This window comes from Oncorhynchus tshawytscha, linkage group LG02, assembly GCF_018296145.1.
Source record: "Oncorhynchus tshawytscha isolate Ot180627B linkage group LG02, Otsh_v2.0, whole genome shotgun sequence".
NCBI lineage: Eukaryota > Metazoa > Chordata > Actinopteri > Salmoniformes > Salmonidae > Oncorhynchus > Oncorhynchus tshawytscha.
In genome coordinates, this window is record NC_056430.1 from 73,739,424 (window position 1) to 73,811,512 (window position 72,089).

The 72,089-nt window shown below is 43.2% G+C and overlaps 2 protein-coding genes across 2 annotated transcripts; both read right to left on the reverse strand.

Annotated features, from left to right (window-relative positions):
- Positions 1-3,339: 3,339 nt before the first annotated feature.
- smc3 (structural maintenance of chromosomes 3) lies at positions 3,340-28,180 on the reverse strand. The gene is given in 31 exon segments (XM_042304511.1): positions 3,340-4,181; positions 4,379-4,485; positions 5,321-5,498; positions 7,272-7,463; positions 8,362-8,574; positions 9,514-9,618; positions 10,080-10,144; positions 10,147-10,221; positions 10,446-10,554; positions 11,123-11,230; positions 14,316-14,474; positions 15,023-15,174; positions 17,189-17,341; positions 17,657-17,807; positions 17,970-18,111; positions 18,382-18,542; positions 20,129-20,228; positions 21,033-21,136; positions 21,313-21,526; positions 21,846-21,967; positions 22,962-23,126; positions 23,667-23,747; positions 23,984-24,159; positions 24,539-24,656; positions 25,353-25,431; positions 25,548-25,627; positions 25,731-25,802; positions 26,851-26,918; positions 27,043-27,081; positions 27,241-27,316; positions 27,981-28,180. Coding segments are annotated over 31 exon segments (3,651 nt in total). The 5' UTR covers positions 27,996-28,180; the 3' UTR covers positions 3,340-4,109.
- Positions 28,181-31,064: 2,884 nt separating this feature from the next.
- dusp5 (dual specificity phosphatase 5) lies at positions 31,065-37,273 on the reverse strand. Its single transcript, XM_042304512.1, has 4 exons — positions 36,789-37,273; positions 35,636-35,799; positions 34,276-34,495; positions 31,065-31,937 (listed from the first exon to the last, which is right to left on the reverse strand). The coding sequence occupies exons 1-4, from the start codon at positions 37,150-37,152 to the stop codon at positions 31,483-31,485; spliced, it is 1,203 nt and encodes a 400-aa protein (XP_042160446.1). The 5' UTR covers positions 37,153-37,273; the 3' UTR covers positions 31,065-31,482.
- Positions 37,274-72,089: the final 34,816 nt, after the last annotated feature.

Sequence of the window (72,089 nt, forward strand, 5' to 3'; positions counted from 1 at the left end):
TAAGGTTTGGGTCGAACCGGGATGTGGACATGAAGCTAGGGTTGGGTTGTGGTTGAAGGTTAGGGTTGGGTTGTGGTTGAGGGTTAGGGTGTACAGGCTAGGGTTGGGTTGTGGTTGAGGGTTGTGGTTGAAGGTTAGGGTTGGGTTGTGGTTGAGGGTTAGGGTGTACAGGCTAGGGTTGGGTTGTGGTTGAGGGTTGTGGTTGAAGGTTAGGGTTGGGTTGTGGTTGAGGGTTAGGGTGTACAGGCTAGGGTTGGGTTGTGGTTGAGGGTTGTGGTTGAAGGTTAGGGTTGGGTTGTGGTTGAGGGTTAGGGTGTACAGGCTAGGGTGTGGTTGTTGTGGTTGAGGGTTAGGGTGTACAGGCTAGGGTTGGGTTGTGGTTGAGGGTTAGGGTGTATAGGCTAGGGTTGGGTTGTGGTTGAGGGTTAGGGTGTACAGGCTATAGGGTAACAGCTGTTAACAACTACAAACTGTGGATGTTGTGTATTCCCATATACATACTGTAGGTCATTGGCTATGATTTAAAATTATATTAACACATTTCCAACTACGGCCAAACTGAATCCAACAACATTCACTCAACACATGTATTAAATAACCATTATTAAACTGTATTTAATACAACATTCACACAACACATTTATTTTTAAAGAACCATTATTAAACTGTAGTTTGATTTATTGTATCTTTATTTTATGTCTCACTCTCTAAGGGCTACATTGAAACCAACACCATTTAGTTCTGGGTAGTTAGTTACCAAACAAACACTAGTTTAATACTAGTCCCATCAAATAAAGTGCTACTGATATAATATTACAGTAATTGAATTAGAGGGTAAATCCATCTCATCTCCATTGGGACCCCGGCGCCATGGTGTCTGAACCGCTAAACTGGCCTCCTGCGAGGGTAACGGGGGGAGGGAGGGCAGCCCCAACCCCAGTCCTCCAGCCGCAGCCCCAACCCCAGTCCTCCAGCCCCAGCCCCACACAGACAACCATAGCCCTGGGTTCATTAGGCACCAAACGGAACTAAACTGACTTAACAGGGAGGGATCGCTATCTGCTCATTTTCATTTTCTGTTGCAATTACAAAACGTAAAAAGCATTTTCTGTTGCCTGCCCTAATGAACATGACCCTGGAGTTGCACATGAGGTGCCCTTGTGAACATGACTCATCTAGTAGCCTGCCTAACAACTGTTGTCTCATCTCCCTGACGTCTCCTCTCCCCCATGACATGTTTATTGGATGTGTGACACTGTACAGATCCTGTCAGACCAGACCCCCGCAGTGCAAGGACAGGGCATCCAGTGTTAATAACTGGTCCCTCACCACCACAGTCAGACCTGGATTCAAACAGTATTAGGAACATTTCAAATCCTTTTTGCGATTGCTTTAACCTGCCTGGAGTGCCAGATGGATGGGATTTGCTATTTTGTAGCTATTCTATTGGTTCAATTGTGCCTGACAAGCCCAGATCGGGCATTTGAAATATTCCAAATAGTATTTGAACCCAGCTCTGATTCGTACAGTACCAGCAGTATAACGGCACCTGTCGGACAACAAATTAACTTGTTGGTGTGAATGGCTGTACATCCCGGACAGATTTATGTTGTGGTTTATTGAAGTTAGTCTCTCACTTTATGTCTCTGGCCTGATTATGGGCTTGGGATCATCTGTTGATTACTGTGGGTGCATCCCAAATGGCACTTTATTCCCTATTTAGTGCACTACTTTTGACCCGAGCCCTATGGACCCTGGTCAAAAGTAGTGCACGATAAAGGGAATAGGGGGCAGAACCTGTAGCTCTGATTCCACAGGATATGAGCAGGTTGACATTTATTGTCATGAGTCTTCCCCTTAGATAGGCCAGCTGCAAAGTCAAAATTGTCTTTTGTAAAACATTTAAATTAAAAAAAGTCTTAATTTAAGGTTAGGTTTAGGCATTAGTGTTAACAATGTGGTTAAGGTTAGGTTTAAAATCCGATGTTATGACTTTGTGGCTGTGCCAGCTAGTGACCACTGTGCAGAGCTGCCTCCAGAACAAGATTCATGAAGAAAAAAACACTAACCTGCAGGGGAGGAAGAGAGGATGTGGGGGAGGTTGGAAACATGATTTTATATGTTCTGTAGAGGTGAGGGTGGATGGAAGGAAAAGAGTACTGTATTTAAATATGATAGATATATCTTTTAGTAGAACGGGAGGAGGCAGAGGGAATGGATGGTAGGAAGAGGAGGGGGTGTGAGTTGATTTCAGCTGACGAGAGAGGGGCAACATTGCTTAGGTAGTCTTGGATAGATGTCAGATCATCTGACAGCAATTACTTGAAACTTGGATAAAATACAGAGTTCAGATCAGCTGACTAAAGACAGTGAGAGAGTATGGAGTATTGCCTGCTCCCTGGCTAATGGCTTGGGCCTGGCAGGGCACAGGGGTATGAGGTGTTCTGTTGGCAGGGTGTGAGACGAGTCTGGTGGTCAGTAATCAGTGTACTGTAGTCACGGTCAGTAGGGACATTAAGCATATGACTATCTATCTATCCCAGATGTCTGGCTGACTCTGGGTCCACGGCCAGGGGGGGGGGGGTCTCACCCTTTCACATTCATGGACAGGGTACTGGGTTACCCTGGTCCCAGAGAGACTAACTGGCAAGACAGCACAAACAAACATTGGGCCAGGCTAGGTCATGGGGATTTAATCAGACAGAAAATAAAAAGTGTGAGGAGACGAGAGGATCACAATTAACTTCTGGGTGTCCCACTTGGCAGATTGAAATCCATTCAATGGTTCAATTAGGGCAATTGATCAGATGTTAATCTGGGTTTCATTACCTTCCTGACTAGTCATACCACTATACTGTTTCAGATTGACATTTTATCAACCAACTTCAGAAATACTGTCAGGCTCATTGGTAGAAATATATTTTCTTTGTCATATTTAGGTGCCCCGCATGGCAGAATGAAATTCATTCAATGGTGGCCATTGAATGTTCAACTGGGTTTCTGGTAACTAGCCTCTTCACTGATATGATCCCCATGTCTGATATTACATCCTACAGTATGAAACACCAGTAGGCTCATTTGGTGATATCAAGTGTCATGATCACAAATCAATCTCTGTGCCACTCCTCTAGACATTCACTATGTATATTATAGGTCCCTCGTTACACCTCGTGGTGTAACTTCATCTTATTCGTGGTCCATGTAGTTACCAGACAGATGTATGGTTCGGGAGGTGAAGAGTTTGTGACCTAGCGCCACCCAGTGGTATAATGCTACACAGATCACACGTCACACTACAACTTACTTCACTACAAATGCACACAACTTCTCTTCAGGAAATGTCCTTATACGATTTTTATTGTTTTCTAATAGAGTAATATGGAGAGAACAACTAGTTAAAATGCAGTCAGTGTAGAACTAACTGGTTACAAGATAATGACCTACAACAGGGAATGCCAAGACACCGTAAACAAAAAGAAAGAATACAAAAAATTCAGATTGTTTCAAACCATTTTTCTGGTAACGACATTACAACAAGTTAATAATATGTCATATCTTAAAAAAGATTATTCTGACAAACGGGATATTATTTCTCTGTCTTTCACTATACCTCACAGTTTGAGATTCAAAGTGACCAACCAATTTATGATGAAAAATCCTCAGCACAACATCAGCACAGACCAACAGTTTCAAATGAAAAAAGAACATGCATTTAAATCCGTAAAGTTCTCCATTTTCAATATACAATGAGGTCAAAGGCTGCGCCAGCACTGAAATTCAACCCTCATCTCAAACATCAACATGACCACCTGAAAACATTGTTAAAAATCAAATAAAAACGGGCCAGAAAAAAACAAAATGAACTTTTATTTCCCCTCCTCGGCCGCTAAGACGATGGATGTCGTCATAACGATGTCATAGAGGAGGGAACAGTGGTGGAGCTACTGAGCGCTAGATGATGGACCTGGGAGTTCTGACGCTAGAGTGGGAATAGTTTCCAATAATGGCTGACCATAGAGTCCTGGTTGAGTTCTGTCGGAGTGGAGAGGACTGAAGGTTCAGAGTTAGGCAGTGCACTACGGAGGTGGATGAGGAAGAGTTGATTATTCTTAACCATGGGTAGTGTCGTCCTCCACAAAGTCTTTCGCCTGCTCTGCCGAGATCACGTCAATGTGACTCACCTGGAAACACACACACAGTGAGTGACCAATGCCTGTGTCTGAGTTCCACTGAGACAACCATCTTATGAAACATACTTTTCACGTCTCTGACTGCCAGATGTTGTTAAACTAGTCTAAAACTAGCCAGTGAGTGAGTAGCCAGTACCCACACATTCATACCGATGTGGACCAACGTATAAAGGTTTAAGTAACTTCACCTTGTTTCTGAACTTGACTCCGTAGAACTTGTCGGCTGACTCCAGAAGCTCAGGTCTGAACGTAGTGGTGATAAACTGGGCATGGCCCGCCAGCTCTACAATCATATCTGGAACACACATTACACAGGATAAGAGATTTATAGATATGTTATAATGCTTACATTTCTTCATGCTTGCTTGAAGGATTGTGGTTGCCTGACGACCCAAACTGAATTCTTCCACTGCTCTATATACTTCAGTTTGTGACTGCCATCATTGAAGCCGTTTGTGGGGACGTCAAAATAATGGGTGTTGTACAAAACAAAGTCAACAGCTATTGGATCATTTCTAACCAATCAAGAGTATCAAAGCCAATGACAAATTTTCAAATTGCTGCTTTGCTTAAGTGTGTTCGGGCTCTGGCCCAACCCATCCGTTTCTGGGACCAATCACAACATGTTAGAGTTCTAGAAATCGTTGGGGAGGTACTCAGATCCAGACTCATTGTGGAGAAGAAACTAACGTCTATGGGCGTAGCGTTTGGCCGGAGCAAGGAGTTCGGGCAGCCAGGCAAGGGTTGTGGATGGCCGAACATTGAAAATCAAGACAGAAAGGCTAGCTGTAAATTCAACAGACTTATTAAAGTCAGAACATTTATTTTACAGATACATTTGTCATTCATCAGATACTCCAGAGTGACTTCCAGGAGCAATTAGGGTTAAGTGCTTTGCTCAAGGGCACATCGACCGATTTGGCTCGGGGATTTGAAACAGCGACCTTTCAGTTACTGGCCCAACGCTCTTAACTGCTAAACTACCTGCCACCCATTGAAAATCAAGACAGAAAGGCTAGCTGTAAATTCAACACACTTATTCCATCTCTTCTTATCCAAGGGAGGCAGTCTGTGAGTGGTTGTGTTGTATAAAATATGCTATATTTATTTGATATGAGTGGTGTTATTACCCGAGACAGCCTTCCTGTGCTGTGCGTCCAGGGCCTGGTCGATCTCATCAAACAGGTAGAAAGGAGCGGGGTCACACTTCTGGATGGCGAAGATGAGGGCCAGGGCCACCAGGGACTTCTGACCTCCAGAGAGCTGCTGCATCTCCCTCATCTCCCCCTGCTTCCCCGTGAACGACACCTGGAGGGGGCAAGACCAGAGAAACACATGTGGAATATTATTGAAAAGGATATACACATACCGTGCCTTCGGAAAGTATTCACGCCCCTGGACTTTCTCCACATTTTGTTGTGTTACAGTCTGAATTTAAAATGGATTAAATAGAGATTTTGTATCACTGGCCTACACACAATACACCATAACGTCAAAGTGGAATTGTGTTTTTTTTTAAATAATAAAAAATGAAAAGCTGAAATGTCTTGAATCAGTAAGTATTCAACCCCTTTGTTATGGCAAGCCTAAACATGTTAAGGAGTAAACATTTGCTTAACAAGTAAGTTGTATGGACTCACTATGTGTGTGCAATAATAGTGTTTAACATAAATGGACTACCTCATCTCTGTACCCGACACATACAATTATCTGCAAGGTCCCTCAGTCGAGCAGTGAAATTCAAACACAGAGTCAACCACAAATACCTCGCAAAGGGCACCCAATGGTAGATGGGTAAAAATGTATCCCTTTGAGCTTGGTTAAGTTATTCATGACACTATGGATGGTGTATAAATACACCCAATCACTACAAAGATACAGGCGTCCTTCCTAACTCAGTTGTCAGAGAGGAAGGAAACCATGAGGCCAATGGTGACTTTAAAACAGTTACAGAGTTGAATGGCTGTGATAGAAAACTGAGGATGGATCAACAACATTGTAGTTACTCCATAATACTAATCTAAATGACAGAGTCAAAATAAGCATGTAAGAATACGTAAAAATTAAAAAAACGTTTGCAATAAGGCACTAAAGTAAAACTGTAAAAAATGTGGCAAAGAAATTAACTTTGTCCTGAATACAAAGCGTTATGTTTGGGGGAAATACAACACAACACTTAGTACAACTCTTCATATTTTCAAGCATAGTGGTGGCTGCATCATGTAATGGGTATGCTTGTCGTCGGCAAGGACTAGGGAGTTTAGGATAAAAATAAATGGAATGGAGCTAGAGGAAAACCTGGTTCAGTCTGCTTTCCAAAAGACACAGAGACAAATGAACCTTTCAGCAGGACAATAATCTAAAAACACAAGGCCAAATACACTGGAGTTGCTTACCAAGACTAATACCGTTTTTACTTAAATTGGCTTGAAAATCTATTGCAAAAGTTGAAAATGGCTGTCTAGCAATGACCAACATCCAACTTGACAGAGCTTGAAGAATTTTTAAAATAATAATGGGCAAATATTGTACAATCCAGGTGTGCAAAGCTCTTAGACTTACCCAGAAAGACTCACAGCTGTAATCGCTGCCAAAGATGATTGTAACATGTATTGACTCAGGGGTGTGAATACTTATTTACATGAGATATTTCTGTATAAAATGTTCTATAAATTAGTTTAAAAAAATCTGAAAACATGTTTTCACTGTCCTTATGGGGCATGTGTGTAGATGGGTGATATGTATTTGAATGTTTATCTATTTTGAATTCAGGACGTAACAACAGAATGTGGGTATGAATACTTTCTACATACACATTGACATATCGAATTTCATGACTTTTAACCAAATTTCCATGACCAACCATTGGTGTCGTCACTGTGTACGTATAAAAAATAAGTGTAATGTGGTATCGACACTGGGAGACTACTCTTTGATTAGAGCAGCGTAAAATTGGGAGAAAAAATACCTCATAAATGCTTTTCAGAGTACATATGACATTTACACTATTTATCACAAATCTCTCTAGTGGTTCTCGGGTTCAACCTCAAAACACACACACCGGTCCACAAACACTCTTACCCTGATGCCGACTCCGGTGAACTGGTCTACAGAGGGCACACTGCTCTGAGAGCCTGAGCCCTTCTCGCTGTCGGTGCCCCCCTCCCCCTCGTCCTGGGACTGACCCCCCTCCGTGTCACCCTTTTTCATCACCAGAGTGGCCTTGCCCCCTGGAACCAGCTTCTGGAACACCTCACTGAAGTTCTTAGACACCTGAGGAGAGGAAAGATGGAATTTGTCAAGATATGGTTAGTCACTGTTTTTTAAAATTTATTTACATTTTACCCTTTTCACCCTTTTCATAGTATCCAATTGTTAGTAGTTACTATCTTGTCTACAACTCCCGTACGGGCTCGGGAGAGACGAAGGTCGAAAGCCATGCGTCCTCCGAAACATAACCCAACCAAGCCGCACTGCTTCTTAATAACACAGCGCGCATCCAACCCGGAAGCCAGCCGCACCAATGTGTCGGAGGAAACACCGTGCACCTGGCGACCTTGGTTAGCGTGCACTGCGCCCGGCCCACCACAGGAGTCGCTAGTGCGTGATGAGACAAGGATATCCCTACCGGCCAAACCCTCCCTAACCCGGACGACGCTAGGCCAATTGTGCATTGCCCCACGGACCTCCCGGTCGCGGCTGCGACAGAGCCTGGGCTCGAATCCAGAGTCTCTGATGGCCTTAGACCACTGCGCCACCCGGGAGGCCCTGGTTAGTCACTTTGGAACAGAGATTATTACTGTAAAATGAAAAGAGCTTGTAAGTAAAAACTACTATTATCAATCCAGCAATGTGAATGTGCTTGATTGAACTCATGCTGACAGAACTCAACAACCATGTCCTTCATTTGGAGTCTTGAGTTTCATATGGTTAAATCATGAACATTTGTGTTGAAGGTTAAGGACTTATTCGGGGGGTTGAATACTCTGATTGAGACCTTGCTCAGGGGTACAGGTGTATGTGCAGAAGGCATCACAGTCTATCTGTTAGAGATGTAAATCAGGTTGAAAGCGTACCAATTTGAGACTCGATTGAGATTTTGATTCAAGGGTTGAAGCGCACCCGTCACCTAATGAAGGGGTTGGGTACTTGCCCAGTGAGGACAATGTACCTGTTTGAATGTGAGCTGGATGGCCTCGTACTTCCTGAGCTCCAGCACGTTCATGAGCTCCATGATGGACTTGTGTCCTCGCTCCAGCTCGTCCTGGCGCTTGATCAGCTTCTCCTTCTGCTCAGAGAAGTTGACAAACTGGTCCAGGGCCTTCTTGTTCACGTGGCTGTACTTCTTCAGCTCTGTGTTGCACTGCTCTAGCTTACGGAACAGCTACAGAGGGAGGGAGAGGAAGAGAGAGAGAGTTAGGGTAACATTAAACATGTCTTGTTCTCGTGGCCGTACTTCTTCAGCTCTGTGTTTCACTGCTTCAGCTTACAGAACAACTTGTGGAGAGGAACTTTAGGATGAAGAGGCGAGGTAACGCGTTACTACGCATGCTGTATTGTAGACATACACGATTCAGGTGAAAAGCTCGATGGCAAAGTGCCAAAGAGGATATTTCTAATCATCATCTCTTGAGTATGGAGTTGAAATAACCATAATCCCAACTCTGACACGTATCCCTTCAAAACACTCAAAACTATTAACAATCTTCAGTTTCTATGTCAAGTCAAGAGACCTATCAAAAAGAGAGGCTGTATAAGAGGTAGACTATCATCCTTTGGCTTCATCCACTTCTAGAATCCACTATCTGACCTGGCCAGCTAATGAAAACTCAATGTCTTGGGGAGAAAGATTAAGGAAGCTAACGCTCATCCTCACGAAGTATGGGATATTTCTAGTCTGGTCAAGGAGACACACACTTATGAGATGAGCCAGCAGCCCACTCGACACACACCGAGGTGCCCAGGGATGTCTGGCGGCAGGAGCCGGCTAACTAGGTGTCTGAGTCACAGTGAGGTGGCTGCTGCTGCTTTCATAAGTGTGAGAGTGAGTGGGCGGTGTCTCAGCCGTGTGTATGTGACCAGGCCCTGGCCCCTCGGTCGAGGCTTGAGGAGGCTCTCTGAGATTATTGTCGTCGTGACTGTTTGGCTTTGGCTGCTAATCAATGTCCTGAAAGTTAAAAACAGGACAGGGAGTCGAGAGAGAGAGTTTGTTTACCTATAGAGTGTGTGTAGGTTTATCCCTGGGGAGTGTGTGTGTATACTCCTATAGAGAGAGAGTGCGTGTGTGTGTGTGTGTGTGTTTATTCCGAGAGAGAGAATTCACCTGTTTGAGTGTGAGGGTCTGGTACTTCTCGAAGGCCTCCTGTGGTAAGGACCCCAGCTCCCTGATCTTCTTCATGCACTCCTCTTTCTTCTTCAGCAGCATGCCCTGTAGTAGGAGTAGTAACAGTAGCATTATGGCTTTAGTATTAGTACTTTATTACCACACAGCATCAACAATGATCAGAGACACAAGGCGCAATAACAGGTGTTACCTATCAGGTATTTTAAACTATTCTAATATCTGCTTATGAAATGTTTTTAATGTCTACTACTGTCGTCTTTCAACATAAATTGTCAAGTCTTATGTCAAATGTATTTTTTAGTCGTGTGTATGGACCGCAGGAAGATTAGCGGTCGTCATGGGGTCAGTCAATGGGCATCCTAATAAGGTACAGTAAGTAGCCTTGGTTTGTGCGAGCCAAAACGGCTCATAGGAGCAGGAGCCCATCTCCTGTTTCTGTACACCGACTGGGCAGGATGCTAGTCTATTGCAAGGCCTTACCCCCAATCTATCCAAAATAATGAAAACACCGAACTCTAATATAGCTGACGATTCAAATGGCGGACCTGTCGGTTGGTCATCTTCTCCAACTCCTTGGTGTCATGGTTGATGGCGTCGTTCTGTTCCTTTCTACGTTCTTCCAGCGGTCCATGCTCTTGGCGTGGTCCTTGACCTCAATCTCTGCCTTGTCGATCAGCACATCCAGGTCTGGGGGATGAACAGGGACAGTTGGCACTTTGAAGACGTAACTATTGTACTTGAGTTGTACCTCTATTGATATTGAGGATTGTGTGTAGGTTTTCATCAATTCAGGTCAAATAACGTACTACTGTTCAAGAGAGACCAATACAATACTTCCTGTGAGCTCCATTATATTGCTAATGCCTGTGTGTGTGTGTGTGTGTGTGTGTGTGTGTGTGTGAGAGACCTACCCTCGGAGCGTGCCAGTGTATCTTTGATGCGTTTGTTGATTCCCTCCAGCTCTGAGGAGGTGGCTGTGAGCATGGTGCCTCCCTCAGTCTCTCTCAGCTCATTCAACTCCTACAGGATCACATGGAGGAAGAAGTTAATAAGGAGTAACAAACACATTCACAAGCACTTCCCTATGTCTCTCTCAGCTCATACATCTCCTACAGCAGTGGTATTCAAAGTCGGGAACAAAAAAATAAACAGTACAGATTATCGTATGGGACAACATACAAACGTTTTTGAGAAAGATATTTAGAAAAATTACATTTTATTGAGTATTTATTTAATGGTTTCTTTTCATTTTGATAACAGATTAAAATGTAATGAATTGAAGGTTATTTGTTGATGTAAAAAAGTTAATGCTGCAATTTTAAGGTTGTGTCAATATGTGGGGGGTGGGGTCACGAGACATTGTGAAATAAATTCTGACTGAAAAAATGTTAAAGATTAAATAAATAAAAAATAATAATAAAAATGTCACTATTGTGATATTCTGGAATTCTACCTGTTCTAGGTTCCCATCGAGACATTCTGGAACCGGACCGGTTCTAGTTTCCGTTTGGAAAATTCTGGAACAATACCTCTACTGTGGAACCGGACTTGTTCTAGGTTTAGTTTTGCACATTGTGTAACACCATACCTGTTCTACTTGGTCAAGGCGTTTCCGTAGGTTCTCGTTGAGGTACGTCTCCACCCTGGTCATGATCCCCTCCAGCTTGATCCTCTCATTCAGCAGCTGCCTGTTGTCCTACACACAAAGATAACATAATGAATTGCTCCTTTCATACAACAATACATCACACACAAACACAACAATCATGTTTGTTGTTCAACATTCATGTCCTCATCTTTCATAACAAAATACAGAACACATTTCAGAGAGAGACTCCCTCTGTTAGTAATAGAATAGATGAGAGAAATAGAGCGTACCCCCCCCCCCACTCACACCCCAAACAAAGGAGCCTTCATAAGAAAGAAAGAGAAATGAATTTAGAGGAAAAAAATTATGAAAAGAACTGCAGGCGGAGAGAGAAAGAGAGAGGAGACTGAGGGTCACAGCCCGTCTACCTACTCCTGTACAGAACATGAGTCTATTTCTATAATCGGGGACGATTGCATAACGTTAGCAGATAGAACAGCTGAGGTGGCTACTGAGGTGGTCATTGTGAGCAGCTGGTAGTGTGTCTGTGTGGTTGGCTGTGAATGCAGTGCCCACACCACCGCAGCTAGCTAGCGCTCAACTCATCGAGGACACTTAAAAATCGACTGTGAGTCTGAAGGTGTTTGTGTGTTTTTGTATCAAAAAGGCAAAGACAAAGCTGTTAACAATCCATGTATGATATAATAACGGAAGGAACAAGACAGTGAAATGATCATAAGCCATCATTTTCTTCTATCATCAGGGACAGGGTGATAAATTAGAATCAAGTGAACTTTTGGTATTCATTCAATCACTGTCTGTATTCTTGATAATATCCACAAACTTCCTCAACCAGGTAATACATCATTCGGGGCAGAAGATACATACCCCGTACAGGCCAAATTACAAGAAGATAAATGTGCTAAATGACTTTCTATGTTCTGAACTGGCATGTAGAGCTCTGGTGGAACTCATCAATACCTTGCCAAGACACAGCATTTGATTTAGATGTGTGGTATGAAACATTTTGTGACACTATATATTCTGAAATATGAAAAAAGTATGCGAATAAAGAAGTCCAGGAAAGTTTACAAGCCGAACAAGTCTTATTGGAATGATAAGCTAAAGGATGTATGGTCAGTAATGCGCAAGGCTAAGTACTTATTTTTACAGTGTAAAGATAGGAATACAAGAGAACATTTTAGGAAGGAATTTAAGAAAAATGAGCATGTGTTTGATAAAAGACTGCACCTATTTAAACGGAGATATAAAAGAGGGCACACCTTGAGGGGATAAAGACAACAAATCCTCAACAGTTTGAGCCAAATAAACAAGTTGTTACCAAAATGACATAAGAAAATTCCAATGGAAGTCGGGGAAGGGGGCTGAACTCTGATATTACACAGGTTCCCTCGTATATATGTAACCCATACTTAAATGAGGAGCTGTCTGCAAAAGTTAAGAAAGTGATTGTGTTTAGGCTAAGTGTTTAGTCCCCAAAATCCCCTAAATTGACAGTAGGCTGTCAATGTAAAAAAAACATTTGTTCTTAACTGACTTGTCTAGTTAAATAAAGGTTAAAAAAATACAAAAAATAATAATTAATTGAAGTCCTATATAATTTGCTCCAAATTTGTTTTTGAGTACAGTATACTGCCATACAAGTCTATAGTGAATCCCATTCCCATATCTTCAAAACAATGACCCGAGAGTGCCACTGAACTATAGAGGCATACGTTTATTAAGTACGGTTTATAGATTATATTCATCCATCCTCAACAAAAGGCTATTGACCTTTTTGGAGGAAAAAAACATTCTGGTGGAAGAACAAAACAAAAGTCCACTGCCTGTATAGATCATATCTTCTCGGTCTGTACAATAATCAGAAATAGATTACACGAAGAGAAGCCTACTTTTGCATGTTTCATTGATTTCCAGAAAGCTTATGATTTGTATTGTATAGTTAAATAAAAGGTTTAAATTAAATAGAATTAAAACATTGATTTTGTAAATAGGGATTTTTTAGCCTAGTTTGTTAAAGACGGGTTGATGGGAAATTTTATCGTACAGATTGGTTTCCCACACCCTCGGGTGTAAAACAAGGAGACGCCTAAATTAAGGGAGACATAGATATGATTAAAAAACAACTGTTGATGCAATTTGGGGAAAAAAATGGGTGGAGATTAATCATAAACCCAAATTGAAAACCTTTTGTTTGATTAAGGGTGAATTTGTGTGTGTGAGATATATTATGTATAACCTACCTAAAAGCAAGAGATCGCTATTGGCACAGGTAAGATCAGTGATATTTCTGCGTATTGAAACAGGTCGGTATTGTGGTGAAATGGAAGAGGAAAGACTATGTAACTATTATGACCTCGAAGAAATGGAGAATAAAACTAATTTTATCCTCCATTGCCCTTCCTACCACGATATACGCTTGCTCTTATTCCAGAAAGCACACCAGATATACCCTGGCATTATGTGGCTGAGCGATGAGGAGAAACACATTTTTTTTTGGTCCATTGTGTATTTCCATTTGCGGAAAATTTAGATAAAGCCTGGAGTAAAAGAAAAGGGCTACCTATAATTACATTGTAAAAAATATTTACCTTATATGTGGTAAATTGTATGTGTGTATATAGATTGTGTATAGGCTTGTCTCCCAAATGAATCTCCTCTTTGTGCCAGACTGGGTTTAAATGCCTTCTGTTTAATATGTATTTATTTATCTGTATATGCATGCATGTATGATTTTACTGCTCTAGGAATATAATTACTGTTTGGATAACCTTATTTACTATTATGTATTGATTGAACTTGTTTCACTCTTTATGCGATGCGTAATGCAGAGAACGGAAGAAGAATGATCATTACAATAATTCACTGTGGTCTTGCAATGTTTGTTTATGTGTCAATTAATTCACAAGGGATGTGTTGCCAATTCGTGATGACAAAAATAAAAATGTAATTCATTCATTCTAGATATAATCTGTGCCCCATTGAAACGTGTTTCCTGTCTCTAGCTGTAATGTTTACATGTTGGAGTGGTCTGATTTTGACGTCAAGGTCTTAACAGTAGGTAAAACCATCCAGCTATCCAGCCATTCAAACACCACATACAACCATACATCCACACAGTGCCCCGTTTAAACTTGTTCCCCCTGTAGTCTTTCATTAACTGTCTCCTTACCTGCTGCAGCTGTCTGATCTCGTCGTTGAGGTCATCCACACGTCTCTGGTCCTCCAGACTGAGCTGAGAGAGCAGGTCTGTCCCCAGCTCAGCCTTCAGAGACTCCCTGGTGGACTCCATGGCATGGAGACTGGCCTCTAGAGACTGCAGTGAACGTTGCTGTGAGGAGAGAACAAAGGAGAGATAGTTGAAGAGAGGAAGAGTTACAGGGTAGACTCCATGGAATGGAGACTGGCCTCTAGAGACTGGAGAGAGCGATGCTGTGAGGAGAGATTAAATGGGTTGAAATTATTTATCAATGCCCAAAAGATGACATTTGGTTTGCAAGCAGCAGGCACAGTTTATGCTAGAACAGTGCAGCAATGTGTTCATGTGGTGGACAATCATAAAGTTAGCTATATAACTGTAGGCTACCTTAGGCATGAATGCCTTCTCAGACTGCTGCATTTCCTCAAATGTAAAAAGGCGGGGTGCTTGTCATGGCAGCATAATACTGACATTTGTAGGGTATAAAAATACACCCTTCTTATCATCCTCCTGGATGTGTACGGTACATTTCTGAATCTCAAAACAATTACATTTTTTGTCATAACGCTGAACTGGATCACGGTCTGATTCAGTCAACTACGGCTACATTTGATTCATGATTCCCTTGAATAGGGCCCGATAGAAACCAAGAGACACATTGAAGTCCAAATCAACCTCACCTTCGGCATAAACGTCTTCTCGGACTGCTGCCTCTTCTCCTTGAGCATCTTCATCTCAGACAGGATGGAGTCTCTGGAGGCCTTGAACTTCCTCTGCTGGGTCTCAATCTGTTGCATCTGGTTCATTAGCTGGTCGATCTCATTGTTGATACGTGATGCAGGGTTAAGGAACATACTTTATAAACAAGTAGGACCTATATAACCTATAGATCTCATTGTTGATACATACATGGTAGGGTTAAGGAACATACTTTATAAACAAGTAGGACCTATATAACCTATAGATCTCATTGTTGATACATACAGGGAGGGTTAAGGAACATACTTTAAAAACAAGTAGGACCTATATAACCTATAGATCTCATTGTTGATACATACAGGGGAGGGTTAAGGAACATACTTCATACATGATGGATATCATTGTTCAATTGATTGATTGGTTGGTTTTTGGGATTTATAACACTTTTGGAGAGGCTCAAAGCATGTAACATTGTATTGGTTAAACTCAAATCATCCAAAACTAGATCTTTCGTTTTCCATATAATTGAAGTGCCATCAGCAATTTAAACAATAAAAAATTGGACTCCTTGCCCGTTTGGGTTAAAAGCTGAGGGACAGGGCTGGAGAAATGTAACCGCTCTCAAATGCATAGGACTGACCGTCCATGGTATCAAAATTATAGTTTTAACCATGTTGAGTCTATATAGTGTTTGTTTACATTTACTTTGTTTACAAACATTGGCATATTTTTTTGGGGGGTATGGACAGGTGAACTAAGCTCATCAGTCATTTCTAAATTTGATTCAATGGGTCCATATCATAATTAATAAGTCAAAAAATGATGTAGCAATGACAGATTGCCCCTTAAAAGACTGATTTAAAATAAAACAGACAGGCATCTCCCTAATGGCAAGCTTACCTAAGGGCCAGAGGTGGTGTAGATAAAAAAATATCTATATAAATAAACATCCTTTTAAAATCATTGATTGAACCTCTGACTCATTGCTGGGGGCTTACAGGAGTGATGCCATGTCAACAATCAACTCAAGCGCGCGCACACACACACACACGGCGTGGTGTTGCCTGCTACCAGTGACTCACAGAGAAAGAGGTCTGAGGGCAATGCTCTTGCTCTCCCTCTTTCTCTCACACTCTAGCTAATCCTCTTTGGCTCGCCATCACACACACTCATATTATACATGTAATCCTCCAACATCCACCTACACACACCTCCTCCCTCCTGCTGGGTTCAAGACATAACCTGGAGGCATGAAATACCCTCCAACCAGCCAATCACACACAACCTCCTGAGAACCAGGGAGAGGAAAACATGAGACACTCCATTACCTGCTTAATCCCCATGTTTTACAACTAAATGACATGAAACACCACACACACTATCCCACCCATTTCAATACGAAACCTGTTCATCGTTTACACATTAAATCTCCTCCAACTTAGCGCAAGAGAGATGACAACACACCATCACCTACTAAGCCCCTGTATTTAGGACTAAAATGGCATATTAGTATCTCTGGTGTCTGGCTCACTTCAGGTCCACTGTAGGGTAGGGAGTTGAGTTAGTGTACGACAAGCTAGACTGAGACAGGACCATGGTAAATGGGTCAAATCACAAATCAATACATGCCTGTATTCCTAACTAATCAGAAACATAAACAGTGCCTATAAAATCCCCGATGCGGAAAACGCAGACAGAATCATGGAATCCAGATATTAAAACGGAATTCAACAAAAAACATTTTTTAAACGCATTGAACTTAGTAGGGAATCAACTAAATGTATTGAATATTAATTTGCCAAAGTTGATCATAATAAATGAACCGAATGCATTAGTTATTCGTATTTCCTAAAACTGCGTGTCTACCACCTTGTTGTAGCCATTCGAGATGAAGCTAATGAAAAGTCTTGTTAGATGGAAAGGGCTTTCCCGAAAACCTTTCCATTTAAATGTTAACTACAAAGTAGCCTATGCTTAACTGGCAGAATGATATGGTCATTTGCATCAGTATGTGTTTCGCAATCTCTACCGTCATGTGCACTACCGTCATGTGCACAAAAAAATCAGTTTGGGTCTTTAATTTAGAGGACTAGGAAGATCTGTATGAATGAATGAACCAACAAACTAACAATGGAGTTAAAAGATATGTTCGATGTTCCTGCGGAGGTTCTCGTTGAGTTTGGCCTCCAGCTCTCCCAGCTCCTCCTCAGCCTTCCTCATGTCCTTCTGCAGCTCCAGACGTGACTTCCTGGTGTCATAGTAACCCCCTGTCAGCGCCCCGCGGTGGGACACCTGGTCACCTGAGAGACAGTAACAAAACCAAAAAAATATATATAAATAACAAAATCACACACCAGAATTTTTATTTTTTAATTACAATTAACTAAATAACTAAACTGTCCCACAGCACACTAACTGGTATGGTACTGTGCTGGTCACCTCTGCAGCAGAAAAACACCCGTGATCTCAACTCACAAACACAACAACAAAAACCAAAACACTTCAAAATCTACACCAAGAAACCTCTAGTTACTTGAACATAGACTGTAAAAGGCAGACCAGAATTGCTGTCATTTACATTAATTTTCATCTTGATCACGTTAGTCGATACCTACCCTCCAGTGTTATACAGTCCATGGTGAATGCCCTGGCCAGCTGGGTGGACACTTCCATGCTACGACAGATCAGGGTCTTTCCAAACACATGCTTGAAGGCCTTGTCAAACTGCTGGCTGTAGCGCAGCTTGCTGATCATGGGGATGGCATCCTAAAGGAGAGAAGAGAGGAAATATAGGTCAGTTTAACGCTCTTTGATGAGCCTAAGTCATAGCAGGCCTGGGTCAAATACATAGAACGGTATTTGAGGTATGGTAGATTTTTTTGCTTGGTTACACTTTTAGGACGATTCCATTCAAGAATATTCCCTTACGTTGGTCTCAGGGTAGGCGGTGTCCCTGACGTCCAGCTTGCTGAGGGGCAGGAAGGTGACCTCTCCAGGCAGGTTCATCTTGTTGAACTCCGTCAGGATCTTGGTGCTCACCTCGTCTGTCTCCACTATGTGGTAAAACAACCTGGTCGGGAGGGGGACATGAAGGAGTATGAGCCAACAAGTTTGAGTAACAGTTACTTTTACATTGAGGAAACAAGCTTCTCTCTGGCTTTCTCAATGGTCTTTCCACGATTCACTGTGTCCCCTCTCCCCGTCTCCTTCTCAAAACACCCCGGAGGTCAGAGAGGAAGAAACTCAGATCTTCTCCTCCAATGTGTCCTCCAATCCAGGAGAAAAGAAACGACATAAGGAATACAAAGAAAATACTATTGAAAAAGAGCCCGTCACTCACCTGGTTCCCGCGGTGACCTCCACACAGGTGTAAAAGGCGGGCTCACACTCAAAGTTGTTCATGACGATGCCATGGTAACCGTTGATGACGTGCTGGTTGATCCCCTTTCTGCGGAAATGCTCCAGCACCTTGTTGATGCTGTCAATACCGTTCAGAATGGCCTAGTGTGGACAAAAATAGCAAGATTTACCTTAACATTTCAACACTTTTTAAATGCATATTTATCTGTGGCGTCATACAAGTGTCTTCATTAGGGATGGGCATTTGAAAAGATTTCAAATAATATCCTGATTTTTTTTTAGATATTCGGACAGTTGAAATAGATGCGTTTTAAAGAAAGCACTTGTTTTGATCCCCACGTCCTTGTCTACAACTCAATTCATATTAAAACAGCCTACCTGTTGGTTGCTCATTGTTGCCTAATCCTCATAATTTTGCCAATTTATTTCCATAATTCTAAATCCATTTAGCATTGATTAATAATCTCCCACTTCACTTGCTACACATGGAGCCTTTGATGGTAGTGAAGCTTTGATTGACCCACAATAAGCCACATGCGTGAAAAGTGTGTAGGCTACCGGCACCTCTTTGTTTGTTTGTTATGGGGCCCAGTCATAAAAACGGCCAAACTGTTGTTTTATTAAAATGTCATGGTCTATCTTTGTATGTACTCTCGGAAGTCATTGAAAACTAACGTCCGTTTGGATATTTATAATAATAGTGCCCATCACTAGTCTACGTAGGTGAAAATAGTGATTTTCCACATTCTGTAGTCCAAAAGATAAGTACTCTCTGTGAAGTCCCGGGTATAAGTCAGCTTCGACCGGACCACTCAAGCAAGTAAAGACGGCAATCACCAAGCTAACCACCTGGAATTTTGATAGAACGTCATTTTGAGGAGATTTTGATTGAAGAAAGGACTGATTAGAGTGTGACTGAAAAAGTAATAAGCAGCTGAGTCATAGACATACACTGTAGATTTCTAGGAGAGTGGGGAGAAAGGGGTGGGCTGATTCTTTGTTAGACTGTCTTTACCTCTACGCAATTTCTTTCCCTAATAATTGGTTGAGTCACAAAATCACTACCTCTCTCTTTCCCCAATAATGGAGTCACAAAGTGAATCTTCAGTGTTCAGGTGGGATTGCTTTCATCAGTGACTCATCGTTGCTAAAGCCGAGCCATCGACCATCGGTTGAGTAGGTAGTGCGACGGCGTGTGTGTGTAGCCTTTATTTCATGGTGTGGACTTAGTAATTCATCTGTAACACCAGGCCCATGACATGACTGGTAGTAAACAGTAAATGTGTGGAAATGAGTGTCCGTGTGAAGGTGTGTGTATTCTTTCTCCTTGGCCGTGGGGCAGGGAGTATATAAATGGATGGGTGTATGTGAAGGTGTGACCTTTGTAATTTCTGATTGCCTCAGAAGATTTACTACAAGACTAGTATGATCACGTGTAAAGGGGAAGGTGTGTGTCCTATCTAATCTGGCATTGATTCATAGATAAATGGAACTACCACACATGGTTTAGCATAAGGCTAGTAGGATGATATGGATTACATAGACATTCATGTAGAGGTGAAGGTGGGTCTTCCATAATTAATATGACTCATAGGTCAATCTAACACGATAGGGGGGAGGAGGTTATTTTGACCTTACAGGTGGCAGTATGATGATATGCATGATATGACGATGCATGCTAAGGTGCGAGTGTGTGTGTGTTTCGTTGGGTAGGAGGTCACACTGACCTTGCCGGTGGCTGCTCTAAGGAGCTGTTGTTTCTTCTCCAGCTCCTCTCGTTTGGCTGCCAGGGCCTGCTGCTCAGCGTTCTCCTCCCGCCACAGATAGCTGTTGGAGGCACACAGACAAACACACTGCTAGTTTAATGCATTTACTTGTCATTCAGTCCAAAAGACATTGTACCAAATTATGCAGCCAGGGCAAATATTGTAGATGCTAATTTTGTTGAATCATTTCCAGGAAAATGCCTTAATTTTGAGAGCAGCTCTATTGTAAACGTTAATCACCCATATGTCATATTCTATTAATCGTCTCTGGTCTTCTCTCTCCTCCTCACACAACTCAGTATCTCAAGGCCCTTCTCTACAGCACACAGTGCAAAGCACCAGGCAGCATCCATCTCACAGGGTTATAAATACCTCTCCATTGTTAAGGAGAAGAGAGGGGAAAGGCGTGCTGACATTCACAGCAGAGCAGACCAGTCTGGTAAGGAAATAAAGGTTGCCAGGCGGAAGCTGAATGTAAGTCTTAAGGGGAACAACCTTCCAACCTTTAACACGGTGGAAATCTAGTCAGGGCTTATAGGCCTTCGTCTTGTATTCCAGATAAAGTAAATACATATTTTCTAAGTAAATAAAGATTTAAAGTGCAAACACATGTAAAAAATAATAATAATAATTTTAAAAAAAGAAAATACATTTACGATTTATAAGAATCAATATATAAAAGCGCAAATGATGACTCAACGAACATTGACGAAAAAGCAGTAAAGAAAGAAAAGCGAGAAGACGAAGTGAAGATTTACAGGTTCAAATCAATATCTTTGCCTAATAGTGCAATGTACAATGACTCAACCCAAGAAACAACAAGATGGAGCAAAACAAATGATTAAGATATAGATCATGATCTTACTTTCTCTCGCTCTGCAGCTCATCCTTCTTATTCTTGACTTCGTAGTATTTCTTGTCCAGCTCTTCCACCCTGGTCTTCACCTCATTCAGGTCCTGGTCCAGTTTCTACAGGGAAAAACAGACCAGTCAAATACAAACTTTATCCCAAGAATTATAGAACAGAGTGAAATCTAGAACAGAATCAAACGTTCTATTTAAACAAAATCATTCTTATAAGGCATTATAATCAACCATAATAGTTCCAATTGAACTGTTAATGAGTCATGAGTTAGGTTCTATACACTATACTGTTCCAGGTTCTTCTCCTTGTTGGTCTCAGTGTCCTCCAGGTCTTTATGGATGGCAGCAATCTGCCTCTTCTTGTCATTGATGGCCTGGTCTAGGGACTTGAGTTCCTTCTTGATCCACTTGTCCCTCTCCTCTTTAGAAGTAAACTGGCTGCCACGGCCCTGCTTGGCGTACAGGTCTGTTCTCTCCTGGGTGGCCTGGGCCAGTCTGGGTGGAGCGAGGGATGACAGGAGGTGTTAAAAGGTACATAGGGAAGTTCAGAAAAAAAATTCTGAAGGGGAGTTTATTCCTTATTTAGTGGCCTACTACTAAGGTGCCATGTTGGACACTCTCCAGTCTTTCACCAATGAGGATTACAAGAGAACCAACTTCATTCACTTTCTAGTGGCTCAACATCAGGTGTCACTAACATTACATGGGGGAAAATGAGTAAATATCCTTTTATTAATACATTAAAAAGTTGTTGCCGATTACAAACGATTAATTGATTGTTGAGCCTTGAGCAGTGTAGGGTTTTCCTACAGACCTGGCGATGCCCCTCTCCTCCCTCTCCTTCACAGTGTTGAACTTGGGCTCAGTCTCCTGCAGCTCCTTCTGCTTCTCTTCTATCTTCTCTAGCAGCTTCTGCCGCTCCTTCAGCAGACGTTTCTGGAGGAGGAATTCATTATTATTAAATAGAAACAAATAGTGACAACGGGTGACACTCAGAGGCATTTGAGGATACTCATACGTGTGTGGGGTCATCACTGAAATAAGTTCAAATGCCAGCAGATAATATTTTATCTACACACGTGATTACTCTAGATATGTCAACCATAAGGGAAAGGGGATACCTAGTCAGTTGCACAACAATGCATTCAACTGAAATGTGTCTTCTTCATTTAACCCAACCCCTCTGAAGAAGAGAGGTGCCGGGAGCTGCCTTCATCGATGTCGTCACCGCCCGGGAGCTTCCTAAAGTCTGCTTTGATCCATATCACTCAGATAGGATCATGTGACTCCCAGCAGTCAGAAAGGCAGATGACGCAGGTACACCCACCCGCTTTCTCCCTACTTCCCTCTTCCTGCCCCCCTCCAACCATCCCAACAAAACAAAGCTAACAAGAAAGCTGTTGCAACATTCTCCCGGCCAGGTGGGCCTAATCCAACCTCGCTGAGATGCTGCTGTCTAATCTGCAACACATACAGGGATTGGGGCCAGATCTCTTCCCTTGGGCCACTGCCCAGAATGAAGGGATGCAGGGAGAGAAAGAGAGGTTAAGACTAGCAGTAGGGGGAGAGAGATGGAGGTGTGTGGTGAATCAGTGACGCAGATGGAGAGGCTTCTGTCCTTACCCTCTGAGAAAAAGAAGGGGGTAGGGAGGGATGGAGAAAAGAAGAGGTAGGGGGTGTTGGAGGTGTGGGGGGGATCATCACTGACGCAGATGAAGAGGCTCCCGTTTGAGGATGGAGAGGTAGGTACGTAGTAGGTAAGGATGGGGGGTCTCACACACACATCTAAACCCACACACAGTGACGCAGATGAGGAGGTTTCTGACCGCCCCGTTTCTTCGGTTCACTGTTGCCAACTACACACACACCACTCTCTATCTCAAACACGCACACTCACCCCGCCCTCCACCCCACCACTGTGCTCCCCTACCTTCTGTTCGCTGTTGCCGGCCAGCTCCTCCTGCAGGTCTTTGGATTTGAGCTCCAGCTTGGTCCTCTGTTTAATCTGCTCCTGTCTCTCTGAGCTCAGCTGCTCCTTCTCCTCCTTCATGGCACTGATCTTAGACTTCTTCTCACGCACCACACGCTCTGTCTCCTACAATGGGAGGAAGAGGAGAAGAGGCAATGAGAGGAATAATACGTAGAGTAGATGGACACTGACTGTAGAGGAAATGGTTAGGTTTGCATACACAAGAGCCCTAAGATAGAAACCTCTTTTTGTTTTACCCCCCTTTCCTCTTAAATTTTGTGATATCCAATTACAATCTTGTCTTGTCGCTGCAACTCCCCAAAGGGCTCGGGAGAGGTGAAGGTCTAGTCATGCACTTGAAACATGACCCGCCAAACCGCGCTTCTTAACACCAGCCCGCTTAACCCGCTTGTGTCGTGTGTCGGAGGAAACAACATTCAACTAATGACCAAAATCAGCCTGCAGGCGCCCGGCCCGCCACAAGGAGTCGCTAGAGCGCGATGAGCCCCCCCCCCGAGTCCTTTTCAGCACGGTTACAGGAACTGTGGTGGATGGATGCGTAACCATGCCAGCTCAGTACAGCTTGGCTCGGTAATGTGAAAAGCTGATCAGATCCATAAACACTCCAAGCCATTCTGTGCAAATACTGTATGCAGAATCACTTACCTCTACTTTGTCTCTGGCATCCTGCTGGGCATCTCTCAGATGTCTGGACTTGTCTCCACAGGTCTCTCTCTTGGAGGACAACTGAAAGAGGAAACAAAATTTAAAGAACAGTTAACTATGCAATCAAAAATATCAAATGCCATTTAAAAAGGAAGAATTTGAAAGGTCAGACCACAAAAGCAAACCCCTACCAACTGAAAGTTACTTTTTGTTAGACATCCTGTGCCCATGATGAATACAATTTGATTTGACAGATATTTATTTCGCAACCCAAACTCCATAAACACATTTAGTTCTTTTTTTAAAATTCTTGTTACCTCGTCCAGCTTGGCACGTGTCTCGTTGAGCTCCTGGTTATAGATAGTGTACTCAAGAGCCCTCCTCATCTTGTCCCACTTCTGGTACTGAGCCAGCTCCTCCTTCTCATCCTCCAGGGTCTGGAGACGCTCCTCAATGTACTTCAGCAGCTCATTGATCTTCTCTCTCTTACCCTCTGGGGGAAACACAAAAACAGAGCACCAGTATGTTATTTAGGTCTACAGTTATATCTACAAGCTGTGGTGGCCCAACCAAGGGCCATTTGTAATAGGAAAGGGAGATGCTTATTCTGGGAACTAAATTATATAGCCTTTCCTTGGAAAATTATTTGGAAGTTGAAAGAGCAGCATTTATTTTGAAAGTTTGTGCGATGCGTCTGAAAGTCGACTGTTTTTTCCCGATAACTGCACGCTTTGAATTTGTCTAAATCAAAACCAATCTTGGGTAGTGAGTCAGAATACCTCTGCTTAGATCTGGTGACTGAATGCATGTGAACAGAGTCTTAGATGGTGTCATCGTAGACATATAGAGAGACTTTGGTTCTTATACTGTACCTGTTTCCTTCATGAGGGAGATGGACTCCTCCTTGCGCTCGTCGTACACCCTGGTTCCTGCAACCTCACGTAGCAGCTTCAGACGCTGGGAATCAGGGGCTGTAGCCATCTGGTTAATCTGGATACATGATAAAGAGAGGAAACACACATGAACGATACCCATGTATAACTTACGTATAAAGTGATCTGGATACAGGATAAAGAGAGGAAACATGAAAGGTATCCTATGTATAAAGTTATATGGTTGATCTGGATACATGATGAATCTAATTTTATTTGTCACATGCGCCGAATACATCAGGCGTAGCCCTTACAGTGAAATGCTTACTTACAAGGCCTTAACCAACAATGCAGTTAAGAAAAATACCTAAAAAACAAGAAATAAAAGTAACAAATAATTCAAGAGCAGCAGTAAAATAACAATAGCGAGGCTATATACAGGGGGTACCGGTACAGGAGTCAATGTCCGGGGGAACCGGTTAGTCGAGGTAATATGTACATGTAGGTAGAGTTAATAACAGAGTAGCAGCAGCATAAAGATGGTGGCGCAAATAGTCTGGGTAGCCATTTGAGAGACGAAACATATTAAAGTTATCCTTTGTATAATTTATGTAGAAAGTTATATGGTTGTTCTGGACACAGATTACAAACAAGGGAAAACATGTTACTTAAGATATCATTGTATGAGACGTTGGGTTGTATGAACAGATATATAGTCAGCACAGTGGTGCAAAGAAACATGTTTGCAGCAAATAACCAATGAATGTTGCACAACGGAGCCTGTATCGAGCATATGTTCATAGTGCCGTCTTACCTTCCCCTGCTTGACGATGTAGTAGGGGTTACTACGGGAGAAACCAGCACTCTCCAAGAGGTTCATGACGTCATTTTTACTGGAACAAAAACAACATACGTGATTGCTGATTACATGATGGTTACATATTCAAACAGAGAGGCAATTTTCGATCTTTGCTCAGTCACAACAGACGTGTAGTCAACAGACACTTACGTCACCATCTTCTTGTCTAAGAAGTACTGGTCCTTCTTGGCGCCGATGACACGGCGGAGGGATACCTCTTCTTTGTCGATCTGGAGGGAGAGTGAATTTATTGACCAACGAACAGAGAGATATCAAACTAAACATGACTGACTAAATATCAAAGGTGACAATCATGTTTGGTGAGAAACTTACCGGCAACCTGTTGTCAGAATTGTCAAATATAATCTCCACAAAAGCTGAGATGACACGAGGACCAGTTCCCTCCTGCAGTGACAGGGAATAACATTGTTATAACAGTGTTATGGGGTTAACAACAGACTGAGGATTGGACAGTAGTGGAGAGGGTAGTAAGGGTAATAAGTTTTAAGTTCCTCGGGGTACACATCACAGACAAACTGAATTGGTCCACCCACACAGACAGCGTTGTGAAGAAGGCGCAGCAGCGCCTCTTCAACCTCAGGAGGCTGAAGAAATTAGGCTTGTCACCAAAAGCACTCAAACTTTTACAGATGCCCAATCGAGAGCATCCTGTCGGGCTGTATCACCGCCTGGTACGGCAACTGCTCCGCCCACAAACGTAAGGCTCTCCAGAGGGTAGTGAGGTCTGCACAATGCATCACGGGGGGCAAACTACCTGCTCTCCAGGACACCTACACCACCCAATGTCACAGGAAGGCCATAAAGATCATCAAGGACAACAACCACCCGAGCCACTGCCTGTTCACACCCCGCTATCATCCAGAAGGCGAGGTCAGTACAGGTGCATCAAAGCAGGGACCGAGAGACTGAAAAACAGCTTCTATCTCAAGGCAATCAGACTGTTAAACAGCCACCACTAACATTGAGTGGCTGCTGCCAACACACTGACTCAACTCCAGCCACTTTAATAATGGAAATTGATGTAAAAAAAAAAAATTATCACTAGCCACTTAATATAATGTTCACATACCCTACATTACATCATCTCATATGTATATACTGTACTCAATACCAACTACTGCATCTTGCCTATGCCGTTCTGTACCATCACTCATTCATATATCTTTATGTACATATTCTTTATCCCTTTACACTTGTGTGTATAAGGTAGTAGTTGTGGAATTGTTAGGTTAGTACTGCATTGGTTACTGGAATGGTTACTACTGCATTGGTTACTACTGCATTGTCGGAACTAGAAGCACAAGCATTTCGCTACACTCGCATTAACATCTGCTAACCATGTGTATGTGACAAATAAATTTGATTTTGATTTGAACAACAGACTGAGGATTATATAATATCCATTACTGTTAGTATAACTTCCACTACTTACATGGAGCAAGGCCAGGCGCTGTTCGGGGCGAAGATGGCTGAATTCATCGCTGAGCACAAACTGAATGGCTGAAAGAAAAACAAACATTTGTTTTTATTATATACAGCAAATAAATGCATCACCATTTTTTATATTCTTTTAATTTCATATGGTAGAAAACATCAGAAGAGGACAGGGGAGCGGCGCACATACCGTAGAAAAAGTTACTTTTTCCCGATCCATTTCTTCCCACTGTGAGAAAACAACATACAGGGGAGGGAAATGTCAGTCAATCAATCAATGGATGGAAAGGCAGCAGCCCATTGTTTCCTCTACCTACATCGTGAGGTGTTGTTTATGACTAAAGATAGCTAGAGTTTTTGGGAGAGAGTAAACTTTGCAGAATCTCACCGATGACATTGGACTTTGGACTGAAAGGATCCACCACAGTCTGGTCCCTGTAACTTCGGAACCCCTGAATGATGACCTGAGAGGATAAGAAGGGAAGTGCAACTGCTATCACAAATCTTAAATGATCCAAGCTTGCTAGTTACAGCACCATTGCATTGAATAAACGATTCAGACATCCACCAATAGTTTATTTTCACAGGATGTTGAAATTAGCTGCCAACAATTGCTAGCCAGCTAACTTCTTAGCTATGTCAAAAGGCAAACTAATGTTATGCAAGCTGGATGGGGCAGTATCTTCCGAGCTAGCTTAGCTAATAACAAACAACGTTATCTTAATAGCTAGCTAATGTGACTACTTTATGAATGGCTTGTCTTGATAGCTAACTGGCAAGATAGTTAACTTATCTGCACTAACTAGTTACGTTAGCTGGATTGAAGAAAATTACCACATATTGCTAGCTACTATAACATTAGCTAGCGACTAGCATCACTACTACTAGTACCTCAGCTAACTAGCCTACTGACAGACATGATCCAGAATTGTTTGCAATCCGGCACATGACAATTTTTGTAGATTACTTTTCTAAGTGCAGTACTGTAGACTATAACTAGCTAGCTAGCTACGTGTAAATGTTAATTTATTTACAATACTTCTTAGCTAAAGCTAGCTATCTGGCTAGGCCGCAAGCATCATTTTCAGAGAGCGGGTCGTCGACATGGAGCTCGCGCCGTTAGTTTACCTGTTTGATGTACATGGTCGCCTAATCAGGAACTTTCCTCAGAAAGCGAAACAAACAACTTCAATAAATACCCCTTCTCCTTCAATAAAGGGAAGGTGGGCCTTTAAAGTGATTATTGTGAATATTTGTTCAAAATGCATGTATCCAAGTTTGTTGAAATATCCTGGCGAAAGAGAAACAACAAGGAAAATGGCGTCACGAGCGGGATGAAATGGAACAGTCAATAATGAGAAAAGAGGGGGAGCATAGATATTTTGATGAATGAATATTCGATACAATCGAAATATAAAATGTTACTCGTTTACCCGTTAAAATATAGATATACTAAGGATATGTATGAATGTGAATTTGATTCATACAAGTACATACAACATATTTATTATTAGCATTCAGTATTATCACATCCCCATTATTTGTACTTGGTATGGTCCTTATGCGTGCGATTGTTGGGCGCCAAAGAGCTGACAGAGAAAGTATATTTTGGTACAGTATTTAAAACTGAAATACTGTATTTTGAAAAACTGTATTTTATTCGCCAAACGAAGGACTGAGTGAAGGATATTTAAACACGAGAGAGACGAAACAGGCTACCCATTCTTATAATCGTTTCCTAAATGTGACACTGAATGATGTTCTATGATTTCCACTTAGTATATATATATATATGTATATATATATATATATATATATATTTTTAAACTAGGCAAGTCTAAGCATGTATGGTCAACAATGCTTCTTCTGTATCATTAATAAACTCAAAATTGCTACAATGTAGTCATCATAGACTACATTTGTGGGAGTGTCCATGCATGCATTTCAAAGTCAGTGGCCAGTGGAGTGTTCTAGTTTGGCTCTCTTTTTTAGGTCGCTGCAGGTGTCACTGTTGCCTAATGCTAATCTCTTGGCCTAGCCTACTACTGTATGGTTATGTATACATTATCCTAATTATGCATATGTGCATATGCATATGTGTCAGAAGAGGCTGGTGGAAGGAGGTATAGGAGGATGGGCTCATTTTAATGGCTGGAATTGAATCAAAGGAAGGGTGTCAACATGTTTGAATCCATTTATTCCATTCCAGTCTTTAAAATGAGCCTGTCCTCCTATAACTCCTCCCACCAACTTCCACTGATTACTTTGTTACTGCGTTTGAAATACGGTTCAAATAATGATTGTGATTGATCAATCAATCACATTTATTTATAAAGCCCTTCTTACATCAGCTGATGTCACAAAGTGTTGTACAGAAACCCAGCCTAAAACCCCAAACAGCAAGCAATGCAGGTGTAGAAGCACGGTGGCTAGGAAAAGCTCCCTAGAAAGGCCAGAACCTAGGAAGAAACCTAGAGGGGAACCAGGCTATGAGGGGTGGCCAGTCCTCTTCTGGCTGTGCTGGGTGGAGATTATAACAGAACATGGCCAAGATGTTCAAATGTTCATAGATGACCAGCAGGGTCAAATAATAATAATCACAGTGGTTGTGATTACAGTGGCACCTCAGGAGGACAGGTAGCACGTCCGGTGAACAGGTCAGGGTTCCATATCTGCAGGCAGAACAGTTGAAACTCAAGCAGCAGCAGAGCCAGGTGGACTGGGAACAGCAAGGAGTCATCAGGCCAGGTAGTCCTGAGGCTTGGCCCTAGGGCTTAGGTCCTCCGAGAGAGAGAAAGAGAGAAAGGGAGAGAGAATTAGAGAGAGCATACTTAAATTCACAGGATATAACCCCACCCACTTTGCCAAACACCAGCCCCCACACCACTAGAGGGATATCTTCAACCACCAACTTACCATCCTGAGACAAGGGCGAGTATAGCCCACAAAGATCTCCGCCACAACCCAAGGGGGGGTGCCAACCCGGACAGGAAGATCACGTCAGTGACTCAACCCACTCAAGTGACGCACCCCTCCTAGGGACAATTATTGATTGGCAATATTTGATGTTGTATGTTGTGTTGTGCATGTTGTTGTGGCCAAAGACAGATTCCGGTGGCAGAAGATTGTTGTGGCCTATATGTCCCACCTGGGACTAAGAAAGGCTTAATAGTTGTAAGTAGTAGCACATGTTGCCCTGCGGAGGCTTGTGGGAGGAGCTATAGGAGGACTAAACACCTCCCTCTGCAACTGGATCCTGGACTTCCTGATGGGCCGCCCCAGGTGATAAGGGTAGGTAACAACACATCTGCCATGCTGATCCTCAACACTGGAGCCCCTCAGGGGTGTGTGCTCAGTCTCCACCTGTACTCCCTGTTCACCCACAACTACATGGCCAGGCACGACTCCAACACCATCATTAAGTTTGCAGACGACACAACAGTGGTAGGCCTGATCACTGACAATGACGAGACAGCCTATAGGGAGGAAGTCAGAGTCCTGGTTGGGTGGTGCAAGAATAACCTATCCCTCAACGTAATCAAGACAAAGGAGATGATTGTGGACTACAGGAAAAGGAGGACCGAGCACATCCCCATTCTCATCGACGAGGCTGTAGTGGAGCAGGTTGAGAGCTTCAAATTCCTCGGTGTCCACATCACCAACAAACTAGAATGGTCCAAACACACCAAGACAGTTGTGAAGAGGGCACGACAAAGCCAATTCCCCTCAGGAAACTACAAAGATTTGGCACAAGTCCTCAGATCCTGAAAAGGTTCCACAGCTGCAACATCGAGAGCATCCTGACTGGTTGCATCACTGCCTGGTACGGCAACTGCTCAGCCTCCGAGCGCAAGGCACTACAGAGGGTAGTGCGTATGGCCCAGTACATCACTGGGGCTAAGTTGCCTGCCATCCAGGACCTCTATACCAGGCGGTGTCAGAGGAAGGCCCTAAAAATGGTCAAACACTCCAGCCACCCAGTCATAGACTGTTCTCTCTGCTACCGCATGGCAAACGGTATCCAAGCCTCCAATGTTTCCCTGTCATATACACACATATATATATATACACATACACATATACATACAGTGGGGCAAAAAAGTATTTAGTCAGCCACTATATATAACATGGCTTTATAGGGCCTCATATTTATATCACAATTGTATTCTTATGAGGTTCATATTTGAGAAAAAGAGAACATGAACACAAAGGTACTTTTTGGTGGAAACATTTATTGGCATCCACATTTGTATTTAGAAAAAACACAGACAATCAGACAGACAAGATGTATCAAATAAATTAGGTTAAAATGCCTTGATGCGGCATGTGAATAGGCAAAACATCACATTATCAACCTAAGGCATGTATTGCAGTAGTCTTTATGGTTTCACGCTCAAAGTTCAATGTTCAAACAAAGACTGTAGTCTGAATTTCAGGGACTTTTCTCAACTTGAATGAAAAATTCCATATAGACGATCAACGCAATATCTTCTCTCAGTCTTTGTTTCTGTATAGCCAGTCGTTCCACTTCGTTACTGGCTTGTGCCAGCACCAGACAAATAGAGCATTTTATTTGTATTTTGTTATTGTTATTTTTCAAGTAATCTGAGACCTACTAAACAGTCACATCTTAAGGCAGTGCAGTTATAGGGCTCAATTTAAAATGGCGGAGTGGAGGAGTCTGAAGAGGCATGGGGGTGAGGAAGGAGGTAGGGAGGGGGGCGAAAACTGTGGAAGGTTCAAAGTCAAAGTTATTGTTGTTGAATGTGCACTCTTTCGAACTCCCAAAGAAGGAGACCGTCTCTTTACCGATGCAACAGGGCGTGGCGGGTTCGGTGGCGGTTTCGGGGGTCGTTGCCGCGGTAATAGGTGTCGAAGACAGGACCTCAGACTCGAACTGCAGCAGCTGGCCCATGAAGCTGAAGTTGGGCGAGATGAGGGAGCGGCGCTGTTTGATGATGTCGAAGGCCTCTTCGAGCTGTAGCCGCTTGGTACTCATGATATAGGCCAGACAGATGGTCGGGGAGCGGGAGATGCCCGCCTCACAGTGCACCAAGACTCTACCCCCTGTCTGCTTCACACCATCTGGAGAGGAGACAAAACGGTAACATTTACGTTAATGACATGATAAGCATGAGCTATAATACATTGCTACATTTGGTCAGAAATGGAGTATGGCCACGTAGCCACTTACACTGTGTAACTCAAATATAGAAGAATTGAATAGGATAACTGCATCCTAGAATAGAACCACTCTGGCTAAATTCTCACAGGAAACGAGTGCTGTCAAAGCTATTTTAGTTTGTGAACGCAGAGATTGAATCCCGTTCTTCAGTGTCTAATCATCACCTGCCTCCCCACCCCTTCGTTCTTCCTCTCTTCTCACCCACACAGAACCTATAAGAGCCCTGCTGCCACTCAGTCACCACTCTCCCATTAGAAACACACACTGTGGCAGGGCTGACTGACTCACCCTGCACAGCTGCACACGAGACCATGTCTCTCTCTCTCCTACGTGCCTGTGGGGGAGCTGAGCAGTACTATACGAAGTTCACCACGGCTGGGAGAGGAGGGAACTTATTCTACTTCAGTATTACATGCACTTCCTCCACACTATCTGACACACACACACACACACACACACACACACACACACACATGTATGAGCCACAGGGGGGAACAGCCAGCGATGGTTTCTGACAGCTCCGATCCTGTGAAAACCAAATGAATGAATCATTAAGCTGCTCCCATCTGGAGTGCTGGGAGGCTTTCTGAGAGGCAGCTAGAGAGCCTGTGGGTGTTTTAATGACCCATCCTCTGGCTAATGGCACCCTATTCTCTACATATTGCACTACTTTGACTGGGACCCATATGGCTCTGGTTAAATGTAGTGCACTATATAGGGAATAGGGTGCCTAAAGATCTTCTTGACTGCTGTTGTTATCCTCTATTTCCAGCTAAATGGTTGGTTGACAGAAGAATATTCCACCTCCACCACATTGAATTCATCCAGAGGTTCGGGGAATTGGGAATAGGGATGCGTCTTCTTCATAAAGAGAAACAAGCCCATTGTTTTAGATTTGGATGCAATGAGTGAATATCTGAACACTCCCTGTATATAGCTCCATTCTTGTGTATTTTATTTGTATTCCTCTTGTGTTAGTTACTATTTATTTTTGTATAATTCTTTTTCAAACTCTGCGTCGTTGGGAAAGGTTCGTAAGCAAGCATTTCACCGTACAGTATACACCAATTGTATTTGGCGCATGTGATAAATCCAGTTGGATTTGATTTAATTGAAGATGTTTTTTTCAAGGAGACATCCTCTTGTTAAGATTCAGCCCTGGGCTGAGAAGGACACCTCTTTGTCTTACGTAATGCTTACAGGCTTTAGGCAAAGACGCTTAAATGTGGGGGCTTAAAACAAAGAACAGCAGCAACACCTCCACCATTGATACAGGTCAGGTGAGGCCTCCATGGTGGGTGAGAATGAGATTCAAGCTTGTCCTCGGCTGTGCCTGGATTTACGTTTATAAATAGAAGTGCAGGCTGCTCAACATCTTTGTGAGCGCTATTATCCAACACTTCAAGCCTCTTTCTATCACACATTCACTCTCTGTTCCCTCAAGGCTCTGTCTCTGAACACATGCACCATAGTTGAGTTACTTTGGTACCAAACAGAAGAAAAACAACTGAAACAGGGAGGGCGTGACTACCTGAAGTTGACCAATAAATGCTTGTTTTCATTTTCTGTTGCGAAACATTTCGCTACGGTTTGCCCTGACCCAGATAAACAATAACTAAACAACCTTTGTGTACCTTTTGTGTCTGTGGACACAGCCTCCCTCCTTCAAAAACCCTCCACCCACCATTAGTGAGTAGGGCTAGTAACAACATTTGTCACACTGACAAACTGACTGAGTGAACTGACCACACCCGGTAATAACCCGCAATAAGCCACTAGCCGAGATTAACTGTGAGCCGGGAGGCAATGACGGCATTGCAGAGAATCTCTTTTTAAACTTAAAATGGGGGAGGATGAGAGAGAGGTGAAGGGAGGGGTAGGGAGGGAGTGGTAGGGGAGGGAGGGAGGGAGAACACAGAATCTGTTCTCTGAATGAAGCCAACCTGGCGATTTGTGAAAGGAGAGAGAGAGAGCGAGAAATGGAAGGAAGGCAGACGAGGCTAACAGATTAGTGAGAGGTTGTTGCCTGTCCTCCTTTCAGATTGGCAGTGTGGGGGGGGTGAAGCCATTAACTATTTTAATTGAGTTGCTCCATCCCCTCTGTTAATGAACTTGGAATCCTATCTTTTCCATGAGAGAAGAAGAAAGGAGAAAAGAAAAGAGCAGAGAATAAATCTGAAAAAAAGGAGAAGAGAGCAGGAAAAAAAGAGAACAAAATGTCCAGACCGCGACACTCACCAATGAACTGGAAGGCCTCTTGGAAATGTGAGCTGATATCTGCTGTGACGTTGTCCTCCACCGGGATCCACTTGTAGTCGTAGTGGCCCTTGGAGGGCCTGGTGTCCCTCCTGGAGACGTTCAGCAGGGCTGTGACTCCAAGGTCACTCAGATAGTCCTGCCTGGAGGCATGGTAGGCACTGCCCAGGTACAGGAAAGGAAGGATCTCCACCGGCTTGCCCTGAAGAGAGAGGGTAGATAATAAAGGGGGGGAGATATTAGACATAAGAACCGCAGTGTGTGAGCCAAGATAGAAGGGAGACTCAACAAAGTGATATTAAATCCATGACCGGTAGAGACAGTGTGGCAGAGATACAGTACATGAAACACAGGGTTTTCCTAAAGACACAACAATGGGGAGGGGAGGGGGAGGGGGTAGAGATCAAATACAGATGTAGGATCTTAATTTGAGCCAGTTTTCTACAGCAGGAAAATAATCCTGCACAGCAACAGGAAATGTGGATTATTATAAATTGACTTTTTTTTGTAGGGGTGGATACATTTTTGATAAGGGAAAATCAAGTTTGAAATTTCAAAGTGGAAATTTCAAACTTCAGAAACCTTTTTAAAACCTCAAACACACTACACAGTTATTCTGCAACAGAGTGATCAAATTAAGATCCTACACCTTTAGTACATACATCAATGGAGATACTGAGAGGTATGTACGGTGCAAGACGCAATAGTACATTTTCTGTACCGTAAACAGATTGTGTTAGCCTATCATGATGGTGTAAGAGGTCGGGAAAAGGTCAGGGATGAAAGGGTTATAAAAGGACTTCTGATGTCAGCTGGGGGTCTCTGACTAGTGGCCATCTTCTCTTGATGACTGGGATGCAGTGAAGGTCAAAGCTAATATCAAGCGTGTGACAGAGAGAATGTTGAATGGTGAAGGCCACTGTTTTGAGAATGGTCAGTAATGTATCTGGCACCATAGACAAAATATTATCATTGTGAATGTACAGCTGTACATTTAAGATCAGCTAGACAATATGTACCTTTTATAATCCTATGAGTAGTTTTTTAAAATTTGATGTCTTTCCTTGAATGAAACTAAATGTGCTCTATCAAGTCCACAAATATCTCTGAACATACAGTACATTCGGCTGTATAAATCTATTTTGAATTGCCAAGAAGACAGTATGACTAAACCAGTACAGAACAGTCATTCTTATCTAACAGGGATATTCCACTCAGTTAAAAACCCTGCAGCCACAGCCTCAACCCTAAACCCCAGCCCAACCTAGGGGAAGTGGCTAGCCACCTAACCCTGAAAGAATAGGCAGCAGGCTAAAAAAGGAAGTTGTTTTCGTTTCCATACCTGATCGTAATCTGGTTTGAGGTTGGAGCCCAGTTTCTCACAGAATAGGGTGATACTCGGCCTGCATTTCCCGGTTTCGGTTCCGTTGTTCTGGTCGACGCCGACGGGCTTCACGACCTCAGTGCAAAGTTCCGGGTACTGGCCTTGGAAGTTGTCAAACCCCCCTGGTAAATACACAGAACAAAACAAAATACCTTTAAAACTTCAACGAAATTCAATAGTCTACAATTGAATGTATTCCATCAGGGGGAATTTTTAAAGAAATTATACACCCCAAACAGCTTTGTCTGACTTGCCTAGTTAAAAAACGGTTAAATAAAACATTGAAAAATGATTAAATGTTTATTTGTGCGTCATGAATGTTAGCATTTGCCAACTAGATTTAGGCCTCATACCAGGCCGTGAAAACGATGTGTTTATAATGGATTATAACGAAATATAACCTTATTCTAACGTCGTAATTAATCTGCATTTCAATTCAAATAATCAATTTAGGTATTTGAGTACAAGGTGACAATCTGACAGACTTTAAATGAATGGATCTGACACATAGTCGAAAGGATGAGGTATGTATAAATGTTCGAAACGAATGATAGAAAATGTATGCTTTCCTTGTGAACATTCACGCACAGAACATTCTCAGAACAACCAGTCATGATGTTCTCGAGTTCTCACAAGCCTTTCTCGCACTGACTCATCTGGACCACTTTGACGCACACATTTATCTCCCCCGAGAGCTCGACCTGAGAAGTGTATTGATCAAATGGGAGGGTTGCTAGAACACGGTCAAATAAAACAATGACTTTGCGTCATAGGTCAGTCCATGGAAAACAATACCAAGGCCTTTAAAATGTTTTTTTTTGTTGATTTGAAGATATGGGGATGTGGGTCACACATAGTTTTCTAAACAAAACGGGGGGGTGTTATAAGGCATATTGAATGTCAACCATTTCATGTTATTGTCTCCAAAATATAGCTTTTATAATAGCATAATTTATTAGCGTAGCCAATCGGTTATAATAAACATTGTGTTCAAGTGGCTTCAGACAGTGAATTAGCCCAGGACACTTAGTGAAAAAGTTACCCAGACAAATTTATAATGGATTTAGAGTTTTATAGTCCAATGATTTCAGAATTTTGTAACAATTCTCACCTTTTAGGAAACAGATGTTTGTCCCACTCGCCAGATTATGGAGCGTATTAATCACTATCTGTGCGATACTGTCCTTTTTCAGTTTCTGCCAGTGAGGAGCTCGGTCATCAAGAACCACCACTGCCGATATGCTCCCCTCTCGCAGCCGTAACAGGGCTTTCTCATCCGGGATCACAAACTGAAGAGGTACCGGCCCTCCTCTGGATCTCCGGACAACAACTGAGTTCAGGTTGGCATTGACAGAGCCTTTGATATTAGAGTTCGAGAACGAAAAATAAGGTCGACAATCCACAATGAGAGAGGTTCCACATTCCTTCCTGATAATCTTCTTGAGGCGACGGCAATCTATGCTTGAGACTTTCATGTTTGCCTCTAAAAGTGTGTCTTATTTTATAAGCAATTACTGTATACGGGCCGCCAGAGACGAGTAAACTGAACGCGCCCTAGTGAACCTGGTAGTTACTTAGATTTCCTCCAAGGGGATACCGTCGGATCGGTTTTATATCGACGGAACCTCCGGCTCGTGACATCACGAACCATATATGGACACCGACAAGTATGATCAAAAGAGAGCCTGCCCACACCGGAGTATTGACTACGTTCTAACCGTTCTAACCCCGCTCTGTCTGGGGGGAAGTGAATTTATGCTCTCAGTTTGACTTAACTATTACTCATGGCTATCCAAACGTTTCGTTCTCATGTTTATACGGCCCATTCTAGGAACCACAACAACAGCATTCTTCAAGGAAATACTATGAATGCCTCTCATATTTGAGTAGACATTAGAATATTATCCGTGTTATCATGAACTAACAATATCTGAAATTCCCCTGCCCCAATAGAGTAAAGGTAGACTATTGACTCTATACAATAGAAATATAATTTAGATTCGATTTCTATACTCTATACACCTGACCTCACCATCACCAGCCCACTTATAGCCTATAGGTCTATGAATCAGGAAACTAAATCAATGATTGACAGAATAGTCAGAGAAAGAGAGAGGACTCTATTGGACTATGTAGCCTATTGACTAAAGCAAGGTAAACTTCAGTCTGTTATTCCATGTTTAGCCGGCTGTTTTAGGCAATATCTGCTGGTTGTAATCTCATTATGGGCTAATGGGGCTTAAATGTCATGCTACTGGACTCATGCAATACTGTATGTTAGGCTATAGACAACAGTTAGATAGACTATGCCATTGTGTATGTGTCTTAGAATGGGAATGGATAGATGTGAATAATGCTACAAGATAAGCAAGACAGTGGGAGTCTCTCTCTCTTTTACTCTCTCTTCCTTTGTAGCCTGCCTATTTTTCTCTCTGTCAGACACACACAGAGACAGTGTGTGTGAGAGAGAGAGAGAGATAGAGAGAGAGAGAGAGAGAGAGAGAGAGAATAAACAAAAACAAACAGAGAAAGAATGAGAGAGAAAAATACTTCAATCTTCTCTGCTCCTTAGCTAGTCCAAAACGTGAGCTTGACGTAAGTGAAACAGGGATCCATGGTGCCAGGATGACAGGAAGGAAAGAAGGTGGATGCCAGTGGATTAGTAGCAGACCAGGCAGTAAGGCAGTATTAGTAGCAGAACAGACAGCAGGCAGTAAGGCAGTATTAGTAGCAGACCAGACAGCAGGCAGTATTAGTAGCAGACCAGACAGCAGGCAGTATTAGTAGCAGAACAGACAGCAGGCAGTATTAGTAGCAGAACAGACATCAGGCAGTATTAGTAGCAGAACAGACAGCAGGCAGTAAGGCAGTATTAGTAGCAGAACAGACAGCAGGCAGTAAGGCAGTATTAGTAGCAGAACAGACAGCAGGCAGTATTAGTAGCAGAACAGACAGCAGGCAGTATTAGTAGCAGACCAGACAGCAGGCAGTAAGGCAGTATTAGTAGCAGACCAGACAGTAGGCAGTATTAGTAGCAGACCAGACAGCAGGCAGTATTTGTAGCAGAACATACAGCAGGCAGTAAGGCAGTATTAGTAGCAGAACAGGCAGCAGGCAGTAAGGCAGTATTTGTAGCAGAACAGACAGCAGGCAGTAAGGCAGTATTAGTAGCAGACCAGACAGCAGGCAATAAGGCAGTATTAGTAGCAGACCAGACAGCAGGCAATAAGGCAGTATTAGTGGCAGAACAGACAGCAGGCAGTAAGGCAGTATTAGTAGCAGAACAGACAGCAGGCAATAAGGCAGTATTAGTAGCAGAACAGACAGCAGGCAGTAAGGCAGTATTAGTAGCAGAACAGACAGTAGGCAGTAAGGCAGTATTAGTAGCAGACCAGACAGCAGGCAGTAAGGCAGTATTAGTAGCAGACCAGACAGCAGGCAGTAAGGCAGTATTAGTAGCAGACCAGACAGCAGGCAGTAAGGCAGTATTAGTAGCAGACCAGACAGCAGGCAGCAGGCAGTATTAGTAGCAGTCCAGACAGCAGGCAGTATTAGTAGCAGACCAGACAGCAGGCAGTAACGCAGTATCAGTAGCAGACCAGACAGCAGACAGTAAGGCAGTATTAGTAGCAGAACAGACAACAGGCAGTAAGGCAGTATTAGTAGCAGACCAGACAGCAGGCAGTAAGGAAGTATTAGTAGCAGACCAGACAGCAGGCAGTAAGGCAGTATTAGTAGCAGACCAGACAGCAGGCAGTAAGGCAGTATTAGTAGCAGACCAGACAGCAGGCAGTAAGGCAGTATTAGTAGCAGAACAGACAGCATGCAGTAAGGCAGTATTAGTAGCAGAACAGACAGCAGGCAGTATTAGTAGCAGACCAGACAGCAGGCAGTAAGGCAGTATTAGTAGCAGACCAGACAGCAGGCAGTAAGGCAGTATTAGTAGCAGAACAGACAGCAGGCAGTATTAGTAGCAGACCAGACAGCAGGCAGTAAGGCAGTATTAGTAGCAGACCAGACAGCAGGCAGTAAGGCAGTATTAGTAGCAGACCAGACAGCAGGCAGTAACGCAGTATTAGTAGCAGGCCAGACAGCAGGCAGTAACACAGTATTAGTAGCAGACCAGACAGCAGGCAGTAAGGCAGTATTAGTAGCAGACCAGACAGCAGGCAGTATTTGTAGCAGAACAGACAGCAGGCAGTAAGGCAGTATTAGTAGCAGAACAGACAGCAGACAGTAAGGCAGTATTAGTAGCAGAACAGACAGCAGGCAGTAAGGCAGTATTAGTAGCAGACCAGACAGCAGGCAGTAAGGAAGTATTAGTAGCAGACCAGACAGCAGGCAGTAAGGCAGTATTAGTAGCAGACCAGACAGCAGGCAGTAAGGCAGTATTAGTAGCAGACCAGACAGCAGGCAGTAAGGCAGTATTAGTAGCAGAACAGACAGCAGGCAGTAAGGCAGTATTAGTAGCAGAACAGACAGCAGGCAGTATTTGCAGCAGAACAGACAGCAGGCAGTAAGGCAGTATTAGTAGCAGACCAGACAGCAGGCAGTAAGGCAGTATTAGTAGCAGAACAGACAGCAGGCAGTAAGGCAGTATTAGTAGCAGAACAGACAGCAGGCAGTAAGGCAGTATTAGTAGCAGAACAGACAGCAGGCAGTATTTGCAGCAGAACAGACAGCAGGCAGTAAGGCAGTATTAGTAGCAGACCAGACAGCAGACAGCAGGCAGTATTAGTAGCAGAACAGACAGCAGGCAGTAAGGCAGTATTAGTAGCAGAACAGACAGCAGGCAGTAAGGCAGTATTAAGAGCAGAACAGACAGCAGGCAGTAAGGCAGTATTAGTAGCAGACCAGACAGCAGGCAGTAAGGCAGTATTAGTAGCAGACCAGACAGCAGGCAGTATTAGTAGCAGAACAGACAGCAGGCAGTAACGCAGTATTAGTAGCAGAACAGACAGCAGGCAGTAAGGCAGTATTAGTAGCAGAACAGACAGCAGGCAGTAAGGCAGTATTAAGAGCAGAACAGACAGCAGGCAGTAAGGCAGTATTAGTAGCAGAACAGACAGCAGGCAGTAAGGCAGTATTAGGAGCAGAACAGACAGCAGGCAGTAAGGCAGTATTAGTAGCAGAACAGACAGCAGGCAGTAAGGCAGTATTAGTAGCAGAACAGACAGCAGGCAGTAAGGCAGTATTTGCTTAATCTGGGGCCGTGACATCACTTACTGAGGAGTGGGAAGCACTCACACCATCCACCATCCGTTTCTCTTGTCTTTGACACACTCGCACGCACACACACACACACACACACACACACACACACACACACACACACACACACACACACACACACACACACACACACACACACACACACACGCACGCCTCAGTGCACGTTCTGTAGCTAATATGGATTGCCTTGGTTTCATTCATGCCTCAGTGCAGTGTTATAGCTAATATGTTTAGGATGTTGTCTGCAGACTGTGAAGGCCTTAATCCTTCTTACAGGGAGGTCTTTTGTGAATGACTGATACACTAAATATACTGTACTGAAGCTACAGACAGTCTGACAGTGATAAGGACCGTTTAGGCCTAGTGGTAATTATTGATTGAATACTTTATTGTCCCTTTAGCTGTAATTTTTCTGGAAACATACTGCAGCTCCTGGCACACACACACACACACACACACACAAAACACAGGACATACTTCACTTATGTACAACACATAAGTCAGGACATATGGGAAGCAGATCAAATAGTATTTGTTTTCTCTGACACTTGGGCTTTGTTTGATGAGGCATGCCTGCATGGAGCATTGTCACTCCAGACAGACTCAATGACATGTCAATGTCCCGACATACAATATTCCATGAAAATGCACTGGGTTTCTGGGTAACTTGGTTGAGATTTCAATCAATGTAACCAAATCATTCATCTCACATGGTCTCTCTTCCTCTGAATTTGTTCAAGCTACGGATGTTTATTTATTTACAGGACAGTAAACAATCACTTCTCTCTCTGGAGTGGTAGTATGTGTAGCCTACGAGTGACTTCCTGAAAGAATATAGCCACACACACATACATTTACACACACACACGCACGCACGCACGCTCACACACTTACATACACAGTGGTGGTATGTAGCCTACGCATCCAGTAGCTTCCTCTTTCAAGAAGAACTATAGATACTCTCATCATGGGGTTTATAAAAAGATTCCCACACAATGGCCGCCACATAGACATGTCCCTGTGCAACACACAGGTGCTTCCTGGTTCTCTGACAACCCATCAAATTCCTATGGCAAAACACCATTTCCCCCAATAAGAACACACGATTACTCACCTCAGCTGACTGTTGGACAATGTGTGTTCTAAAGGATTGTTCCCAAAATGGCAATGTGTTGCTGATGTTGGGGATTTCACAATCCAGGGGCCGACTGGTCATAGGGCAGTTTATGCAAAGGTCAAATGGGCTGGTCCATTTGGGCTGTCTGTGTGGGATTTCTTTGTAAAAAAAAACTATCATACAGATGTAGGATTTTAATTTGAAAACTTCTAGTGTATTCAAGGTTTAAAAAGGCTATTAAAGTTTGTAGTTTCCACTTTAAAATATCAGACTTGATTTACCCTAATGAAAAATGTATCAAACCCTACAAAAAATGTCCATTATTTATAATCCACATTTCCTGTTGCTGCATGATTATTTTCCTGCGGTAGAAAACTGGCTCAAATTAAGATCCTACATCTGTAATTTGTCTAATAATGTGGGACCTGAGGGGGGGGGATGTGTTAGAAATGCCCGGCCCAATTTCTGACCCATTCCGCCCATGTCACAATCATAACCCCTAAATTCCTCTCAATAACTCAATTTCTCATTCCCAGGAATACTGGTAGTAATTCAGAGGAATGTTGGTTACATACTTTAGCAGTGGGGGTTAATGGTCACACACTGGGCACAGACATCAGTTCAACGTCTAGTTTAGATTTACTGGTGGGAGACGCTATAGGAGGAAGGGCTCATTGTAATGGCTGGAATGGAATAAATGGAACGGTATCAAACATATGGAAACCACGTTTGACTCTGTTCCATTGATACTATTCCGGCCATTACAACAAGCTCTTCCTCCTTCAGCTCCACTGTTGTCAACCAACTCGAATGCAACGTTAAATCACCATAACATTTCATCATCTCATCAGACTTAGGTTAAAAGTTGGGTGAAAAAAAGACAAAATGCCCTCACGTTGATGACTGATTGATTACATTTGATTTCCACGTTGATTCGGTAGAATTGACGTGGAAACAATGTCGATTCAACCAGTTTTTGCACAGTGGGCAGTGACGTACAACGAATAGAGAACAAAGGGAGTGTGAGTCTATGTCATGTCGTGTTATATGTCATAACTACAGTTATGAAGACAATGGCTTCATCCCAAATAGCACCCTATTCCCATAATGTGCACTACTTTTGACCAGGACCCAAAGGGAATAGGGTGCCATTTGGGATGAAGCCAGCATCTGTCTGCGTTTTTCAAGACATGGTATATGAGGGTGCAGTGAGATACCCGATGGGTTGGACGATACATTTCTTGTCAATCATCTTGAAAAAACAGGAAGTCAACTAATCCTCCGTTGTTAACCCTATGGAAAGGTCAAATGCTTTATTATCTAAATGTTGAAAGTAGGTGAGGTGACAGAGAGAAACAAAAGGGTTCAGTTTGAGGTCATGTGGCGGAGAGCGATGCGGGCGTTGGAGATGGGTGTGTGAGCAGGTGGGTCTGGGCAGGTAGGATGTTGTTGTTGTTTGTGTATGTATGTCTAATAATACAACCTTACAATAAAAGGAATAGAGTGCAATTTGGGACACAGACACTGACTGTTGTACAATTTGTGTTCCAAATGAATCCTTCCAAAAATGGTCATGTATTGCTGATGTTGGGGATTTCGCAATCATAACAAGGAATTTCTTCCCAATCTGGTAGTGGTCCCAAGGAATTCCGGTAATTTTCTCTTTATCTTGATTTGGATGCCTTTTAACAATAGCTATTCTTCCTGGGTTCCATAGCTATTCTTCCTGGGTTCCATAGCTATTCTTCCTGGGTTCCATAGCTATTCTTCCTGGGTTCCATAGCTATTCTAAGGAATGTTGGTAGTAGTTCCAAGGAACGTTTGTATACATTCTTTAAGAGGGGATGGTCGCGACCAACAATGTGGGTTAATGAGGAGCCATTTTTATGACTACAGTAACTAGTATGGAGACATCGACTCTTGTACGATATGTTCAAACTGACCCTTTCTAAGCTAATAATGCAATGTTTATAGTGGGAATTTCTCAATAACTAACATTTCTGATAATAATACTACCATGGAATGAAGCATTGTATACTTTATAAAGGGATGGTTTGCTACCCAAGAAAGGGAGTCACTCTTATGAGTAACTACAGGGTGAAGACCCTGGCTCAGAATAGCACAACCAACTGGAAATGAAAGAAGAACATACAAGATATCATAACAGATGAACACACACACACACACACACACACACACAACACACACACACACACACACACACACACACACACACACACACACACACACACACACACACACACACACACACACACACACACACACACACACACACTCCTGAGACTTGACTGACTCACCCTAGGTTCCACCCACTGCTCCTCCTGTGTCACAAGAGGCACTCACAGAGAGAGAGACAACTAGAGAGGGAGAGAGAGACAACTAGAGAGAGAGAGAGACAACTAGAGAGAGAGAGAGAGACAACTAGAGAGAGAGAGAGAGAGACAACTAGAGAGGAGAGAGAGACAACTAGAGAGGGAGAGAGAGACAACTAGAGAGAGAGAGAGAGAGAGAGATGGGGGATAGAGGAGAGAGAGACAACTAGAGAGGGAGAGAGAGACAACTAGAGAGAGAGAGAGATGGGGGATAGAGGAGAGAGAGACAACCAGAGAGAGGAGAGAGAGAGAGAGAGATGGGGGATAGAGAGGAGAGAGAGACAACTAGAGAGGCAGAGAGAGAGATGGGGGATAGAGGAGAGAGAGACAACTAGAGAGGAGAGAGAGAGAGAGAGAGATGGGGGATAGAGGAGAGAGAGACAACTAGAGAGGGAGAGAGAGAGGCAGAGAGAGAGAGATGGGGATAGAGGAGAGAGAGACAACTAGAGAGAGAGAGAAGAGAGATGGGGGATAGAGGAGAGAGAGACAACTAGAGAGGGAGAGAGAGAGAGAGAGAGATGGGGGATCTTTGAGAGAGAGACAACTCAGAGAGAAAGTCTGCTCTGTGAAAATTTAAATAGCAGGGGCTTTAGGTGGTGACAGATCTTCTGTCAACATTATCAGCCGATGCATCATTATCTTCTGTCAACATTATCAGCCGATGTATCATTATCTTCTGTCAACATTATCAGCCGATGCATCCTTATTTTCTGTCAACATTATCAGCCGATGCATCATTATCTTCTGTCAACATTATCAGCCGATGCATCATTATCTTCTGTCAACATTATCAGCCGATGTATCATTATCTTCTGTCAACATTATCAGCCAATGCATCCTTATTTTCTGTCAACATTATCAGCTAATTTTTTAAAAATCATTGTGTGCAGCAGACTCAACTCTCCAGGACATCTGTTAATAACGACGGTAACCTTAAATTATCCAAAGAAAAGTGACAGCGTGGTATTGATGGATTGAAATACCCTGTCCCTATTTCCTCTTTGATCAGAATAGAAAGTAAATACTTTGGTAGTTCTCTACACTATGTTGTGTATCTTTGTGGTGTACTAGTGCCATAACCACAACAGAGGCATCACTGACACTGCTACTTTGGTGCTTAGTCAGATCTCTGTCAATTTCCGCTTTTAGTCAGAGGCTGCGTTCTAAATGATATCCTATTCCCTACATAGTGCACTACTTTTAATCAGAGCCCTATGGGATGTGCACTATATAGGGAATAGGGTGCCATTTCAGACTTTACAGGGCAAACTGAGGGGAAATTTGGAAACCACTCCGGGCTGTGAGAATTCTACAAAGACTTGACAGACATTGGAAACTGTCTGAACCATCACCCTTTGTCTTGCTGCTACATCTCAATATATCCTCTCCAATATACAGAACAATACATCTTCTCCAATATACAGAACAATACATCCTCTCCAATATACAGAACAATATATCCTCTCCAATATACAGAACAATACATCCTCTCCAATATACAGAACAATACATCCTCTCCAATATACAGAACAATACATCCTCTCCAATATACAGAACAATATATCCTCTCCAATATACAGAACAATACATCCTCTCCAATATACAGAACAATACATCCTCTCCAATATACAGAACAATACATCCTCTCCAATATACAGAACAATAACAATATACAGAACAATACATCCTCTCCAATATACAGAACAATACATCCTCTCCAATATACAGAACAATACATCCTCTCCAATATACAGAACAATACATCCTCTCCAATATACAGAACAATATCCTCCAATATACAGAACAATATCCTCTCCAATATACAGAACAATACATCCTCTCCAATATACAGAACATATACAGAACCTCTCCAATATACAGAACAATATCCTCTCCAATATACAGAACAATACATCCTCCAATATACAGAACAATATCCTCTCCAATATACAGAACAATCCTCTCCAATATACAGAACAATACATCCTCTCCAATATACAGAACAATACATCCTCTCCAATATACAGAACAATACATCCTCTCCAATATACAGAACAATACATCCTCTCCAATATACAGAACAATATCCTCTCCAATATACAGAACAATACATCCTCTCCAATATACAGAACAATACATCCTCTCCAATATACAGAACAATACATCCTCTCCAATATACAGAACAATACATCCTCTCCAATATACAGAACAATATATCCTCTCCAATATACAGAACAATACATCCTCTCCAATATACAGAACAATACATCCTCTCCAATATACAGAACAATATATCCTCTCCAATATACAGAACAATATATCCTCTCCAATATACAGAACAATATATCCTCTCCAATATACAGAACAATACATCCTCTCCAATATACAGAACAATATATCCTCTCCAATATACAGAACAATATATCCTCTCCAATATACAGAACAATATATCCTCTCCAATATACAGAACAATATATCCTCTCCAATATACAGAACAATACATCCTCTCCAATATACAGAACAATATATCCTCTCCAATATACAGAACAATACATCCTCTCCAATATACAGAACAATACATCCTCTCCAATATACAGAACAATACATCCTCTCCAATATACAGAACAATACATCCTCTCCAATATACAGAACAATACATCCTCTCCAATATACAGAACAGAACAATACTCCTCCAGAGCTACGGCCCTCTTTCTACAAAGTGTGTGTATATCTCAGTGTATATTGTATATATATGTATATATGCTGTACATGAATACAAAGTATTAAACATTATGATTACAGAGTAAAAAACTCCCCCCTGAAAGCATGTCTTCCACCCCTTCCCACCCCCCTAGCAACTAGGGTTGCTTGTCAGTCACCCCCTCCTCCAAACCCCCACATCTCTATCTGCCCGCCCATCACCCAACCTCCCAGAAGTATATAAGTCGTCTGACAGCAAAAGGAAACAGACAGATAAATAGACTTGGTGAGTGGATGGAGCAGAGTGGTGAGGCGCTAGCCGAGATTGAGTTTGCCTCATACTGAAGTCCTCAATGCAGCTTCTAGGAGGAAATCAATATAGGTTTAAGCTCCATGGTATAAGTCAGACTGGATCTATGTCCTAAATGATATCCTATTCCCTATATAGTGCACTGCTTTTGACTATGGGCCCTGGGAGAAAGTAGTGCACTACATAAGGAATAGGGTGCCATTTGGCACTCAAGCCTATGGATCATAATGGACTGTCCGCCCCTGCATCCATAGCTCCATCCATGAATTTTACAGTGGCTGGTGGTTCAATTCTTTATCCCCATCTTTCAGCTTTATTGGGCTGTCATTTTGTTCAAATAACGGAGTGGGCCTTTAATGCTACATCAAGGAGGAATTATGAATTGAGTTGCAAGTCCCTAGTATGAGTCAGACGAGCTAGGCTCATAAACTTCAGAGCACAGTGCAAATAATGTCATCCGTGCCTGCATTGAGGAAGACTATACGTAATATAGAGACAGTATCTGAAAGAACAGGGTTTCAGTTAGCTACCAAGGAAAGGATGGAGGGCAAACTTAGTGGAAGCAGTGAGTGACATTGTGAGAAAGTCATTCAGATACTGACGTTGGTTATTATACAGACCATCTATTGCAATAAAGGGGTCTGCTGTAGGCTAGTGATTTTTAAAGGTTTGACAGGATGAGAGAATGTTTCATTCTGATCCTAGATGTTTTCAATAGAACACACAACTTGCACCAAGAGTATCCTTTATTTTGTTGTTGTTGTTGTTGTGACCTATTTCTTTAGTTAGCGACGTCCATCATCTCACAGAAACGTTGGTGTGAAAAGCGGTCAGCCGCCGAAAATAACAACCAACTTTTCTGGAACATTTCCTGAAGATTGGAAAGAAGGGCGAGCTAGCCTTTGTTGTTGGAGGAAGTACATTCCCTTACCAGCTCAAAAACATTCCACGAAACAATTGGACATTTGTGTTGTGCCATGCGACTGTGGGTGATGTGTGAAAGTGTGTACAGAGGGGGAGAGGATTGAATATGAACTATAAATAATTTGGTGACTGCAAGAACCTCTGTAAGCGTTTTAGGGAAAATAAGGAAAGTAAAGAAAGGGATTTTACCTGTACCTAAGCCCTCCTTCCACACGACTTCACAACAACAGAAGCTATTATTAATACAAAATGGCCGACGCTAGAAGGAACCACAGGGTCCAGTGGAGGGAAACCATGTCAGAGATCACCAACCCCACAGATGCAACAGAGATAAAGAAGTTCTATTAAAGAATCGGAACAAAATAATCTCTCTCTCCCTCTCTCTCTCCCTCCCCCTCTCTCCCTCTCCCTCCCTCTCCCCTCCCTCCCTCTCTCTCTTTCTCTCCCTCTCCCTCTCCCTCCCTCTCTCTCTCTCTCTCTCTCTCTCTCTCCCTCTCTCTCCCTCTCCCTCCCCCTCTCTCTCTCTCTCTCTCTCTCTCTCTATCCTGTGTCAGGGAGGGATGGATGTGTCATTCCCTCTGCCTTATCCCTCTCTCTTCTCCTGCCATCGCTCTCTCTGACTCTCTCTCTCTCTCTGTGTCATCCCCCTCTACCCCTCTTCCATCCCTGCAGCTCTGCCCCTCCCTCCCTCTCCCTCTCTCTCTCTCTCTCTCTCTCTCTCTCTCTCTCTCTCTCTCTCTCTATCCTGTGTCAGGGAGGGATGGATGTGTCATTCCCTCTGCCTTATCCCTCTCTCTTCTCCTGCCATCGCTCTCTCTGACTCTATCACTCTACTCTCTGTGTCATCCCCCTCTACCCCTCTTCCATCCCTGCAGCTCTGCCCCTCCCTCCCTCTCCCTCTCTCTCTCTCTCTCTCTCTATCCTGTGTCAGGGAGGGATGGATGTGTCATTCCCTCTGCCTTATCCCTCTCTCTTCTCCTGCCATCGCTCTCTCTGACTCTATCACTCTACTCTCTGTGTCATCCCCCTCTACCCCTCTTCCATCCCTGCAGCTCTGCCCCTCCCTCCCTCCCCCTCCCTCTCTTCACCTGTGTGGGAGGCAGAAAGCCAAATCCACTCAGCCGGAATTAAAGGCAGCAGGACCACAGTTTGCACTGGTCTACTCCTACCTCCCTAATCACACATAGACAGACAGCTCCACTCACCCAGAGCAGGGAGGGAGGGATGGAGGGGAGGTGGAGGTGGGGGGTTGGAGCACATCCACGTCATAGGAAGAGTTTCTCCTGACCCCCACCCGCGCACACACGCGCACACACACACACACACACACACTCTCTCTCTATCGTCATCAGGAGCAGGTGTTGGAGTGTTCGAAAAATGGATTTGTCATTTGTGGCAGGCTTGACATAGCATGAGACAAACACAAAGACAGATCCTATCTGGGTAACACCTACAGTACCGCCACTACGTCATAGAAACATATATTTGTGTTCTCTCTACCCTTCTGCTTTTAAAGAGGAACCAGAACAGTAAAGGGTTTCCATTCGTGTTTTAATCGATAGGTTTTTGTGGGGGGTGTACAGTAGCTTCAATGCTATATTTAAAATTCCATTATAAACTGGGTGGTTTGAGCCCTGAATGCTAAGTGGCTGGAAGCCATGGGAAATTAGACTGTATACCACGGGTTTGACAAAACATTTATTTTTACTGCTCTAATTATGTTGTTAACCAGTTTATAATAGCAATAAGGCACCTCTGGGGTTTGTGATATATGGCCAATATACTACTGTTAAGGGCTGTTCTTAGGCAAGACACAACGTGGAGAGATACAGCACCTCCTCGGGCCTTATTGCTTAATTATAACAGTCAAGTCAAATTACACTTGATATTCTTACAGACAGAAGTAATGAGTTTTGGGGGGATTTATCTGAAGTAGGATGTCACACAGACAGAATGGAATTGATGCCCCCCTACTGAAAGCACCACAACAAACCTTCTGTCTAATCTGACTCAGAAGTAACACTGTTTCCAATTTACGTAAGACACCACAATGGTTAGGCCGTGTAACTATCAGAGGGTGAAGAAGTATGCAATCAGCAAAGTGCTATACACCACATACAGTAAGTCTTGAACAATTACATGTAGCTGCCACTGTGGGAGTTTTAAATTAGACATAGGCCTACAGTTGGCTGTCTAAGGGATGAGTTGGCAGGTGGGTTAAAGAATCGGAACAAAATAATCTCTCTCTCTCTCTCTCTCTCTCTCTCTCTCTCTCTCTCTCTCTCTCTCTCTCTCTCTCTCTCTCTCTCTCTCTCTCTCTCTCTCTCTCTCTCTCTCTCTCTCTCTTGCTCTCTCTCTCTCTCTTGCTCTCTCTCTCTCTCTCTCTCTCTCTCTCTCTCTCTCTCTCTCTCTCTCTCTCTCTCTCTCTCTCTCTCTTCCTCTCTCTCTCTCTCTCTCTCTCTCTCTCTCTCTCTCTCTCTCTCTCTCTCTCTTCCTCTCTCTTCCTCCCTCTCTCTCTCTCTCTCTCTTCCTCCCTCTCTCTCTCTTCCTCTCTCTTCCTCTCTCTCTCTCTCTCTTCTATACCATTCTTCCTTTAACGTTGTCTCTTGAGGCTGGCGATGGAGCCAAAGTGAGTGACTCATACTGTCTGTAGTCACCACCTGACTTCCCTTTTTAACGTGTATATGTGTGTATGAGTGTGTGTGTGTGTGTAAGTTTGCGTAAGCGAGGGTGTGACTGTCTTTTCCTCTTCTCCATTGGGTAGGGAGAGAAATATGTGAGGGAGGGCTGTGGGGGGACAGTTGTGGAGGAGGGAGGAAGGTGACACATCCTATAGCTTCAAGGCATCGGAGTTGCAATCTACTGTAGAGATAGCCTGCAGAGTTCTGTCCTACTATCCAGGTCCATGCTCAAACAGTTCGAGCTTCTACTTTTAAAAATCCATCTCCAGAAATAATTCTCTCACTGTTGCCGCTTGTTATAGACCCCCCTCAGCTCCCAGCTGTGCCCTGGACACCATATGTGAAATAATTGCCCCCCATCTATCATCAGAGTTCGTACTGTTTGGTGACCTAAACTGGGATATGCTTAACACAATCTAAGCTAGATACCCTCAATCTCACACAAATTATCAAGGAAAAGACCAGGTACAACCCCAAATCCGTAAACATGGGCTCCCTCATAGATATCATCCTGACCGACTTGCCCTCTAAATACATCTCTGCTGCCTTCAACAAGAATCTCAGCGATCACTGCCTCATTGCCTGCGTCCGTTATGGGTCCGCAGTAAAATGACCACCACTCATCACTGTCAAACGCTCCCTAAAACACTTTAGTCTTTCTAATCAACCTGGCCCGGGTATCCTGGAAGGATATTGAACTCATCCCGTCACTGTCACACTGTCACCACCGAGAATTTCAATAGCATTTCTCTACGGCTGGCCACGCTTTCCACCTGGCTACCCCAAACCCGGCCAACAAAATCACTGAAGTTGGAGACTTATATCTCCCTCACTAACTTCAAGCATCGGCTGTCAGAGCAGCTTACTGATCGCTGCAGCTGTACACAGCCCATCTGTAAATAGCCCATCCAACCAACTACCTACCTCATCCCCATATTTGTTTTTGTGTTTTCTTCTGCTCTTTTGCACACCAGTATTTCTACTTGCACATCCTCATCTGCACATCTGTCACTCCAGTGTTAATTGCTAAATTGTAATTACTTCGCTACTATTGGCCTATTTATTGCCTTACCTCCTTACTTCATATGCACACACTGTATACAGATTTTCTATTGTGTTATTGACTGTACTTTTGTTTACCCATGTGTAACTCTGTGTTGTTGTTTTTTCGCACTGCTTTGCTTTATCTTGGCCAGGTCACAGTTGTAAATGAGAACTTGTTCTCAACTGGCCTAGCTGGTTAAATTAAGATTAAATCAAAAATATAGAAATAAAATCCCCCTTTCCCCTCCTGCCCTGTCTCCCCCCCTTCCCCTTCTCACACAGATATCAAACACTCAACACTGTATATAGCCATAATATGACACTTGAAATGTTTCTATTCCTTTGGAACTTTTGTGAGTGTAATGTTTACTGTTAATTTTATATAGTTTATTTCACTTTTGTTTATTATGTATTGCACTTTGCTTTGGCAATGTAAACATATGTTTCCCATGCCAATAAAGCACTTTGAATTGAATTGAGAGAATAATTTGATCATGCCTAACCCACTACCTTGACTAGGGAAGACTGATTCTGCCTAATAAGTGGCTGGCTGAGCTGCTAAGAAAAGGAATCGTTTTCACCACCAGACAATCAGTGACAACAACCTCAGGAGATAGAGAGGTAGTTATCTAAACTCCTCTTTAAACCTCAGGAGATAGAGAGGTAGCTATCTAAACTCCTCTTTAAACCTCAGGAGATAGAGAGGTAGTTATCTAAACTCCTCTTTAAACCTCAGGAGATAGAGAGGTAGTTATCTAAACTCCTCTTTAAACCTCAGGAGATAGAGAGGTAGTTATCTAAACTCCTCTTTAAACCTCAGGAGATAGAGAGGTAGCTATCTAAACTCCTCTTTAAACCTCAGGAGATAGAGAGGTAGCTGTCTAAACTCCTCTTTAAACCTCAGGAGATAGAGAGGTAGTTATCTAAACTCCTCTTTAAACCTCAGGAGATAGAGAGGTAGTTATCTAAACTCCTCTTTAAACCTCAGGAGATAGAGAGGTAGCTATCTAAACTCCTCTTTAAACCTCAGGAGGAGATAGAGAGGTAGTTATCTAAACTCCTCTTTAAACCTCAGGAGATAGAGAGGTAGTTATCTAAACTCCTCTTTAAACCTCAGGAGATAGAGAGGTAGCTATCTAAACTCCTCTTTAAACCTCAGGAGATAGAGAGGTAGCTGTCTAAACTCCAGGAGATAGAGAGGTAGTTATCTAAACTCCTAAACTTTAAACCTCAGGAGATAGAGAGGTAGCTATCTAAACTCCTCTTTAAACCTCAGGAGATAGAGAGGTAGCTATCTAAACTCCTCTTTAAACCTCAGGAGATAGAGAGGTAGCTATCTAAACTCCTCTTTAAACCTCAGGAGATAGAGAGGTAGTTATCTAAACTCCTCTTTAAACCTCAGGAGATAGAGAGGCAGTTATCTAAACTCCTCTTTAAACCTCAGGAGATAGAGAGGTAGTTATCTAAACTCCTCTTTAAACCTCAGGAGATAGAGAGGCAGTTATCTAAACTCCTCTTTAAACCTCAGGAGATAGAGAGGTAGCTATCTAAACTCCTCTTTAAAGATCAGGAGATAGAGAGGTAGCTGTCTAAACTCCTCTTTAAATTATGAATCATAATGAGGAGGATAAATAATGGAAATCTCAATTTTCAGGACCCCTATTTTTACCATGGGTGCCGTTTGTTGGTCGTGATTGCTTATAGTATAACCTTCTGGGTTCAAATCCAGGTTTCATGCACATCACAAGACTTTGTTAGCCTGCTGAGCTAAAGCCCTATGCATTACGAAGCAGGCAGTAATCAAACAGGCCAAAACTCTCCCAGACAGTCTTTCCTTTTCTAGTCTCAACCTCTCAGTTACCGGTGCTTTACTAGCATAATCATCATATAATGGAAACTATGGCAGCAGAAATCACAACAGAAAAAAATCCCATTTATAAGAGTGTCTCGCTTTTTCTCTGATCACATATAATTCACAGGAAATGTGAATTGTTATGTGGATTATAAATAATGGACATTTATTTGTTAAGGGAAATCAATTCTGACATTTTAAAGTGAATATTTGAAACGGCAGAAGCCTTTTTGAATCTCAAAATTCTCAGCCACAATGGAGTGATCAAATTAAGATCTTACATCTGTAATCTGTTCCGTTGGTGACTCATGGATTTGTCAGGGAGGCAGAGACAAATCAGAGGCAGAGGACGCATATGTGTGTGTGTGTGTTTGTTTGTGCGACTGTGTTTGCGAGTGCAAGGTTGTGTGTATATGTGTATATGTGTGTGTGTACCCTTACACCACTAAGCCTGTGCGCTGTGAGAAAGTACCATTAATCGGCAGGGTAGGAGGGTAGCAGACAGCGTTAGACACAAGTGGGTCAGACGGGCTGGGAGAGAGAGCCTGAGCTGAAATACACCAATGGAGCAGTAGTGCACATTATAAATCTGTGGAAGTCTGAACCATTGAATCACAATTAGAATGCTATGTGAGTCTAATTTTGACTAGCTGAAGGATGCACCAAAACTGTAGTACAAATACAAGTATAAGTGGACTTCATGGAATCAGATCATCTGTCAAGGTTTCTACAGTTACTCAAAGCATCAGTTCAATAAAATCCTTTCTGCCTCCCAGACCGAGAACAACAGAGCTGTCCTTTCTTTCAACCCGCTATTTTTATGACAGATGATCAAAATGAAACAGTATGACTCAACCAACTCAACCCAAACTGTATTTCAAACCTGAAAAACCTGAATCATATATGTAACAATAGGTCTGTCTGGAGGAAGTCCACAGAAAGCTTCTGCAATATCCCCTGAGCAATCACAGATGTTTCCAACCGACGTGCTGTACTGATTCAGAGAATATCATCTGATTGGTTCCTTTGTTACTGTAAAGATGATTGCCTTCTCTGACATTAAGGTGTAGAAACAGTAGCGATTTCTCATTCATATAATTAGGGCCTTTCCTAAAGCTGATTGGGAAAATCTCTGGGTCTGAACTTTGCCCTTAAAGAATGGTGTTGGAATGTACAGATGTCTCATTTGTTTTCTGTATGTTGTGATGGAGTCGGAAATGTATATATCCAATATAAAAGTATTTTCCTATATGAAATCTCACAGCATTGACCTTAAAAGGCCCTATTTGTCTTACAACCAAGGAAGTTGAATGCTGCTTTTGCAGTTCAAACCTTGTTATCAAAACCTCTTCATTCAGAAGTACCCTGGCTGCTGATTAGAGGGGCTAGACTTCTCTCACCCAGAAGACACGGGTAGGGTCGAGTGTTACCTTGGAAAGTACTGCAACAGACCACAGGTTAGCAAAAGAGCATATTACAAGAGACATTTTTATTAGCATTAGCATTACACATTGCTAAAAGGTTAAAGAATCAACTAATTTCAAGAGCAAAGAGGACACTCTGCCTGCATGACTTGAATATGATGGCTCTCTTATCCCTCATTGGCTTGAAATTGACTTGGCGGTTACACTTACACTATTTGGATTGTCTGGAACGTTCCCTTGTAGATGCTCTGGTCATACTATCAACAAACTATCTGTTGATAAGCAACTGCTTGCTAAGGTTACGGTTAGGTTTAGAATAAGGGTTAAGTTTAGGGTAAGGTTTAAGTTTAGGGTTAGTGTAAGGGTTAAGGTTAGGGTAAGAGTTAAGGTTAGGGTAAGAGTTAAGGTTAGGGTAAGAGTTAAGGTTAGGGTAAGTGTTAAGTTTAGGGTAAGTGTTAAGTTTAGGGTAAGGGTTAAGATTAGGGTAAGGGTTAAGTTTAGGGTTAGTATAACGGCTAAGGTTAAGGTAAGGGTTAAGTTTAGGGTAAGGGTTAAGGTTATTGTAAGGGTTAAGGTTAGGGTAAGGGTTAAGGTTATTGTAAGGTTTAAGGTTAGGGCAAGTGTTAAGGTTAGGGTTAGTATAAGGGTTAAGGTTAGGGTTAGTATAGTGGTTAAGGTTAGGGTTAGTATAATGGTTAAGGTTAGGGTTAGTATAATGGTTAAGGTTAGGGTTAGTATAAGGGTTCAGTTTAGGGTTAGTATAATGGTTAAGGTTAGGGTTAGTATAATGGTTAAGGTTAGGGTTAGTATAATGGTTAAGGTTAGGGTTAGTATAATGGTTAATGTTAGGGTTAGTATAATGGTTAAGGTTAGGGTTAGTATAATGGTTAAGGTTAGGGTTAGTATAAGGGTTCAGTTTAGGGTTAGTAGATAGTTAGTTGAAATGTTACTGATAGTCTCCCCACTATCCTCCCCATGACCCGCCCACCTCCTATTAACTTTGGTCAGCCAATCCCATATAATGTGGAGATGCGTATGTTAGCAGCCCTCGGCAGCCGGGTTCATTAACGTCTTGTTTGGCCAGGCCAGGGCTTTACGCGGTGACTCACTGGCCTTCCAGCCATTCACACACTCAAGTACACATACACGCATGTACATACGCAGGCACGCACACAGGCACGCACAAACAAGTACGCACACACACACTCACACACACACACACACACACTTATTAGCAGCTGCCATCATCAGGAGGAAGTTGATGACCTCAGTGGCGATGCCCATTTTAGGTCAAATTGACCAGAACTGATCTGGTGCAGTTTTTTTGTGAGATCCTCTTCTCAGGCCGAAACACACGTAGGCTGGTTGGATGGAGAGTGAAAGGGTGAGAGATTCTAATGTGGTGTAACCGGGGGGGGAAAGCAGAAGATACCAGCTGGTAGTCTAAGAAGCTACTTTGTCTCAACAGTGCTTTAAAATGTTAACCAATGAGAAAAATACAAGTGTTTCCCCTTTATTGAGATGCAAAGTGACACAGAGACATTTAGTTTCTGTGGGAGGTTAGATCACCTGTTAAACTTCCCGTATGAAACATACACAGTGATTTTCTTTTTTTGGAGTTGTTTCCTGTGACGACCCTCCCACTCTGTCTGCCGTTTTATGTCTTTGTTCTTGTTTCCTTATTAGGATGCTGGTGGGCGGAGTTGAGAGGGTCGTCAGCTACTTGGGAAACACCTGGGCCAGGTGTCTCCCAGGATAAATAGACCTCTTCCACATTCATGGAGGAGACTCTCTCCATGCAGACACCTTTAGATTGTGTTGTGGATCTTGGTGGCCTTTTGTTTGTTTGCTTTGGCACCTTTCAACACCCTGCATTATCACATTCATGCATGCAAAACACTCACTTACACTACTGATTACTGATTACACACCATTGTATATTTTTCTTAGTTGCTTTAGTTAATAAATATATATTTTGTTACTCCTTATCTCCACATTGTCTCCCTTTGTTACGGGCTTTGTGCCGGTTCGTGTTAAAGAGCATTTTATAGGAAAGGTGTTTTCCATCACAGTGACTACAAACTGAGTAAGTTGTGCAACCAGCATGACATTAGAAATGTCTTATAAACCCACTGTCACTCTCAATACATTTCACAACACATACGTAACCAGCCATGAAAAGGAGTCTCAGAAACCAACTAACTCTAAATACATTTTCCAATCCACACAAAACAACACAAAATGTGGATTCAGCACTAAAACTCGCTGGCTGTGATAAGAGAGGTTGTCCAAACATCAGTTTCCCCGGCTGTAGAAGAAGAGGACAATGTTTGGCATGCGGGAGGAAACTGCTTCCTGTTGGCCCAGGACACACTTCCTGTTCACTTCCTGTCCTAGCAATGCTGAGTGACAACAGCACTTCCTGTAGGACAGGAAATGGCTGGGAGAAGCCTGTGGTGCCTTGGGCCTCTGGAACATACTGGACCTAAACTAAACTGTGCCTTTAGAGTTTAGACAAAGGCCCCTCAAGGCCTGTTTCATTCTGAAGTCTATGTATGTTTCTATACATTACCGTGTGGTGCAGATACTTTAAACTCAACTGGTGCTATGCCTACTCCTGCTAACCACCAGTCCTGGCAACCATCATTGCGCACACCTGCTCCCCATCGTTTAGCACATCTGGACATCATCACCACCCTGATGGCAGCCCTCAATAAGCCTCAGTCATCAGGCAGTGTTGGTTTTGGTTACATTCAGTAGCTTCTCCTGTTTTCTATTTTCTTTGTGTTTATTATTATGAAACTCACTTTCTGCACCTGCTTCCTGACTCCCTGCATATACGTTACAACTGGGCCTTTAGATCAGGGTCCTTCAGGCCAATTTCAGCTTTGAATATAGCATGTTATTCTAGTTAGCCCGTACATTGACCTACATAGTTCTGGTTGCATTCTACAGGTTGTATCTACAGATGTAAGGTGAGAAGGTTAAAAATAAACCATAACAAAATAGCTGGAATATTTCTTTACACACGTTATGTAGAAGTACTGGAAGATGAGTCATCTTCACGTATTAGGCCTGTCAGTGAGTGGTAGGGTGTGAGGACAGCCCCCTTTCTGCATACTGCAGGGGTGGAATCCGCCAAGGTTGTAGTGAGAGTGAAACTACAGCACCGAAACAGGCTTTTGTCAAAGCACGAAGCTCACATATCTGGGCTGGGTGGGGTGTGTGTCTCATGTGCGCAAAGGAAATACGCAAGTGTTTAGGAAATAAGCGGGGTGTAAGGCAACTTTGACACCAATGTGGTGTTTAATGTATGTGGGGGAGAGGGGGGGTATTTGTGTGTGTGTGCGCATGTTGTGTGTGTGTGGGGGGAGAGGAGGGGGGTATTTGTGTGTGTGTGCGTGTGTTGTGTGTGTGTTGTGAAACCCTTATTTCTGCAGTAGTGAGAGACTACAAGCCTACACATGCTGATTTTACAATGAGGAATAATCATGGTATTGGGCCTGAGGCTAAGGCATATCCTCAGTAATGGGAAGGAGTGTGACTTCCCAGTTCCCATCACTTGCATTTTTATTCAAAGTAGAACATCAAATCATTTCCATATGTAAGTGATAACTAACTATGACCTTATGCTACTGTCTGAGGGATTCAGTATCAACGCCTAAGGACAATTCTATATGACTACTATTCAATTCTGGATGAACCTGAATGGCTATAACACATATTATATGAGTGACTACCACATTCTTACCTTCAGAGATGTTGTCGTTTGAAGCTTTGGACAAACTCAATTTAGGTGACGTAGTTCAGTCCCTGATCTAACTGAAGGGTCTGAAACTGTGCAGGCCTACTTTGGTCCCATGTCCCACATCCACCAAGGTCCCCATCTTCTCTCCACCATGCCCCACCAGAGTGTCTCGAGGCTAGGGGAAGGAAGCCGTAGCGGGTGGGTCCAGGGCCAGGAGCTCCATGTTTATGTAATAACATCCTGCCTGCTGACTGCTGCCAACAGTGAATAATCTGCCCCCAATCTGTTCTGTTTCCCCGGTCGCTTGGCGTCTGCTCTACCACTCGCCACCCAGCCCTGCCAAGAATCAGCCTGGCACTGGCTGGTCCCAGATCTGCCTCTGCTTGAGCCGTCTCTGTCTATCAATGTCACGCCAAGAACCAGTCTGGTCCCAGATCTATTTGTGCTACAGCCAACGTTGTCATGCCTAGTTCTGGCTGGTCCCAGATCAGGATATACTTTAGTCAACTAACTGGCTACCGTCACGCCATACAATGGCTCTGGCTATCAGTGTCATGGCAGGGTTTGGCTGGTCCCAGATCTGTATGTTTTAGCCAACTGCTCTGACAATGAGTGTCATGGCAGGGTTTGGCTGGTCCCAGATCTGTATGTTTTAGCCAACTGCTCTGACAATGAGTGTCATGGCAGGGTTTGGCTGGTCCCAGATCTGTATGTTTTAGCCAACTGCTCTGACAATGAGTGTCATGGCAGGGCTTGGCTGGTCCCAGATCTGTATGTGCTGTTGTCAACTGCTATCGTTGTCATGCAATAAGTTAGCCTGGTCCTAGATCTGTGTGTGTTTCAGCCAACTCCTTTCATGCTATCATATAGCCTGGTCCCAGATCAGTATATGCTCTAGCCAACGTTGCCATGCCAAGAGCTAGCCTGGTCCAAGATCTCTATATACTTTAGCCAACTAACTGACCACCATCATGCCATACAATGGTATAATATGTTTGATTTAGCCTGGTCCCAGATCTGTATGATTTAGCCAACAGCTCTGACTATCAGTGTCATGGCAGGGTTTGGCTGAAGCCCCTACAGATCTGGCACCAGGCTATATCTTGGCCTGAAACAGAGAGTTACGCAGGAAGAGGATGCCACATATGCAGTCAGCATGCCTGGCTGTTAGCTAGATGTGATGAAAGAGTCTTGGCTGTAACGGGGGGGGGTGACAATGAAGAAGTGGGAGTGTGTATTAACACTCCGGATATAAAAGTGCTGATTTGAAGTACAGTGTAGACTTGTAGTTGAATAAAATACAGGGAGAAAACCATGCAATCATATTAGAATGAGTGCTCTGGCTGACATTTTTTATGGCTGTTTTCTTACCGGTATTCATGATAACAATAGCAAGGATAACGACGAGGACAGACTTGTTTGTGGGTGTGGTCAATCAAGAGCTGTGACTAAACCGCCTTACCTCTGTGTGTCATTGGCCAACGCCTCCGTAGACCACAACGCTTTCACTGGAGATCTCTCTTAATACTTATTCACCTGAGATAATGCTGTATGTGTAAGAACATCTACCTGCCTTAACATTCCCAGGCAGGATCCACAAACCATACCCGCAGGCCTGCTGATGAGTCAACCCAGAGACGGATGCCTCTAACTGGGGGAGACGTCTTGGTGACCTTGGGCTCTCCTGGAGAATTTCCAAACCCTCAGCGATGTGTAAAAGAGAAGTAAAGAGAAGTATGATAGGGCCATTGAGAGAGATATGGGGCTGTTTCCAGCTTCCTGTGTGTGTAATGGTTATGGTTGTGTAGCTTTGGGCAGGGAAGGTGGAAGAAGGGTTCATTTCTGATAGCAAAAATGGTGACTCAAATATTTGTCAACCACCTATTTTTCAGTGCCAATTAACAAGACTAAAACTGACTAAATAGACCCAGAAAAAAATATAACTAAACAAAAATGTTTTTCATTTCAGTTGACTAAAACGAGACAAGACTCAAATCTGACTACTAAGTGCACTGGACAAGAGAATGAGAGCTTTTCAGTGATTAGCACAATTAAAATTAGCAGCACAGTGCAGTTCTGTTCAGCAGTGGGAAGGATGCGCCACACCCGGAACACAGCCTAGTCTACATCCGCTTGTGAACTGCGGGGGAGCAAGCGATGAGTGTTGGCAGACAGGCACCAGGCAGACAGGCACCAGGCAGACAGACAAGCTCCACTTCGGCTCCGATATGGCAACTGCTCGGCATCTGACAGTAAGGCGCTACAGAGGGTAGTGCGTACGGCCCAGTACATCACTGGGGTCAAGCTTTCTGCCATCCAGGACCTCTATACCTGGCGGTGTCAGAAGAAAGCCCATAAAATTGTCAGAGACTCCAGTCACCCAAATTAAAGACTGTTTTCTCTGCTACCGCACGGCAAGCGGTACCGGAGCACCAAGTCTAGAAGGAAAAGCCTCAACAGCTTCTACTCCCAAACCATAAGGTCGCCACCGGACAATTTACATTGACCCCCTCCCTTTTGTACACTGCTGTTACTCGCTGTTTGTTTGTTACCTATGAATAGTCAGTTCGCCCCCACCTACATGTACCGATTACCTCAACAAGCTTGTACCCCCACACACTGACTGGGTACTGGTGCCCCCTGTATATAGCCTCGTTATTGTTATTCTTATTGTGTTACTTTTTGTTATTACTTTTTATTTTAGTCTACTTGGTAAATGTTTTCTTCTTCTTGAACTGCACTGTTGATTAAGGGCTTGTAAGTAAAGCATTTCACGGTAAAGTCTACACTTGTTGTGTTCGGGGCATGTGACAAATAAAGTTTGATTTGATTTGATCTTTGGCTTCCCAGTAGCTAACCAGTCACCACCAGCCTTCTAGAAACCCGTTACCTGGTTAAGAAACACAAGCTGCTTTACCAAATGAATTAAAAACAATAGCAGCATTAAGTTTAATGGCAAAACATCAGTCTAGCTATATTTTTCTCTTCCTTGAGTAAAAAAGTTTTGGAATTTGTAGTCTCGCTAAACCCTCGCACTTTCCCCACTGCGTTTCATTACCAGGTTCCGTAGCCAACACACTAGCCAGGTTTCCTTCTTTTTCTCAGGGAAAACGGCTTGATTCTAGCCATTACTGTTCAAAAGATATGACCCATAATACCGGCGCTACGTTTGTTTCTTTCTATCGTGCATTGGTGGGCCACATCTTGCGTTCATAAAGCACATCGCAGGCTGTTCTAAAACAAGGTTACTTGCCGACCGGACCGTTAATCATTTGTTTAGGCTACACCTTGTTCAGTCATGTTACCTCATTAGCTAGCTATAGCTAACATCCTGGCGCGCGTTCAGCAGGACGCAACGTTTTGGAACATTCCGATAGAAATATCCTATGTAGAACTAACATGACTCTCTGACATGTTGAATGAGGGATAAAGTGAAATTCATGCAATTTCTATCTGCAACGTTCAAGAACGTTTTGCACCTGAACGTTGCCATAACATTACCAGTACCCTATATACAGACATTTGGCGGCACAGAAAGAAAGGACAATGGATAGGAAACAATTTATTGACTAAATTCCTCTTGCCACTACAATGTATCTGGCTGGGTAAATAACTTTATTTTGAGTTCATGTGGACCCTCGACCACATCACTGGGCGAAACAGGCATCATCTCTTATCTCCCATTCAAAGTCATTATCCCCGTACTACTTGCGGCTGTGGTGTCACACCCTGATCTGTTTCACCTGTCTTGTGCTTGTCTCCACCCCCCACCAGGTGTCTCCCATTTGTCCCCATTATCTCCTGTTTATTTATACCTATTTTTTCTGTTTGTCTGTTGCCAGTTCGTCTTGTCCCATCAAGTCCTACCAGTGCGTTCCTGTGGTCCCTTTGCGCTAGTTTCTGTTTGTCCTAGTCTTCCCAGTTCTGACCTTTCTGCGTGTCCTGATCCTACCTGCCGTCCTGTACCTGCCTGTCTCTGACTTGGATTACGTCTCTTTGCCTGCCTTGACTTCCCTTTTGCCTGGCCATTGTTCTATAATAAACTCTGAGACTCATACTATCCACCTCCTGTGTCTGCATTCTGGGTCTTAGCCTGAGCCTTGATCTGCAGCGTCTGGAACGTTGATAACAATGGTAATGACAACACTGAGTGACAGAGGTGCAACCCATACTACTGCCAATATTTTACAGCACCATCTGGGGATTGTGCTTCTCTCTCTCAAATGAAAGGGCATTTAGTTGACTAAAATGGCCTACTGTTTTTGTCATTTTGACAATAGCTAAATCAATATTTGAATGACAAAAATGTAACTAAGACGTCAAAATGACTAACACTAGACGAAATCTAAAGAAGAGTGTGAAAATGAACGCTGGGTGGAAGAGGTTGGGCCGTAACATCCACAATGTACAATAGTTAATTCACTACAATGCACCTGCATGCACAAGAGTCTGTTTGTGTGTGTGTGTGTTTGCATGGTTTCGCCTGTGTGTTCACACAGGTGATCTTCCATGTGTGTGTGTGTCATTCCGCGGTCTCCATCAATATATGACAGCATGACTTCTCCAAAGCCCTCTCTGATGACGCACATCTCAACAGGCTCAGCTCTGTAATACATCTCTTCCTCATCTCCCTGCCCTATTTATTAAGAGCCCCTCATATATAGGTGTGTGTGCGTGCGTGCGTGCGTGCGTGCGTGCGTGCGTGCGTGCGTGTGTGTGTGTGTGTGTGTAGGTGATGACCGTTGAGGCCAATGAACTCTTCTGTAATATGATCATAACACTGTCAGGTTTTAGTGTTGTTAACCAGACAGGATAATTACAGTATGTGTGTGTGTGTGTGTGTGTGTGTGTGTGTGTGTGTGTGTGTGTGTGTGTGTGTGTGTGTGTGTGTGTGTGTGTGTGTGTGTGTGTGTGTGTGTGTGTGTGTGTGTGTGTGTGCGCCCAATATGGGCAGAACACTGTCAGCTTTTAATGTTGTCAGCCAGACACGACAAAGGCATTACAATGTTGTTATACCATTATTGCGTTATTATTTCACATTTATAACATTGCCAACGCCATGCTGCAAATTTGATCACTGTGACTCTGTTCTGATATGTGACTTGACTCAATGGAATTGATTGTGTTTGATGTGTTTTGCCTGAACAAGATGGTGGTTCTGTCTAACGTTTGACTCATGGCATAGTGCACACACACACACACACACACACACACACACACACACACACACACACACACACACACACACACACACACACACACACACACACACACACACACACACACACACACACACACACACACACACACGGAGCTCCTGGCCATGGAACTACCAGCTCTGGCTTCCTTCCCCCAGCCTCGAGACACTCTGGTGGGGCACAGTGGAGAAGAGAAGTGGGCCTGGGTGGATATGGGTCCAAAGCAGGCTTGCACAATCTAAACCACTTCACTTGGATCAGGGACTGATCTTTGCAACCCACATTCTGTGGACAGACTTTCTTGTAATTGTGGTCAACTAAGCCACCATACTTCTGCGTGTCATTGGTCAACAATCAGGGTTGGGTAGGTTACTTTCTAAATGTAATCCGTACAGTTGCTAGTTACCTGGCCAAAATTCTAATCAGTAACGTAACTTTTGGATTGCCCAAACTCAGTTACGTAATCTGATTACTTTCAGTTACTTTCCCCTTAAGAGACATTAGAAGAAGACAAAAATGATCCATCAAACACATGTGGTGTGTCATCATAGTGGTTTCTGACTTGTGGTTAGACTCATTCAGCTGGAACAAACTTAAAGATCTGACCCTTTTTTTCAATTTTCACCTAAAATGACATACCCAAATCTAACTGCCTGTAGCTCAGGACCTGAAGCAAGGATATGCATATTCTTGATACCATTTGAAAGGAAACACTTTGAAGGAATGTAGGAGAATATTACACATTAGATCTGGTAAAAGATAATACAGAGAAAAAACATGCTTTTTTTATACCATCATCTTTGAAATGCAAGAGAAAGGCCATAATGTATTATTCCAGCCCAGGCGCAATTTAGATTTTGCCCACTAGATAGCAGCAGTGTATGTACAACGTTTTAGAATGATCCAATGAACCATTGCATATCTGTTCAAAATGTTGTATTAAGACGGCCCAAGTGTGCCTAATTGGTTTATTAATATATTTTCAAGTTCATAATTGTGCACTCTCCTCAAACAATAGCATGGTATTCTTTCACTGTAATAGCTACTGTAAATTGGACAGTGCAGTTAGATGAACAATAATTTAAGCTTTCTGCCCATATCAGATATGTATATGTCCTGGGATTTTTTTTTGTTATTTACAACCTCATGCTAATCACATTAGCCTACGTTAGCTCAACCCCGCGGGGGGGACACGGATCCCATAAAGGATAAACTTGTACCTTTTGTCAATGCTGAATTGAATGTCATTGAGAAAACAGAAATTTGTCATAATGGATATTTTTTTCTTGCAAACGTCCTTTCTGAATTTAAAAGTAATCCAAAGAAGTAATCATCTAGTTTTTCAAAAGTATCTGTAATCTGATAACAATATCTTTGCTGGTAACATAACTGATTACAAGTACAGTTTTTTTGTAATCAGCTTAAGTACCCTGCCATTGCCTCTATAGACCACACCCCTTTAACTGGAAATCTATCCGTATTCTAATTCACCTGTGAAGATGCTATCTGTGTTAGTAACATCTTCCTGTTTTAACACTCCCTGTAAATTACAGGAACTCTTTCCTTTCTCTACCAATTCACCTGACATGATCTATGTCAGCAAGTCTACCTGCATTAACACTCCCAGGCATGAACCAGGAACCATGCCCCCCAGGGCCTTCTGATGAGTCAACCCAGCTGGATGAGCAATCCAACTGGGGGATCTTTTCCTGGGGCTCTCCTGGGGGAAGAGAGAGGGGATGATAACTCACCTCCAGAACCTCAGGGAAAGATAAAACAACAGTATGAAATATGTCTATTTTGAGTTCCTTGCTTGCGTATTGTAGCATATTGTCCGTATGGTAGTATATTGTCCGTATGGTAGTATGTTGTCCATATGGTAGTATAATGGTAGTATATTGTCCATATGGTAGTATATTGGTAGCATATTGTCCGTATGGTAGTATATTGTCCATATGGTAGTATATTGTCCGTATGGTAGTATATTGCCCGTATGGTAGTATATTGGTAGTATATTGCCTGTATGGTAGTATATTGTCCGTATGGTAGTATATTGGTAGTATATTGTCTGTATTGTAGTATATTGTCCGTATGGTAGTATACTGGTAGTATATTGTCTATATGGTAGTATATTGGTAGTATATTGTCTGTATGGTAGTATATTGATAGTATATTGTCCGTATGATAGTATATTGGTAGTATATTGTCCATACAATAGTATATTGTCTGTATGGTAGTATATTGGTAGTATATTGTCTGTATTGTAGTATATTGTCCGTAGGTAGTATATTGTCAGTATGGTAGTATATAGCTAGTGTATTGTAGTATATTGTCCGTAGTATATAACTAGTGTATTGTAGTATATTGTCCGTAGTATATTGTCTGTATTGTAGTATATTGTCTGTATTGTAGTATATTGTCCATATGGTAGTATATTGTCCATATGGTAATATATTGGTAGTATATTGTCCATAGTATAGTATATTGTCTGTATTGTAGTATATTGTCCATATGGTAATATATTGGTAGTATATTTGTAGTATATTGTCCGTATGGTAGTATACTGGTAGTATATTGTCAGTATGGTAGTATATTGTCCGTATGGTAGTATATTGGTAGTATATTGGTAGTATATTGTCCGTATGGTAGTATATTGTCCGTATGGTAGTATATTGGTAGTATATTGTCAGTATGGTAGTATATAGCTAGTGTATTGTAGTATATTGTCCGTAGTATATTGTCTGTATTGTAGTATATTGTCCGTATGGTAGTATATTGTCCATATGGTAGTATATTGTCTGTATTGTAGTATATTGTCCATATGGTAGTATATTGTCCGTATGGTAGTATATTGGTAGTATATTGTCCGTATGGTAGTATATTGTTCATACGGTAGTATATTGTTCGTACGGTAGTATATTGGCCGTATGGTAGTATATTGTCCGTATGGTAGTATATTGGTAGTATATTGTCCGTATGGTAATATATTGGTGGTATATTGTCCGTATGGTAGTATATTGTTCGTACGGTAGTATATTGGTAGTATATTGGCCGTATGGTAGTATATTGTCCGTACGGTAGTATATTGTGCCAGGTGGAAGGGGTTGGGCCCACGCACACAAAATGAGCAACTGTGCTGCTGATGGCTGATTCATACACTACCACGCTTCTCTCCTGCACCTGCATGCACAGAGTGTGTGTGTGTGTGTGTGTGTGTGTGTGTGGGTGCGTGCGTGCGTGCATGCATGTATGTGTGTGGTTTGGTTTTATTATCCTTGTGGGGACCAGAAGTCCTCACAAGGATAGTAAAGCAAGAATCATTTTAACAAGTGGGGACCAGGTCCCCACAAGGAAAAATTATATTTTAGGTTTAGGGTTATGTTTAAGGATTAGGGTTACAATTAGGGTTAGGATTAAGTTTAGGGGCTAGGTTTAGTTTTACAGTTAGGTTTAGGAGTTAGGGATTATGGCTTTGGGGTTAGGGTTAGGTTTAGGGTTAGGGGTTAGGAAAAAAATGGAGAATAAATGGGAATACATTTTTGGGTCCCCACAAGGATAGTAAAACAAATGTGTGTGTGTCTGTGTTTCATTCCACAGTCCCTGTCAATAGATGAACTGCATGACTCTTCCAAAGCCCTCTGATGACGCACAACAGACTCAGCTCTCTCCAAGAGGAATCTCTTCCCCATCTCCCCACCATGTCTATTAAAGGCTCCGTATATACTGTATGATCATAACACCGTCAGCTTTTAATGTTGCAAACCAGACAGGACTGTAACATAATTATTACAGGGTTACATTATTAGAACAAAATTATAACGGTATTGCTAATGCTATGTGACTCCATACCAAATCCAATATGTGACTTGACTCAACGGAAATGATTGTGTTCGATGTGTTTTGCCCGAACAAGATGGGGTTCTGTCTAATGTTTGACTCACACATTAGACACAGAGAGAAAGACATGCAGACAGACATGCAGACAGGCAGGCAGACAGACAGACAGACAGACAGGCAGGCAGGCAGGCAAGATACTCCTCTCAGCCCAGTTGGCACAGCTTGTTATTACTGCTCTGGAGCCTATTCAGCCTAAAACCTTCCCCTGCCACAGTAAGCATGCACACACACGCACGCACGCACGCACACACACACACACACACAGAGAATCACATTAATACATAATCCAGCAACAGTGAGTCAGAAGTGAATCCTCCATGTCAATCTCCCTTCAGAAGCCTTTTCTCCTCCATGTCCATCTCCCTTCAGAAGCCTTTTCTCCTCCATGTCCATCTCCCTTCAGAAGCCTTCTCTCCTCCATGTCCATCTCCCTTCAGAAGCCTTCTCTCCTCCATGTCCATCTGCCTTCAGAAGCCTTCTCTCCTCCATGTCCATCTCCCTTCAGAAGCCTTCTCTCCTCCATGTCCATCTCCCTCCAGCAGCCTTCTCTCCTCCATGTCCTTCTCCCTTCAGCAGCCTTCTCTCCTCCAGGTCCATCTCCCTTCAGCAGCCTTCTCTCCTCCAGGTCCATCTCCCCTCCAGCAGCCTTCTCTCCTCCATGTCCATCTCCCCTCAGCAGCCTTCTCTCCATGTCCATCTCCCATGTCCATCTCCCTCCAGCAGCCTTCTCTCCTCCACATCCTTCTCCCTTCAGCAGCCTTCTCTCCTCCAGGTCCATCTCCCTTCAGCAGCCTTCTCTTCTCCAGGTCCATCTCCCTCCAGCAGCCTTCTCTCCTCCAGGTCCATCTCCCTTCAGCAGCCTTCTCTCCTCCATGTACTTCTCCCTTCAGCAGCCTTCTCTCCTCCAGGTCCATCTCCCTTCAGCAGCCTTCTCTCCTCCAGGTCCATCTCCCTCCAGCAGCCTTCTCTCCTCCAGGTCCATCTCTTCCCTTCTCTCTTCCAGACACTACTAGGGCTGCAGAGTCTCTTCCAGTCCATCTGCAGAGTCCTTCAGACACTATTAGGGCTGCTGAGTCTCTCTCCAGACACTCCAGGTCCATCTCCCTTCAGCAGCCTAGGGCTCTCTCTCCCTCCAGGTCCATCTCCAGACACCTTCAGCAGACACTTAGGGCTGCTCCTATTCCTTCCAGACACTAGGTCTCTTCCATCTTCTGCAGAGTCTCTTCCAGACACTATTAGGCTGCAGAGTCTGCTTACTAGGGCTGCAGAGTCTCCAGACACTAGGGCTGCAGAGTCTCTTCCAGACACTCTAGGGCTGCAGAGTCTCTTCCAGACACTATTAGGGCTGCAGAGTCTCTTCCAGACACTATTAGGGCTGCAGAGTCTCTTCCAGACACTACTAGGGCTGCAGAGTCTCTTCCAGACACTACTAGGGCTGCAGAGTCTTCCAGACACTATTAGGGCTGCAGAGTCTCTTCCAGACACTATTAGGGCTGCAGAGTCTCTTCCAGACACTACTAGACACTACTAGGGCTGCAGAGTCTCTTCCAGACACTACTAGGCTGCAGAGTCTCTTCCAGCTAGGGCTGCAGAGTCTCTTCCAGACACTACTAGGGCTGCAGAGTCTCTTCCAGACACTAGGGCTAGGGCTGCAGAGTCTCTTCCAGACACTACTAGGGCTGCAGAGTCTCTTCCAGACACTACTAGGGCTGCAGAGTCTCTTCCAGACACTACTAGGGCTGCAGAGCTCTCTTCCAGACACTACTAGGGCCAGACACTACTAGGGCTGCAGAGTCTCTTCCAGACACTAGGGCTAGAGGCTGCAGAGTCTCTTCCAGACACTACTAGGGCTGCAGAGTCTCTTCCAGACACTACTAGGGCTGCAGAGTCTCTTCCAGACACTATTAGGGCTGCAGAGTCTCTTCCAGACACTACTAGGGCTGCAGAGTCTCTTCCAGACACTATTAGGGCTGCAGAGTCTCTTCCAGACACTATTAGGGCTGCAGAGTCTCTTCCAGACACTATTAGGGCTGCAGAGTCTCTTCCAGACACTACTAGGGCTGCAGAGTCTCTTCCAGACACTACTAGGGCTGCAGAGTCTCTTCCAGACACTACTAGGGCTGCAGAGTCTCTTCCAGACACTACTAGGGCTGCAGAGTCTCTTCCAGACACTACTAGGGCTGCAGAGTCTCTTCCAGACACTACTAGGGCTAGAGTCTCTTCCAGCTGCAGAGTCTCTTCCAGACACTACTAGGGCTGCAGAGTCTCTTCCAGACACTACTAGGGCTGCAGAGTCTCTTCCAGACACTACTAGGGCTGCAGAGTCTCTTCCAGACACTACTAGGGCTCCAGACACTACTAGGGCTGCAGAGTCTCTTCCAGACACTACTAGGGCTGCAGAGTCTCCTTCCAGACACACTAGGGCTAGAGGGCTGCAGAGTCTCTTCCAGACACTACTAGGGCTCAGAGTCTTCCAGACACAGACACTACTAGGCTGCAGGGCTGAGTCTCTTCCAGACACTACTAGGGCTGCAGAGTCTCTTCCAGACACTACTAGGGCTGCAGAGTCTCTTCCAGACACTACTAGGGCTGCAGAGTCTCTTCCAGACACTACTAGGGCTGCAGAGTCTCCTCCAGACACTACTAGGGCTGCAGAGTCTCCTCCAGACACTACTAGGGCTGCAGAGTATCTGGCCTCCTTTAAGACACAGCTCAAGACCGTGCTGTTCAGAAAAGCTTTGCAGGACCTCTGCTAATTCTGTTCTAATGTCCTCCAGATCTGACCACACCTGTATACAGCTTTGATTGTTGTCTGTGTTCTATGTTTTGTGTTTTGGATTGTTTTTAATTCTTCTTATTATTATTATTTTTTAAATCCGCCTTGGGTCTGAGAAAAGTGCTTCAGGTGTTCTTCCAAATGAAATGTATTATTATTATTATTCTAAAGCTTGTGAAATACACAAGAAAGAAAAGAAGACAAAACGAGAGGGAACAGAAAGTGATTCCTGATGAAAGATGAAAAGACAGGGATGTCAGGCCTGAGACTGTGTATGATGGCAGGGTGTGTGTGTGCATGCATGTGTGCTTGCTTCTACACCTGCATTGCTTGCTGTTTGGGGTTTTAGGCTGGGTTTCTGTACAGCACTTTGAGATATCAGCTGATGTACGAAGGGCTATATAAATAAATTTGATTTGATTTGATTTGATCATGTTACATCACTGTGGTTCTGCCTGGCTGACTGGCTGACATAAACAGAAAAACAGCATGTGTCCCAAATGGCACCCTACTCCCTATGTAGTGCACTACTTCTGAGCAGCGCCCATAGGGCCATAGAGCTCTGGTCAAAAGTAGTTCATACATAGGGCAGTGGTTTCCAACTCCAGTTCCCCAACAGTACACATTCTGATTGTGGCCCTGGACAAGCACATCTGATTCAATTTACCAACTAATCATCAAGCCCTCAATGAGTTGAATCACGTATGTTTGTCCGGGGTACTTGAGGAGCGAAGTTGGGACCCACTGGTAAAGGAGAGTAGGGTTCCATTGGGGACACAATCTGTTGGCCCAAATGTCTTCTTCACAGAGAAAGTGCAGAGAGACAGTGCATTTTGGATACTTGATTTTCTCAGACATTACAAATAATGTGGCGTCTATGAGGCTGTGGCAGTGGTGCCACAGACACAGACAGACACAGAAACACACACACACACACACAACTCACACCACAGAGTGAGTCACCCTGCATTTCCGGTTGGTCATGTAAACGGAGTCACAGAGATCAAAGTGCAGAGATCAAAGCTAGAGTGTGTGTGTGTGTGTGTGTTACACCAGAAGCAGAGATGTGACACGTGCTTGATTTCTCACCCAACTCATTTGTCATTATTGGGCCTG

Bases quoted from the DNA above. Each gene is read 5' to 3' on its own strand.
- dusp5 (XM_042304512.1), bottom strand. From the start codon at position 37,152: ATGAAAGTCTCAAGCATAGATTGCCGTCGCCTCAAGAAGATTATCAGG. The intron at 34,496-35,635 runs GTATGGAAACGA...CTCTCTCTTCAG, and splicing joins TCAAACCAGATTACGATCAG to GGCAAGCCGGTGGAGATCCT. The intron at 31,938-34,275 runs GTGAGTGTCGCG...TCTCCTCTCCAG, and splicing joins AGAGGCCTTCCAGTTCATTG to ATGGTGTGAAGCAGACAGGG.